Source organism: Balaenoptera physalus (genome assembly GCF_965194825.1).
Source record: "Balaenoptera physalus genome assembly, chromosome: 9".
Lineage (NCBI taxonomy): Eukaryota > Metazoa > Chordata > Mammalia > Artiodactyla > Balaenopteridae > Balaenoptera > Balaenoptera physalus.
The window spans coordinates 64917934-64990022 of NC_138888.1; the positions used below are offsets into that span (position 1 = coordinate 64917934).

Genomic DNA, 72089 nt, shown 5'->3' on the forward strand with positions numbered 1-72089 from the left:
GTGGGAGTTTCCTACCACTGCTCCAGTAGTAGGAAAACTCTGCTTGGTGTTCATGTAAGATATGAGACCTAAGAACACTTGCCCTTCCCTCAGAAACTAGTACTTCATCATAGAGAAGAACCTTGGAAAGAGAGCAGAGCTTTGCCTCTATTCCTCGTGCTACTGCTTATTACTTCATTCACATCTGATAGATGAGAGTGTTTGCTACACCTCCCCAAGCAGCTTAAGGTTGTGTTGCATACAATAGGAAGGTCCACAGAGGTGTGCAGGATGCTGGCCTGTCCCCCAACATCCAAAAATCACCTCCTGCTTGCTATCGTCATGGATAAGCTCTCTCTCCCCTAACCTGCTCCCAGATTGCCACAATGATGGTGTTCCAGTTATCTGTTGCTGCAAATAAACCATCCCAGTGCTCATTGGTTTAAACCATTAATTTGTTAGAATCGTTCATAGTTCTCTTTGTTGACAAGCTCACCTTGGCTATCCTTGAGGTCTTTTATGCAGTTGCAGTCAAAAGGAGGCTGAGACTGGAGTCAAATGAAGGCTCAAATTCCAATATAGCTCATTCCCATGACAGATAGTGGATTATGGCTCTAGACTAAACCTCAACTGGATTTTTTAATGGAATAGCTATTCTTTGTACCTTGTGGTTCTTATAGTGTGGTGGGTTTTTATTAAGGATAAATTCTAAGAGTCGGCATTTTAAGATGCCCAAGTGTAGTGCAAGCCTTTTAACTTAGCCCCAGAATGTCACATTCACCATATTTTATGAGTTAAATAAGTCACTAGAGACAGTCCAGATTTAGGGAGAGAGGGGATTTCACCCTTTAATGTGAGGAGCAGTAGGCGTGGAGAGCAAGGGGAGGAATTGATGATGAACATCTTCAAGACTGTCCTCCACAGACTGCCCTATGGGACCCATGATTCATGTCTCTTGGGACATCCAGTTAGTCACCAAATAAGAGCTTGAAGCTCACCTCATTACAGTACTAGTTTTAAACCCAGGATCTTAGCATCTAAATTGGGTTTAACTCCAGGTTATCAGGTATGAGTCCTCTCCCTCGCAGTCTGAAAATCTGTGAACTGTAATGTCTCTGCCTCTTCTATGCCTTCTTCTCAAACCCAGTATAAAATGGTGTTACAGGGATAAGAAAATTGTAATAGACATTCCCATTTCAAAAGTGGAAAAGAGGATGGGGGCACATAGCCATCACCAGTCCACCTCTGTGCATGTCACCAGTTACCTGGTTAGCTTAAAATCTACCCTCTAGGAATGACTCTCCATGGCTCTTAAGTCCATTTTTCAGACTCTTGGTTCTGAGATCCAAGTCTTCCATAATAAATGACCAGTGTGTGCAGCTAAGTAGCTCTCATCTTGCTTTCTGCCCACAGAAGGTTGGGGGCCCTGAAGGCTTTCATTTTGAACTGCCTCTGCCTTTTTTACTCCAAAGTGACGACATTTTTATTCATCCAATATCCCTAAAATGTTAGACATTTCTTATAAATCTTATTAGGGTTCAATTTACTTGACTGAAGGCATAGTCAAAAATTTCTTTGAGACAAGCCCCATTCTGGTTAGAGCTGAGAATCATGACACAGTGCTATAAAGATTTTAGAAATCTTTTTGTCTAGAGAGAGAGTCTAAAAGATATATCATTATCATACTTCCCAGCTTAAAATGCCTAGGAAGTATACCCTTAAGATTCTTAGAAGTCTTCTTTCTTAGCTGAGATGGTACACGAAGCACTGCCTTAAATATTTCTGAAGTCTTAACAATAGGCCTTATAACCACAACTTCAGTCTGAACATTGCTACCCCGAAGCCTCATTTTACTGGCAAGACCTTGTATTTGATCTTTGCCCAGAGTCCGTTCCTTATTTTGAAAGCTTTTTTGTCATTGTGAAAGTCCAAGAATGAGAAACGATTTAATTTTTGACCTAGAATTTCCAGACTCTGTTATATTTCCTCGAAATTATTTTTGAAAATGAACAATTCGCTTTTCATCCCTTCTCTCTCTATCTGTACCTGATCATACACGGCTTTCAAAACACAGTTGCACTTTTATGGTTCTGGAAATCTTAATCAAAATCCATTATAGTATTTTCTGTTTTCTGCTTAATTCCAAGTGTTGCCAATCATTTTGATACAACAAATATAAAATGGGTCACTTTTCTTTATCCTCTAATAAAATTCCCTCCATGCCTTTCAAATCTACCAAAATAATCCTCTTGAGATCCCTTCAGCTTGTGTCTGCCTCTCAGTTTCAAAGAATGGCCACATGTTTTAAGTTTTTGTAAAGGCAGCAACCAACCTCTGGCATTATTTTTTGTTCTAGTTATTTATTACTGTGGGAAAAAAGTACTGCAAAACTCAGGGGTTAAAACAACCATTTATTGTGATTTCCCATGGTTTTGTAGGTTGACTGATCTCAATTGGTTGATTGTTTTTTTGAATTCCTTATGAAGTTACAGTAAGTTGGCAGCTATGGCTGGAGTGATCGGAAGACTCCACTGGGCCAGACGTCTAAGGTGGCTCATTCATATTGTCAGTGATGCTATCTGTTGCCTAGAAGCTCATCTTTGTTGTCTACCAGGGCAGCTATATGGTCTCTCCATGTGGTTTCAACTGACTTCTCACTGCCTGGGGGCTGGTTTCCAAATAGAAACATCCCAAAGCAGGCATTCAGTGGGCCTAAGTAGAAGCTGCAAGACTGTTTTTGGACTAATCTTGTAAGACCCAGAATGTTACTTCTGCTGCATTCTGTTGGATAAACAATGCACTAAGGTTAAACCAGGAGCAAATAACAAGCAGTATATGCATATAGGGAGAGAAGGATATTATGGCAGTCATTTTGGAAACTATCTACCATGGAAGGTGTGTGCAAATTCTGTGACGGAATAATGCTCAGAGTGGGCTAACTTGGGAAGTAGATCTTCCATAAAGCTTCTCTCTGTATCTGTGCACCATACATAGTACATACAAAAAACATATCATCTCGGTCCTCTACTAACTTCCTTGTCATTAATTTCTATCTTGCCTTTAGTAATCATGTTAGAGATTGAAAACTATGTCAATCTGTCAGTTGCTAAATTATTTTGTTTTTATTGTTTTATGAAAACTACCGCTTGTATATGAGCCTCATTTTATGACTACACACACACACACACACACACACACACACACACACACACACACACACACACACACACACACACACACACACACACACACACACACACCAGGAAGGCAGAGATTAACACTATGACAGATGACTCCCCTAATAAGTGCCCATGTACCAAGTAAAATATAGCATTTAACTTCTATTTAGTTTGGTTAGATACATTTTCAGAGATTAATCTGCTATGGAATTTTGATTCCCAAATACTGTTTTAACTAACCCAAATTTTACTTTTCTTTATACTGTGCTGATTTCTAATTAACCTCCATTACTCAGTTATCTAAATAATGACTACAATTACATATCACTAGACCATTTTACCAGATTGAGATTGTAATGGTTGCTGGTGATTTTTTTCATTTTTACCACAAACTTGTTGGCGCTTTGCCTTCTGTATCATCAGGTTGCTAGCTTTTGAACCACATGTACATTCATACAAATTTTAGGAGTAAATCACACAGGTAATTTAAGCTAATTAAAAATACAGTACGTAAATGTTCTGCTTTCAAGAAAATTACTTAACCTCTATGTGCCATCTTTAAAAATAGAACAAAATAATTACCCTGTATTATTTCATTGACATGTTTTAAGGGGCTGCTTAGAGGATCTTTTAGCTTGCTGAAGTCCTTCAGTATGCTGTAGTTCAACTTCAAAGTAAAAGAACTGAAGCAAACATTAATAACTCCTACTTTCAAAAAAAAAGACTGTTACTTTCAAAATGCACACCCACAAACATACACATTCTTATTAAAGTCGGATAAACCCAAATGTTTATCACCCAATATTCATTCAAGACATCAATAAATGAGCACTATATTAAAATCTGTGAGATTCATTTTTAAAAGAGTAGTTATAACCACAGGAGCTAATTTTAGGGATAAACAATATATAGAAAATAAGCATTTAAATAGTCAAGGAAAAGAATCACAGATTTCAGCTAATACATCTTGTAAGAAATTGTTGAGTGAGGTAACAGTAGAAGGAGTACTTGGAGGACTTTTAAAATTTTGTTGGTATTATGAAGGAAATACATACTCAATGCAAAATATTTAAAACTAAAAAATAAGGTAAATAAGAAAATGACCACACTTCTTGGACCCTCCACTTATTAGCTTTGGGAACTTGGCCTGTTTCCTAATTTGTAAAGTGGGAAAATAATGGTACCTACATTATAGAGTTGTTTTCAGGATTAAATGTGTTAATATGTATACAGAATCTATTAAGATTATTTAACACATAGAAAATATTCAATATGCTGGTCATTATCTTATTATTATTATATAAATTTCTTTTTAAAATTTGTTGAAAGTCTACCAAGTGTCAGGCATTGGTCTGGCCATTAGACAAAAACAGGAAAGATTAACAGACTTAAATCTTTGCCTAATGGAGCTCATATTCTAATGGAAAGAGACAGAAAATGCACACCAAAAATAAGGGGTATATTGCCTGTTAAAAAGTAATAAATGTTATGGATACAAGTGAGGCAGAACTGATGAGCAGGTGATCATACTTTTAACCAGTGTGGACTGGGTAGACCTAACTGAGAAAGTTAATTCGAGCAAAGACCTGAAGGAGGTGATGAAGTAAGCCATGCAAAACACACAGTGCAAAGGTCCTGAGGTGTTCGAGGAACAGCATGGAGGCCTCTGTCGAGAGCAGACTGAGTGAGGGAAAGGGCAGCAGAGATGTGGTCCGAGAGCAAGAGGAGGAGCTCATCACGCAGGGACATGTAGGTCTATCGTTTCTAATCTGCATAAAATGAGGAGCTATTAGAGAATTTTGAGTAGACATGGTCTGATGGGTGTTTTTAAAGAATCTTCTTTGCATCTTTGAGACTAGACCATACGGAGACAAAGGTGGAACTAAGGAAGCCAGTTGGGAGGCTATTGCAGTCATCCAGGAGAGAGATGATGATGACTTGGGCTAGGATGGTAGCAAGAAGAAATGACAGTGCTGAGCAAAAGACTGGTGATGCAGGAGAGAGAAAACAAATTTCTTAAATAAAAGCATTGAATAGGAAAGAGAAGTAGGCAGACTGGCTTTAGATTAGAACTACTGTTCATACAGTAACAGGAAGGATAGCAGGACGGTGTGGGATTAAGGATTTATGAGATTCTCTTATACCATTGTTTCTAACTGCAGAGAAAAAAAACATTGATATTTGATGTGTCAGTGTCCAGGCTCTACTCTCAATATCACAGGAGAAAATGAGGGCAGAGATCGGGGTGAGGCATTTATAAGCCAAGAAATGCCAAAAAATTGCCGGCAAACCACCAGTAGGTAGGAGAAAGGCATGGAAGAGATTCTCCCTCAGAGCCTTCAGAAGGAACTGAATCGGCGGACATGTGATCTTGTAGTTCTAGCCTCCAGAACCAAGAGACAATAAATTTCTGTTGTTTAAGGCACCCAATGTGTCATACTTTGTTAGGCAGCCATAGCAAACTAATACACTACGATAGCCAAGCGATCAAGGTCAACATCAACAATAATAAGTCATGTTGATGGTATGTACCCTTGATAGGATGTGATGAAAATGGCACTTTATCTCTGTGGTCTTCCTCCAAAACACCACAACCACAGCCAAATCATGGGGAAAACATCAGAGAAATCTTAACTGTGGGACATTCTGTAAAATACTTGACCAGTATGTATCACAACTGTGAAAGTCATTAAAAACAAGGAAAAATGTGAGAAACTATCACAGCCAAGAGACATCTGAGGAGATATGATAATTAAATGCAGTGTGGTAAAGTGGATTGGATCCTGGAAAAACAACAACAAAAGTACACTAGGTAAAAACTGAGGAAATCTAAGTAAAGTATAAATTTTAGTTAATAAAATCTATCAATATCAATTAATTAATTATAATTAATGTACCATACTAATAAGCATGAGATATTGGGGAGATTAGGTGTAGGTTGTATGGGAACTCTAATATCTCTCATATTTTTATAATTTTAATTTTTGCAATTTTAATAATTTCTGCAATTTTTCTATAAAGCTAAGACTATTCTAAAAATAATATGTATTCTTAAAAACTATGGAAAATGGTGCACCTGCAATGGAAAATGGTATAGAGGTTTCTCAAAATATTAAAAATAATTACCATATGATCCAGCAATCCCACTTTTTGGTATATATCTAGAGGAATTGAAAATAGGATCTCAAAGAGATATTTGCACACCCATGTTCATTGCAGCATTATTCACAATAACCAAGAGGTGAAAGCAACCTAAATGTTCTTTGATAGATGAATGGATAAACAAAATGTGGTATATACATATAGTGGAATATTATTCAGCCTTAAAAAAGAAGGAAATTCTGTCATATACCACAACACGAATGAACCTTGAGGACATTATGCACAAAAAGACAAATAATGCATGATTCCACTTAAATTAGGTATCTAGACTAGTCAAATTCATAGAAACAGAATGTAGAATGGTGGTTTCCAAGGACTGGATGGAGGGGAAAATGAGGAGTTGTCATTTAATGGGTGTAGGGTTTTAGTTTTGCAAGATTAAAAAGTTCTAGAGATCTGTTGCACAATAACGAGCCTTTATTGTACACTTAAAAATAAGATGTATCTCGTGTTAAATATTCTTACTGCAATTTTTGAAAATCTTGCGTTCAAATTTCACTGAACTAATTCTGATCTTCTCTCCCACCACTTACCTCAGCTGATTTAATTGGTCCAAGTCCTAATAATTAATATCATAGAATTTCAGTGTTGAAAGGGACCTAAAAGGTCATTTAGTTCAAACACTCATTTTTCATATTAAGAAACTCGGTCCAGAGTGTTTAAGATCATAAAGCCACTGATTAACAGAGTCTGAGCAAAAAACATCAAGTCACCTGACTCCTAGTCACTACACTATAATGCCATTTACAAAAGAGTGTCTCTTCATACCAATTTTTAATATTAATTTGCTATGCAGTGTCATTCAATAGTTGGAATTTGCCTATTTTCTTTTTTGTTTTATGGAAGTTTTTTTTAAGGAAAACCTCCCTCCAGGAATAACATCTATTTAAATGTTTTTATGCGACCAGTGCTTCTTTTTGGTTTTAAACTACTATTTTTCCACCAAGATCATGCTATTTTCAATGAACTTACTCTCACAAACTATACTTAGGATACAGCACATTAATTTTAAAAGAGGCCACTTTTAAATGGAGAAATATTCAAAATGTTTTTGATAAAAATGACAAGACACTACACAATCCCACCACTCTAATTTAACTGTTTTCATTTTCAGACAGTTATTCCAATATTTATACAGAGCCTTACACATTTCATAATTCTATACATATGGCTCCATATTTATCAGGCCTGATAACGGTTATTTTTAATCACTACACAGTAGTCGGTCAAACTGATACATCATCATATTCTTAACCATGCACTTATTACAGACTATTTTTATTGTTTCCAATTTTCATTGATAATGTTAAATTGCACATAGCTTTTGTCTTCTGCTGAATAATTTAGTAAAGACAAATTCTCAGGACTGTTAGTTAATTCAAATCCTTTATTGTTTTTTTATCCCTAAAGTTAACCTTTAGGGATATGCAATTTAAACATTTTTAACGCAATTTAAAAATAATTTAAAATTATCATTGCATAATTAAAAATCATTCATCAACCCCACCCCCCAAAATAATTTAGAACCATAAGTATGCAGACAGTGTTAGTAAATGAAGATGTGTCTATTAAGTCAGCAGAGCCAACATTTACCAACTAAGACTATATATAAATGCATGGATATACATTGATAAAAGTTCAGGAAATGTTCTAAGGTAATATAAAGATATTTTTCAAATGTATAAGATTTTCTATATGCTTGTTTTTACAATAAAAAACTAAATTAAAAAAAAATAGAAACTGGAAATTTTTTGGCTGAGCCCTGTGCTAGTTTAGCCAAGACCTAGACCCTCTCTGATTCTGCCATGCTTAACTGTGTCTAACCCAAATGCTTTCCACAGTTAGGGTTAAAACATACAGGGTTTTTTTGATCAGCTTAGTTTATAGTGACATTGATAACAAGGTAGTGCGTTCACAAATAAGATGAAGGCCATGTTTGTTTTCCTTCCCTCACTAGAGACTTGAGAAAAGGCAAATGAAAAAAAGCTGTTTGATAAAGACAGTTTTTTTTTTTTTTGAAAAAAATGTTTAGTCTTCAAATCCGATAGGTACACAATCTAACAGACGATAAAGAGGTGAAATTATAAAGAGGAAGAATATATTCAATATACAAGTCTGTCTTCATGAAAACCAAAGAATAATTTTATAAGTCAATTGCATGCAATTGTGATGAAAGAAAACACAGAAAGATGTTATATATTGCCTTTCACTGTCATTTTAAAACAGCCAAGTAGGTTAAATAAAAACTGTTTGAATTTTTTATATTCCAAAATCATTCGTTAGAATAAAAGGCAATATACAAAATATTCTAACGTTGAAATATAGAGAAATATTTTAAAAATATTATTAGAAAGCAAAAAGAACTCCACGAGAATAAGAGCTTCCACAAAAACAAAACAAATAAACAAAAACCTGCTTATAATACTTCTGAATAGAAATAAAATATATAATATTTTAAAAACTTGTTTTACTTGCTTTCAAGTGTGAAATAATCTTTAAAGAATCCCAATTGACTTTAGAATGAATATTATATTTTCCAGTCTCTTTGAGCAATGCTAATGACTTTGTGGATCTAAATAAAAGGAAAATAAGTGAAATTTAATAAAAACTGAGGTAAAACTCTATAATTTCAATATCAAAAATCATGCTGACCTTCTGGAAAAAGTTCATAGTATAAGCTATTTTATTTATTGTAATGATCAGTTATATTATTTAGCTAATAGATATTCTAGTCATGTTATGGTGGAAAATAAGATTTTTTAATTGCTATAATATTTTTAAGTGTGTTCTTTGAGTTTGCTCATTTAGAAGCAGTCAGTTTGACCTTATGCTTTATAGCAAGTTTCATGTTTTCATTTTTTAAGACTACAAAATGAAAATGAGTCCAAATTTTATCTTTTATAAATAAATGTCATTACTGATCCCTGTCTGCTGAGTGTGCTTTGGGGTTGTTGTTCTCACAGTACTGTTCTTTCATCTCATCCCTTCTTGCAAACAAAGGCAACTTGTCAGGGTTTGGGATATGAGCTGTGACCACAGGTTAGAGCAAAGTTAATTATTCTGTAGAAGCATCAAACCCAAGACTTTGACCTCAAGAATGTCATGCTTGAAGCAACTGGACTAGCTTGGCCATAGATAAAGCAAAATAAAGTTGCAAATGAGCTACCATTTGAACCAGTGGTGGTAGGGTGAAGGTGGGAACTCATTTTTCCTCTGCATTTTGATTTTACCTTTGAGTAAATTAATCCATTCCAGAAAGTTCCTGGCACTTTCACTCTCTTCCACTCCTCTTTGTTTATTCTCATTCTCCCCTGCTCACAAATCCCCAAACCCTCACAGAGTCCTAAGAGTGTTGAGAGAGAGGATGAAATAAGTCTTTCATCTTCCTTTAATTCCCAATCATCTATATGCTCTGTCAACCAGTAAGCTTTTCTATCAATTGGGATAGCTTTCCTAATTTACATAATTTGTAGTTTAAAAGGAAAAAATGCTCATTTTCAGGTTTGGAACACTGATAATGTGTATAAACCCTAATCTCTTCTTCACTCCTCTTGCGAGAGAGATTAATCAAGATGCTGTGCCTACAATTGTGATTTTCCCCTACAATTGTCTTTTGGTTTTATCCTTCTTCGCCTTGACACAGCTTCCCCTGTAGCATATGCTCTCCATGGCTGATCCCTCACTTAAAGAACACTCTTAATGACTGACTTCCCTGACATGATTCTACATCCTCTCCAATACATTCCACTCATGATCATTATAATGTTCTCCCTCAGATCCCTACATAATTACTGACTCCCCATCACCAAACATATCACACTCAAGCTCTTCTCACTAACCTCAAGGGCACACAGATATTTCTTATCTCCGTCGATGTTAATTTCTCATTAACATCCAATGTGCCCCCATTTTCAGTCCAGGGTCAATACCTTCTAAATCACAGAGAAAAGTAACCTCTGTTTCCCTGTTTTCGAGTCACTGAACCCCCAACAGCTCCTCTCTTGCCCCTCATGCTCTTCATGGAGTTGATTAGGAACCTTTCTGTGTTCCAGTCTATAACTGTAACACACACACCAGAACCAACCCCAAACATAGCTGAGGAGCCCTGACTGCTTCTGATCGTATTTTCATGTAGCCTCTTCCAAGTGCTCAAGGACTGAGTCTATGCTATTTTGTTCTTTATCTTTTCAAAGTTAAAGGTCATGAATTAGAGCTCTACACAAAACATTGATGAGTCACAAAACACTGGGTGAATAAAGGTAGAAGAATGTGTAGTTTGATATCATTTTTATAGAAGATTTTTTAGCACAGAAAACAATGTTATAAATATAAATACAGACATTATAAATCTGTCATAGATATGTTAAGGTCTGATTAAAACATATAAAGAAATGTATGGGAATGGCAAATCTGTAATTCAGGGGTAGAAGCAAGTTCTGTGCAGGAGCAGAAAGAAGAGGGGTCTTTAATCCTATAGAAAATGCTTTATTTCTTAAGCTGAATGGGGAGTACATGAACATGTGTTACATTATTTCTCTTTTTTGTGTATTCTATGCTTTTTTATAGTAAATTCAAAGAGTAGGCAATATCCTTAACATTACACACCAGATTCAAAATACATGCGCTATTTTCTCTACTGACCTGTAATATTAAACACATAATTACAGAAGGGACTTACAAAGTTATCTATTCCAAACTTCCTTCAAATTGAGAATCCACTACCTAATATTCCAATCATGAATTTATTGTTATTCTTTAAATTAAAAAAAAAAATTTAAAGTATCTCTTTGTGGTAAGCACCAAGATGTCAGTGGAAGACACAGAGAGGAATAAAAATCTGCCTATTTACTCTGGGAATTTAGACTGTAGAGGAAGAGACAGATCTTTAAAACCTTAAGTATTGTAGACATTATGATAAAAGGATCCAGGCAGAAGGCAAAGCCTGATGATGTGAAACTGAAAGTAGCCTAGCATATGGGCTGGGTGCTCAGGCCCAGAGAGGAATAAGGCAACCTCTTAGATATTAGGATTTTGTTTTCCACCCTGCACTCTCCAACCCTATAATCACACTCTGTACACGTGATCTTTATAAGTGTGTTAGAGCTATACACATAATGAATTTAATAATATTCCCCCACCACCACAAAGTTCCAATTGGTAAGATCTATGCATAGTCAAACTGCATAGCCTGTGTTTATGAAAGTCAAGCTAAATGAGGTGAAGAAAGAATGTGAAATAAAAGGAGGAATCAGCGATAATGCTTCAATTTTAATTCTAGAAATAATGTTGAAAACATTCCTTTTGCTTTTTGGATTTTTTGTTATCTCGATTGCAAATATTGTTTTGTTCACCTGAGTAGTTATTGATACTTTCACCTTTATTTAAAGAAGTAGTTAGTTAGAAGCTCGTATGTTGGCATCAGAAACACTGTCACAATATAGCTGTATGTCTTTAGGGAAATTTCTTAACCTAAGACCTAATTTTCTTTTATGAAAAAGAGGAATGAAAGGAATATTGCTCCTAAATTGTTATGAGAATTAAAATAGATAATTCACATAATGTTCTTAACACATTACCTGGCACACAGTAAACACTCAAAAATGTTCATGTTTATTATTATTATTTCAAACTGCTTATAAGGACAATCTAAAAGGCCATATGCTATTTTTTATCAGACATTTGAAACTCAATTGTACATAATTCCTTCCTAATCCCCTCTTAGTTCTTTCACTATACATTTTCTAAGATGAGACACTTTCAACTCTATATAAATATGAGTAACGCTACAAACTAGAGACTTATGAAATCTGCCTGCCACTCCAATCAGGGAATTGTCTACGTGCTTTTCAGCAAGCATCACCATGCATTTACTTCTATTCTCTTTAGAAAGAAACCATTGATTTTAATGGGTAGCACAGAATGGTTGTGAGAAATTACTGCAAAAAAACATGGCATCAAATTACATGCCACTAAGTGCAACATAACATCTAATGGCAATGTAAATCTTGGTTGTATCTCCAAGTGTTATAATAATTGTTTGCTAGAGAATTCAGCATCTTTTCTATTTAAAATATTTGTATGCTAACTCTGGTATTACCTTAGGTGATGTCGTTTTGTGAAGTTTATCTTTCTATAATTTGCAACTATGATAAAACTAATTATTAGAAAGTTGAAAGTTTTATCTGGTAGGTATATTCCTTAGGAAGATCTTGGGACTATACAGAAATGACAATAGGTAGTTATTCACAAATGATTATTCTCTTCATTCTTCTGTATTGTCGGCCTCAAAATGCATTCCTTACAAATAAGTTTCTTATTGTGTACTTTCAAAGTCTACACAAACAGTAACTACTGACGAAGAAATCAAACACATTTTTATAATTTGCACAAACTCATATCTGAAACCTTGAATTTCCACAGTTCTTGGGAAATAAAAATTAGGGAGATTTTTTTTTGTGAAAAATGAGATACTATGTGGAAATTTTATGTATATATTTATATAAAGAAATTATTTATGTATGTGTCTTTGGGAATCTTATTAATATTTTAAAAGAGATTACAAACAATAGAAAATTTATTTTTAAAGTGTTTTATAAGATTACTTAAACTAGTAACAGCCACCACTTTCCTATGCACACAGCGGGACCTGTTTAGAAATAACTATGTAAAAAACTTCCATAACCATTTATCACAAAATGTGGCAACTTTTAAAAATATATATATAAAATGATTGGTGCTAACTTACTGGCATATTTTGAAAAAATGCGGTATCATCTATGGTTTTATTTCTTGTAAGTGATTGGTATACATTAGCCTTTCTGCGGGAATATGAAGTATATGACATAATCTGGTATTTTAAAGTGACCAGAAGTGAAATCATGGTCAAGAGACAGTGCGTGGTGAAGAACAGGTACAAGCCATTTATCTTCATTTTCTCTGTCTTTTTTTGGTTAATACCTATTCAGGGTTTTAAGGAAGTGCTGGGTGTCATCCCCCACTTTAAAAAAAAAAAAAAAGCTTCCTTTTTCTGTTAATAAGTAAACCTTTGATTTTTAGATGACAGAGTTAAATAATCCTTTAAAAAAATTGCTCAACAGGGAATCATATGGAGTGCATGTGGAAAGTCGGGAGAGGCGAGTGGTGGTCATCGAGGAGCCCTTGTGGCTGATGGACAGGTCACTGGAGAACAGGAGGCCTTGTACTTATCAGAGCCTGACAGGCTCCAGGAAGGAGAGGTCCTCTGCCAGCACTCACTCCAAAACTTGACTAGTGTGTAGTTAGACACAGTACGGTGATCACAGCATTGGATGCAGTCAGAATTTAATACCCTGGCAGCTGTGGAAACAGTAAGAGGACCCACCTCGCTATAGTGGGATTGAGTAACGTTCACAGGCTTCGCTGGGGGTTCAGAAAAGCATAGCAGTGCCTGCTCCGCTGAGCTGCTTATAATTCTCTAGAAGTTTGAAATTCTTCTGTTTCAAAAGGGACATTAGCTGAAGGTCGTTTCTCCTGACTGAGGTTGCAGTGATTAATTTCATTTCCCTTGTTCAAGTGGCCTGTGTATACCTTACAAAATTGCATCAACAAATTGGGTTAGTGGCCTATTAGGCTAAGAGAAATAAAATTATTGCTCCTCATCTCCTCTTTGTACTTTCTGCTGCAGCATGAGTGTGTCTCCCTAGGTCCTGATATCTTCACATCATAAGATGAACTTTAATAGAAAAATCGTAAGTAAGCAGAAGAATACTGCTAATTCAATTTTCCTTGAATGTGAAATAATTAGAAATCAGGGAAGTAGGCAATACTTCATTTTCTGGATCCATATATGAGAGTTTAGGAATCCAGCAATGCCTTTTGCTTTTCTTTTAAATTGAGATATAATTGATATATAACATTGTATTCGTTTTCGGTGTACAACCTAATGATGGAATATGTGTATATATTGCAGAATGATTACCACAAATCAGTTTAGTTAACATCCATTACCACAGTTACAACTTTTTTCTCTTGTGATGAGAGCTTTTAAGATCTACTCTCTTGACAACTTTCAAATATACAATACAGTACTGTTAACTATAGTCACCGTGCTGTACGTCACATCCCCAGGACTTATCTATCTTATAACTGGACAGCAACGCCTTTTGACATATAGTTTTGCTTAGTTCAGTGGGACGCTGCATCTCTTTTGATACTTGTTTTTTCTTTGAATGTATGCAACCATTTGTTCCAGTGACGTTTCCATATTTTCTGTTCTGTTACAGATCCTTAAATATTTTTTCTCATAGTAATTTATTCTGTTCAAAACTAAGAAATATTTTAAAATTCTAGTCATAGAAATATTCTGTTCTCAGAAGAGCAGAATAAATGGTCTTTATGCTAGGGAATAACAAACCAAAAAAAATGGATTTCTTGGACATGGTGGGAAGCAGATAGACAGGGGTGTGAGCAGGAAGAAGTGTGTGTGAGAGGGCGGCGGTGTGTCCGTGTGTCTGTGTTTTGTTGCTGTTAGTACCCCCCCGCTCCTTCATCAGGAGGGAAGAGACAAAGAGAGCAGGTGAGAAGTGTGGGCGATGAATTTTTCAGAGGAATAGATGAAGAAAAACAGAGCTATGTGAAAGCTGGTGGAATCCTATTAAAAGAAACAACAAACAGCTGTTTTTAAAAATCAAAACAAAAACCTGAGAGTACCATTACAAAGAACTTTTGTCTTCCTATCAATAAGAATAGCAATTCATTTTTCTTTAAATTTTTGCCCCAAAATAAAGTATAAAATATGTTGTTGTTTTTTTTTTAAGATTTGTTGATATGTCAAGTGTCCTGGAATTCTAAATTAGTGATTTAGTTAATCATGAATCAGGCATCGCGTTTGTATAGCAGAGAGGAGGACATGAGGCTGCTTCATAGGCCAGTGACAATGCTTGTGACGAACGAGGGCACTTGCTGCTTTTTCCAATGGGAAGGATCTCTCTGAAACATTTTGGGCTTCTGCTGACGATGAAAATCAGTGCTCCCCAAAGGACTTTTACAAAGGAAACTGTAGGCAAAAAGAAAAAGATACAGGTTACTAGTCGTTTATGTCAACTTAGATAAAGGAGTTTTATTTTGGTGGTGATGGGTTGTTTTGTTGTTTGGAGAGTTTGTTAATTGGACTGTTTGCTCTCAGACTTGTATATTGTTTACACATATATTCTCTATGCAGATGTCAGTGATTTTTTTTCTAAAGGGATAAGAGATATATAGAGATATATAGATAGATAGATAGATAGATAGATCTTTATGGGCCACATAAGGTCTCTGACTGAGCTGTTGCTTCTTTTCCCTTCCCTCCTCTCCTCCCCTCTTTTTCATCCTCCCCCTCCTAAAATGCCCGAATTGTTCCTCCCATACAATAAAATATTGCAGCTTTGAGGAGCCACTTATATAAGAACATTGGAAGGATACTCACCATAAGACCATGGACCAGTATTTCTAGAAATGACCTTAAGATCGTTCCATTTAACACTGATATGTTTCTGAAGTTGTTTTATTTTCCTGATGAGGAAACTTACTGAGAGACAACAGTGACTATATGTTGTCTTCTGTAATTCTCGATTAAGACACAAAATAGGTTTTAAGTCATCAATTTTTTTAATTTATTTATTTAAAATATTTATTTATTTAGGCTGCACTGGGTCTTAGTTGCAACATGTGGACTCTTAGTTGTGGCATGCATGCGGGATCTAGTTCCCCAACCAGGGATCAAACCCAGGCCCCCTGCATTGGGAGCGCTGAGTCTTACCCACTGGACCACCAGGGAAGTCCCTAAGTCATCAATTTTAAATCAGTGCCAATTCTTTTTCTAAGACTTCTAAAATGTTTGCATCTCACTAAAATGCTGACTCTGTAGATGTAATTGATAAGGTCGAAAGATAGATGATGGTGTGTCAAAGCAGCATCAAACTCCACGTTTGCATAGTACAAGTCATAACTAGTGTTTAAATATCTATTTTCTTTCAAGGAACATCTTATAAAAGATCTTTTGCCCTAATCCTAATCAGAAATCTCTTTAACAAGCAACTGGGGATTCATTTTTCATGAGCCTTCAAGAGTTCTGTTTCAGTCTTCTTCCTTTTTTACTTTTCACAGATTTCTTGAAGGATCTCATCAACACCAATCATTTTTATATCTAGTTTCCCAAATCCCTAGCTTTATAACTCCAGTCCTGACTTTTCATCTTTCTCTTGATCCATTTATCTAATAGCCTAATAGACATCTTTTTCTGGGCCTACAACATATATCATAAATGCCACGTGTTAGAAATATAACTCTCATTTTTCCCAAGCCTCTTTTTCCATCTGTATTACAATATCAGTCCCATTCAGTTCCTCAGGACTGAATGCTGGGCACCCTATTTAGCTTATCTACCTACCAACCCCCCCGCCCTGCCCCTTATCCCCATGCTAAACCACTTATCGAATTCTGTTGATTCTATCTCTTTTGTATCTTATATATACATCGGGTTTCCTTTTCCACCACTACTGACAGTGTAGGACCTCATTATCCTGGCTTATACTGGTTCAATAATCTCCCTGCCAGCAGCCTTGACCCTCTCTAATCCATACCTGACACTGCAACTAGAGTAATCTTTTAAAATGCAAATTTAATCATCTTATTTCCCTGTTTAAATCTTTCAAGTGGCTTCTCATTTCCTCTAGGTTAAAGTCCAAATGCTTTCGTATGGCATACAAGGCACTTCCATGATCTCACACGGAAACTCACCTCTTGCCCCTGCATCCCCCTTCCACCCATTCTAACTCCCAACCATGAAGGCCCAAACGGAACTTCTTGGAGTTTCTGCACAACCCAATTCTAATTTCTCACATTCTGCTTTCTCTACTTATGAGTCCTTTACGTCTTCATCCACTTCTCAAAGTCCCACTCACGGCTTTAATGTTTAGGATAAGTGGCATACTCTGTATTAGGGCTCTCAAGAGAAAGAACCATCTATATATATATATATATATATATGATTTAGAAGGAATTGGCTCATGCAGTTATGGAGCCTGGTAAGTGCAAAATCTGCAGAGTGGGCCAGTAATACAGGAGCCCCAGGGAGAGGTGAGGTTCCATTTCAATGGCCATCAGGCAGGAAGAACCCATTTCGCCAGTGAAGACTGAGGCAGTCAATTGTAGAAGTTTTTCTTACTTGGGGGGAGGACGGGGGGTGGGTGTCAGTCTTTCTGTTCTATTCAGGACTTTGACCCGATGAGGCCCATCCACAATGGGTTGGACAAACTGCTTTACTCAGGTCCACTGATTTAATACTAATCTCATCTAAAAACACCCTCACAGAAACACCTAGAATAATGTTTGATCAACTACTGTATCTGGGAACCCAATGGCCCAGGCAAACTCATAAAATTAACCATCACACTCAGTATGAAGTAATTTTTCAGTCCTCTAAAAAGAATGAGTTGATTATTCTCTCAGTGTAGCATAAACATCTATTATATTGCCTCTATTTCTATTTACAACGTTTTTACAATTATTTATGTCAGTCTCTCCTATCAGATATGAGCTCCATGAAAAAAGATACCATTGCCCTGGCCAAAAATAATGGTTATGAAGATAATAATAAAACCGGAAATTGTAGAGCTCTCTATTATTTTCAAAATCTGCTCTCTCATTTGATTCTCACATTAATCATGCTTATATACAAATGGCTGGTATTTTTTCCATCTAATAGAAGTGGTAACTGAGGCTTAGAGAAAATATGGATTTGACCAAAGTTACAGAGTTAGCAACTGTCACTGCCAGAACTGCTGGATTCTATTTAGCACTTTTCCCCTCAATAATCAGGTTTTAATAAAAGCCTGTCCTAGTCTCTTATTTTGTCGTTTTTTTAGCTAAGTGTCTTTTACTTGGTTATTAATTTCCAGACTCTTACTGTACATAGTGAAGTGATATGCTGTTACTTGGAGCAATATGTTGGAACATGCTACTGCTTGACTCATTTCCAACTTTCAATATCTGTAAAAAATAGAAGTGGTTCAAGTAGCTGCAAATTAAAGCACAGTTTAAAATCACTGTATCATATCAAACCTATCTGTACTTTGGCTTATAAGTGCATGCTGCCTGTGCAAGGATAATCCATCACAGCTTAAAATTAGAAAAAGACTCACAGCAGGTCACTGGTTTTTCTGACAACATGACCTTCTAAATACTTCTTAAACTGAATAGATGTGTTTTCCCCTCCACGTTTTCAAATCCAGATAGTTTCAATGGAGCCTCATTTCTGTCTGGGAAGCCTATTCGAGTCCATCATTTAATTAAACTGGTATTTGCATTTATAAAGCAGAAATGACCGAAGGCAAGGGCATCTCCTCATACGTGTGCCCTAGTTCCATAATGGAGATGTGCACATCTGTCAAGGTTGTTGAAACTGAAGCCATGTGTCCTCTGATGTTGGATGGTATTCTGGACACACTGCTTTAGCTTGTCTGCAGAGCAGTGTCAGATTTCACAGCCCCTCAAGGGATAAAAGGAATCTGTACTGAGATGTGGTAGTATTAAATTTGGTCAGTATTTCTCATCTCCCTTTTTAAAAACCATTTTTATTATGTTTATTTTCAGTGAACACTTAAGAAGTCTGGGGATAACTATAAATGTAACTGTTCACAATACCCACCTGATTCAAATATCCAGCTAATATCAAATACCCAGCTATTTAGAAACATGTGGATGACTGTGAGAAGGGTTGCTCTTCACAAAGATTGTGCCAATACAATCTCCTTTCTAGACTCAACATCCATGTTATTCCCTCAAACCAGATTTCTTCTCTTTGTTTATGTGACTGCAATTCCAGGTATTTTCCTCAGCATGCATTATCTTATATAACCACTTATCCAAATTTGTATCTCCCTGTCCCCCATACTCACAACAATTAAAAAATTTTATAACATTAAATTAAACACATAGTGGGTGATATTTTATGAGGCATTGTGGGCTTCTTGCAAAGGTAGTGATCATATTTCTTTTAGCCAGGATCACCATATTCTTTTTTTTTTTTAATTAATTTCTTTGGCTGCATTGGGTCTTCGTTGCTGCGCGGGCTTTCTCTTGTTGTGGCGAGCGGGGGCTACTCTTCGTCACGGTGCGCGGGCTTCTCATTGCGTTGGCTTCTCTTGTTGCAGAGCACGGGCTCTAGGCACACGGGCTTCAGTAGTTGTGGCTCGCGGGCTCTAGAGCGCACGCTCAGTAGTTGTAGCGCACAGGCTTAGTTGCTCCGCGGCATGTGGGATCTTCCCGGACCAGGGCTCAAACCCGTGTCCTCTGCATTGGCAGGCGGATTCTTAACCACTGCGCCACAAGGGAAGCCCCACCATATTCTTAACTATGAGTGGAAGGCTGCTTCTTTAGGATAAAATGTAGGTTCCTGGTCTGCCTTTGGTGGGGAGGATTTTAAATTGTGCAGCTGAGGGAGGAAACTTTAGGTTTCTTAACTGTTAAGCTGTTCCAGGAAGTTGTGCAGCTGAGAGGGGGAATATATCAGTGGGCTTCTCCTCACTGGGAGGTAGTGTAAAAGTGAGAGATTCTACAGTGAAATGGGCGTGGGGAGCCATGAGAGCCTGCCACAGCTGTGGAGAATTGCAGACTTCCTTTTGGCTAATGAGAGGGATCTAGAAGGAGCATCTGGCAGCTGGGAGGGGCCTACATTTTAGTATAGACAAGAATAGAAGATAAAAGGATGTAGTAGATGGAATACATGCACTTTGGTAAAGCATTTGATACAGTGTCTGGTGAAATTGCACTTTAAAATACTTCTAGTAGGTATAACTATCCAAACAGATGAGAAACACATGAGAAACTACACATAAAGGCAAAGGCATCGTAGCCTGGCATGGTTGGCATAGGACCGCCTGGAGGACTCAGCCTTCTCCGTGGAATCCAATGGGTCATGTTGGTGGGTTTGCCTGGTGCGTCACCTCCTCCAGTAACTGGACAGAATGGGAGGGGGTTTGTACATAATTCATGGATGATGCTGAGTTGGGGATGTGATATGTGCACAAGTAAATCCTACAACAGGACTCAAGGAGCTCGGGGTATATATATATCAGAGACTAGAAGGTCATGGGAAGTAGGATTTGTGTTCTTCCTATGTTCTGAGCAGTACCTGGTTCACTTTGGGGATTCTGCCATCATTCATTTAGCCCAAAGTGTCAAAGTCCATCCTAAATAAAGACTTGATTTTGTTAATCTATCTTGACAAAAATAGCAAGAGCCAACGACAGCAACTGGAAGCTGACACTTCCTTAATATGAAAAACAAAATAAATTTTGAAAAGTTAAGAATAAATATAGTTAATATGCAAATTAAAACCACAGAACTGTACATTTCTATGTAAAATACAATAAAAGTCATCAGAATAAAAGTTAATTGTATTTTTAAACTGTTAGTGTGAAAATTATATTACTATACTTAGTAAATAGAAGATCTTCTAATGAATAAAGAAAAAGATACAAAGCCAAATTTAAGTGAACAGAAATTATATTTTTAGGTTTTGTTAGAGTAACAATAATTTAAAATGCAAAGATAATTGTAACCTTGAATGATTGCAGAGTATTTTTCTTACAAAGAGTAAGTCAGAATATGCTAATGGATGAGATAGGATGTGATAAGGTATTTCAATAGCTTCACAAAGCTAGGACAAAAGCCATATGGTGAAATCAATGTATATCTCCCTTTCTAAATCTTGTTATGTTTAAAAGTGGTCTTAAAAATCATTTGTCTTATAAAAAGACACATGTTCCTCTAATGGAAAGCAGTGCGCATCTGAGCACAATTTGTGACTTTAATCTGATTGCTAATAAGAAGAAGACTTTATATAAATACAAGGCAAATAATTGATGAGAGAGAACAAAGGAGTAAATCTAACACAAATTTTCTTCTCTTTTGGCGCTGAAAAAGGAAAGATGCAGAAGTTATCAAGCTGCATGGAAAATGTTAAAAAGGCAGAGTAAGGCTTTATCTCTAATTTACAGAAAGCTGTCATGGATGAGACTTGCACTCAACTGAAAGAGCAAAGCAATTGATGGATATTGGCCTAAAGCCCTAGAGCAGTGTGTGCACTTTGAAAACATTTTAAATTTAATTAAAATATTCAAGATGGTTGAAAGAGAGGTCTACTCAAACCAGAGTATAAACTACTACTAGACAAATTAGTCATTATTAACGATTAAGGATCAAAGTCAAAATACAATTAAATGGTATGTAAGTATTGGTTTTGGCATATAGAAAAAAAGAAATCTTTTCCAAGACCAAGACCTATATTTTCATAGCTTACATTTTAAAGTAAATAGTGGCTATTCCCCCATAACCACCGCTCCAAAAAAATCCTTATCTGTTAATTTTGTTTTTAGGAAAGCTTGGTGTCCCAAGCATGAGGGTATGCCCAGTGAACCATCGCTCTCAGCATAACCTAAGTTAGTAATTTTAGTCCTAAGCTTAAAAGATTAAACCTAGAAATGGTGATAAATAGAACCTGCCTAGATACAGAGGGTTTACATTTTAACCAGAGAGGGAAATTTTGTGATTAAAATTACCATTGACCTTAAAAATGTTATCTATTATCTTTTAGAAATTCTTTTATTGTATCAATCTCTTTTACTTCTTTCATTCTTCATTATTAACATTATTGTTTTCTTTATTCTCTCATTTTGTTCTTTATTGCTTCTATTTCTGGGTGGAGACTAAGCAAAGTGAAACAGTAGACTTTTGAAGTTATGTGAAGCCTGGTCGGAGCACTGACTGGGTGGCTGGCCTCCCACTCACCAGAATTTGCATCTACCTGAATTTCTGCATCCCACCCTTTTGGCCTCCCCTATCTGGAAACTTCCCTGGGTAGGAATGGTCACACACATCCAAGGTGCTCCCTACTGTCTTCACATTATTACATTCTTATTTGTTCATATTACATTCTTTGTGGCTTGTTTTTGGTTTCAAATCTAATATTGAGTAGTTTATATGGGGATTCAAGATTTTGAGAGTGTGATAGGAGGAGAGAGAGGTCTTTGATACAGGAAGAGAGAGGATCTTGTGGCTGTTGTCTAGTCTGATACCCTTCCTCAAGCTGGCCAGGAGTCAGGTCATCCCATGAATGCACGTTTTCTACAATATTCCTCTGCCCTAGTGATGTCCAATCTGTGTAGACTTCTTCCTGACATCTTATCTCTCCTAGTCTGGAACATTTCATACCCCTTTTGCAAATGCTTAAGTATTTACATTCTAAAAGGAAATTTTCAAACATTTCAAAAGAAATGTCTTAATTACCAATTCAATTTTACTATAGAATAATAGCCCTCACAAAATTAAAATATATAAATATGTATGTTCATATAATAAGATTTACATAATCTTTACTATTTAAAGATGATATTATTGATGATAAACAAAGGTTACTATCAATGATACAGTAACTGGAAGTAAGAGTGCCTGGAAAGAGCAAAGCAAAATGAATAACATTTTCTAATCAGGGTCCATGAATTATATAGCTTAAGCCACATTTCATTTGTCTTTTGTAATAAAACACTACATTATCAGAAAGTGAATATGTATATTTAATATTAGATTACATCCATTAGTAAATGAAAATATTGTTGACATGATGAAATTTAAGTTTAGAATGTTAATTTGGTAAATAAATTCAATGTTATGTTACTATTTTATTCTTGAAAGTAAATTATAAATAAATATATACATACATATATATATGTATGTATTAGAGAAAAATTAATGTAATTATTTTCTATCCATACAAGACATTTAAATCACAATTATTAATTGTTTTGGCAATAACCTTTATGATTCTCACAGTGCCAAATTGTTTTGGAAATGTACTCATTGCAAGGTAAAAGAATCCAGTAGAACCAAAGGATAAAGTTGTCTGGAATATGAAAGAGTCAGTGATTCATCCATTAATTCAATAAATACTGGTATCTACCATATACTCGACAACCGTGCAAAGTGCTAGAAATTCAAAGATAAGGTGCTCCCTGCAGTTAATAGTCTAGCCAGATACGGTATCTCTTAGTTACCCTAGCTTCCTGGGTATTAATAAAATGGCAGCTCCATGTTCCTTGACAGATTAAGGTCCTGGATGGACACTACTTTTCCTCTTTCCTTTTACTCTTGATTCTTCCCTCTTTTATTTTTCATTTATTATTTTTAATTGAAGTACAGTTGATTTCCATATTCTTCCCTCTTTGAAATCCTCTAGACTTGAACCCTACTATCCTAATTTCTTGCTTTCAGTTTATCTTCAGGTTGGACCTGAAAGATAACCCCTTTTCATATAACTAACTGTGGACCTTCCAAACAATCTTTCAAGTTCTCCTCCTAGCTGTACTGTTTCAAGTTTCAGGCATCCTGAGTAAAAGTTCCTTTTTGTTGACTTGGTCCCGGCCCTGAGGTCCCCCTTCTAAATACTGCATGTCTCCAACGCACTCTTTCATCATATCCTCGAGCAAGATCTGGAAGTCAAACAAGAGAAACAGACATGTAAACACATAGTGAAACCATGCATGTGGGATATTATTCCACAGAAGTCAACAAGGTACATTTATGATATAGAGCAAAGAAGAAATACATCAGTTTTTTTAAAGTATAAACTAAGATCATTTTGCCATAATTTTAAAGCATTCGCTATATCCTCTAACATAGTTCTTCTTTACCCATTTAGTAAGTAAATATTTACCTACTATAGCTCTGGATATGCAGTAATGAGGAAGGCCCTACCCTCTTAGAGTTTACAGTTTAGCAGTGAAAACAGACATTGAATAAGAATCACAAGGGTGTTGGGTGCTATAAAGGAGAAGAGCTAGGATCATTCAGACGTATGATAGACAGCCTTTATCTAGCCAGCCTTCTGGGAAGAAGTGAGAAGGAGTGACTTCACATAATAATGTGTCAGTTTCTCGAGCACCATATCCATTTTTATGAGCCTACCTGTGATTCACCCAAGAGAAAGTGATCAACAATTATCCACATTTTAATTCTCTTTTAGGACAGGGCACTGTACTCTTAGGAAGTAAATATATTTACTGCTCAATTGCATTGCTTAATGTATAATAACACATTTCTCTTGCTGATGATCTTCTATTGTCATAAGTGCTTATGGCGACAAAAAACAAGTGAACCAAAAAGTTAACGGACAGGAGTGCATTCAGCTCTTCCCATAACATGTTCCCCAAAGCACTAAGGTGGTAAATCATTTGACACAGCATGAGAAATCCACAGATACTTTTTTTGTTCCATATAGATACGTTTAGGAATAAGTAGATGCATAAATTTATTCAGGTGTCCAAGATACTATCTGCATAATGTAGTTTTGCAACAAAGTACTGAATTGCTCAAATCCCACCTTTTCCATTAAGCCAGCCCTCTACCCATAAATTTGGATAAATCTTTTATTATTATTTTCATGTATTACATATCACATTTTCTCTCTGTGTCAGAGTTTTGTCAGTCTATACCATTAGAGGACCCTCTGCTACTGTTTGTTTATTCCCCCCTTTAAGTTTCCCACAGGAACCCTAGCACAGTGTCTGTTCTGCAGCCAGTATTTAACACATTTTTGGTGGGTTAAATGGAATGCAATGGGGGTAAGTGAAATGTCTATAAGATCAGTCATATTAAAAGTTTTAAAGTAATGATCTCAAAAAACACATCTGAATACTGAACAGAAGGTCCACAATTGTATAAACATCTTGACCATGATTATAATTATTTTCCTACAGAACATGGGGACATGAAAAATTGAAATCACTGAGTTATTTATTTCAGTTGCTTTTTTTTCAACCAATCTTCTTATTAGAATTGGTAGCTAATTTTCTGGTTTAAGAATTTTTTTTCTTCCAACTGATTTATGTTATAAAGGGAACAACATCAGGGGAATGATTAAATACTGAGGAAACAAAAGACCTAGGCAGCCCATAGATGACAAGCCCTGAATTATCAAGATTCTCTTGCTAATTGCAGCCCAATTACGACAGATTGGGGTGTTGCTATGTCAGAAAGACCAGAGTCAAAAACCATAGATGTCAGTACTAAATAGGCATAGAGAACGCACACAGCCCACAGGGAAGACAGTTATCAATACAGTTCCTTCCCCTGTGGAAAAGACTTCGGTAACTAGCGTTAGTCTGCAGGAAGTAGCTTTCCTAGAAGGAATAGGGATTCAAAAAAATACCCCAGGCTAAGAAGGATACTAAATGTGATGAAGAGGTCATTGAGCAGAGATCAAAGGAAGTCTGCAGCTGTTGTATTCTGGTTGTCCAGGGGTGTTCTTTGATGTCTGTATAACTGTTTGGGCTAAAATCAGAGCCCTGTGGAGGAAGGGCCACGCCCCCTACTTTCCCCAGTCCTACCCAGAAATTGAGAATTGGGTAAACACCCAGGCCTATCGGCTATTTAAACATTTAGAGTTATGGGAACGTTCTTACTTTGGAGAAGTGTGGTAGATGATTAAATAGAAAGTGTACACAAGTTAAATGTCTTTTTTCTTAATTCCCTATGCTAGTATAATATTTCATGTGTCAGAATTTCAGATTTCCAGTGATGAGTCTGCTGCCTCTTTCAAGTTGCATCTGTAGTACCTTACTACCTTCAAAATGATCTGATCTTTGTCTATCTTTAGACATGTTCCTAGAAATTAAGAGGTTAATGTTGAACTAGCTAAATTAAATATATTAGCCACCATGAATGTTATGTGTTATGATGTCATTATGCTTTGTCTCACTAACACTTTATATATATATTTTTAAAACTCAGCAATATTTCATTTAGACATATTTCTTTTGGTAATGGTAACTAAATAACTAAAATATAAAAGGTTTAATTATGAGAGGAAAAGAGTGCTTACATGTGTAAGGGACTTAAGGATAAATTTAAAATCCCCTATTTTTACAAACCAATTGAGTGCACATTTCCTAAGTCTTTCACCATGGCAACAGTGCCAGCGGGTTCACTCAGACCAGTGTGACACAAATCTGGTATCACTGGCACATTTTCATAGCCAAAATGAAATTGAGAGTAATTATTGAATAACTCAAGCAAGAAACCCCTATCCCACAATTCCCTTAACTATTTGGCTAATAGGTTTCTGTCTGAAACATCCCAATTAATTACAGCATTTCACACTCCAGCCTGACTGTGGACACTTGCCAGTTCAATGATATTCGTCTGTCCTCTGTGCATGCAAATGTCTCCATAGCAAGGGACGTGCTTTCTGAAGAGTGACTCTCCTAGATACCTTAGAACGTAAGTGAGGCAATCCAAACAACAGCATTGCAAAGTGGGTCTGTTTTATTTCTATTTAAAAGCCAGAGAGACGCAGCACCAAAAAGGCAACCTGTTTCCTCAACTGGAAAATTTCACTTAATCTCTGTGACACTAAAGGAACAAGTATTTAGAAAGTGTCCAATTAATGGGAGCAATGAAGACCACCGATACAGACCGTATATGAAAAAGCTGATCCCAGTTACTAAGTTTGTAGTAGTTTATTCTGAAACTCACTATATCTGCATTTATACCCCATAAGCAAAGTCTGGTTGACTGGGTAGATAATACACTGACCAATAGACAGAAGACAGAAACAATATTTGCTTTTTTATTGAAGACTCTGAAGATGAAGAAATAAACATTTTAAATAAGGCTTTTTTTCATCTTTATTGCAATTCAGGCATACTTCATCTGCTAATTTGTGAAATATAAATATCCATTTTATGATGTATAATTTCTAGACAGACTTGTTTCTAGAATAATTTTTAAAAGTGCTTTATTTCAGCTGGGTTTTTGTCTGGCTTTGTTTTCCTCAGAAAGAAAGCGAGAAACTATAAGGTTAGACATTTCAGGCTTCTTAAAAGCTTTAGATGCATTCTATTTCCTTTCAAGGTTTTATGTTGAGAAGTTATTTTAGGGATATAAAAATTAATTACAATTATAGCAATTACAAAATGGAAGGTAAAAAGATACTGTGTTAATGTGTCATATACAAAGCGCAGGGCCTGGTTTATGTAAGAATTTTATAAAATATTCCTGTGTTACCAATCACATCATGCAAAAGTAGTTCTAGGGTAGCCAGCAGAGGGGATTTAGAGATCAAGGGCATATCCCATTGCTGCGCAGTCCACCATGGGTAGTGCCTGTTGCAGTGTGGCTTTTGCTCTTGGTTTCAAGGGGAACCTTGGCACAGAGTTGGCCCTGGAGATGGAATTGTGGGAGCAACATACTGACCATTCTGGCCTGTGTGTTCAGCATCTTAAATGGGAGTTAATTGAATGGCTATGCCCATGGCATTCTGTTGTCCTGCCCACTTCGTCTGTCCCTGCAGGGATGGAAGGTAAAGACACCGAGTTCTGGGAAAATTAAGAGATGCCTAAAGGGCAAAGGGGCAAAGCTGCACTGCGGTCAGGCATGAAAATTTCTCCAGCTGTCAATTTGGACTCCAAACACTAATTTTAAAGCAGAAAGATAAACCTTATCAAGTTGTATGCCTTCCCTAAGTGAATCTATCTCAAAATGCTAGCCTCCTTCCTAAAAAAAAACCCAGACAAATAAAAGCTTATGTTCGTTATTCTCATCGAAAAAAGAGAAAATTACCGAAATGATGCACTACTCTTCCCCTGTTTTCGGGTTACTTCAGTCCTTTTACACTCTTATGCATGGTTTCTTCACATGTAATATGAATGCTGTTCCTATGTAGAGCATTGCTCTTTGTCTGTTTTAAAAATTACAGTAATGGTTTAACCTCAGTCTCCAATTCTGTTCGAAGGCAATGTTTTTTTTGTTTGTTTCAACGTGTGCTTTCTTTAAAATGTCCAAAACAAAAAAACAACATTTCTCCAGATGAGTGAAAATTAAAATATAATGTTTTAGCGAAGAGGAAATCACCACCCCATCCCCAATCTCTTAGGGTACAAATGGTGACAAGAGCCCACCGTTTTGCAAGGCTCAGAAACATACCTGTTAGCGAACTTTGTTTGCATCTTCACTTTCAACCATCTCCACTTTTGAACCTTTAGAAGTACAGGCCACACTACTTGCTACAGTTTAATACAGTGGTATCACTGTTTCTCTCGTAGGTTGGCAGTACAGACAGTACGTTGCTCCCTGGGACACTCATTCAACAGACCTGCATTCAACAAAAATTTATTGAGTGCATCCTATGCACTCAGCATTTTATGTTCCAGTCACACTGAACTACTTGCCATTCCTCCCACATGCCACCGTTTCTAGTCCTCATTCCTTTGATTGCACCAACCCCCCTGCCCAGATTGCTCCCCCCCCGCAATTACTTCACCACATATATCTCTGTTCCAATCTTCTCCTCTTCAAGGCACGGCTCAAATGCGTCTTCCTTTTGAAACTATTTCTTATTCCTTTCAGCAGGAGGTGACTTCACCCTATTTCATGCCCCATAGGACCTCATCTGTACCCAGCTACTTAGTTTGTGGGATCCAGTACAAAATGAAAATGAAGTGCCTCTCGTTCACAACTAAATAAGAATTTCCAGAGTGACAGCAGAGCATGAAACCAAGCGTGGGCCCTTCTAAGCATGGGGCCCTGTGAGACTGCACAGGTCACACGCCCATGAAGCCAGCCCTGTCTGTGCCTCCCCAATGCACTAATTGCTATCAATTTTGTTAATGCGTGAGCTATTTTTACACACAGATTGACTTTTCTTTTTGCATATACTGTACACTCCTTGAGAACAGTGTCTGCATATATTCCCACAGTAACTAAGAGAGGGAGAGAGTGTGAGAGTCTTGCAAAATATCAGATATTCTAATTCTTGCTACTAAAATGTAGTCCACAGACTGACATCACCGGGAGCTTGTTAGAAATTCGGAATCTCAGACTTTACCCAGAACAATGGAATTAATCCACATTTCACAAGATCTCTGTGTGATCTGTATGCATATTCAAGTTTGAGAAGCACTGTTGAATGAGTAAAAGAATAGCTCTCTAGAACAGAAGGCACACGTGAGGTGAGAAAAAATATGTTAAGAGTTCTGTTACTATCTGTTATCCCTTCACACTCTGACAGAAAGGAGATTTCTGCCTTTTTCAAAAGGAGGGAAGTGTTGAGTTAATGGTTCCTGTCCCTCATTTAATCCTCTGATTTTCTCTTCCCTTTAAAAGGAAGGGCTACTTTTCTCATTGGTGATACAGGGAAAAGCCTGGTAGCTTCTAGAAGTGGTGCCTTGTAAAACGCAGGTATGGAAACACAGATCTGGAAATTCCAGTCTCTCTCTCTATCCCACCCTCCCTCTCTCTCTTTGATCTATCTCTCATTCTCCTGTGCTTTCTGGTATTCTGGTTTGCCCATGACTCCTATTGTTAAATAGCCAAACAATTCTGTCAGTATGACAAAAGTTAAACAAAACAGGCTTATTAATTGATATAACTCAGATTTCACCAGAAAACTCAAAAGGCGTCATGTCTACTATAATGTTCTGCCTTTGATTCTCCCTTTGATTCCTGTCAGAACTGTCCACATTAAGACTCTTTCAGAGCAGCCAACATAGCAGTTGTGTGGGAAGATGGAGTATTTTGGAAATTCTCTAAAAATTCCAGGTCTCTATTCCAGGAGATCCTGAAATACGTTTCCTCGAAAAGATCGTAAGAAGATTTGTGCAATCATGTAAATCACTCTCTCATAATGACAGCTCTGTGACTTGGCTTTTAAAGAAAACCTAGATAAGTAAATAGGAAATGTGGAAGGAAAAGTAAACTTAACCTTATTAAAAATTATCCTAGAGAATCTAAATTCACCAATTTAGGAAAATGTCTATTAAATAAATAGTTGCTTCAATGGTGCCAGAAAAGAAGCCTGATTTTATTTAGAGTGTATTCTGACATTTACTTATGACTACTACTTGCTTACTTGCTCCCGAAATAGTTTATTTTCACAGGGTTAGATCTTAGGGCTGTGAATTCTTAAGATACATAATCAAAGTTTAGAATTTCAATACACATGGATTTTAAAATTTACAAGACCTTTATAAAATTTCAACTCCAAAAGTGAGCTTATGTATCCAAGCATATTTGTGCATAAAAGTCCTCTAGGGGAAAGTTTTAGCTATTTTTAATCTGGATAGTCCTCAAATTTTCCAGCCCTAATTTCACTTGTTCATATTCATGGAAGTGAAGTTTCTTTGCTATTACATTTCAGAACCTGTTTGTGTTGTAAAGGTAATAATTGCAGGTAACATCATATTGAGTTCTGCTACCGAATGTCCAAAGTGCTAAATAGAAGGCAATCATGGCAGACCAGTAACATAAGGGGAAAAGCCAGAAATTATATGTTGAGTTTGCTTATAAGAGAGAACTTTATTCAAATCTTTTATGGTGATAGTAGCAGCTAGGAGATTCAGGTAAAGCTGATACAAGCCAAATTTCCCTTAGCACACTGCTTTTTGCTAATTGGTGGCAAGAGATAGCTATAGTTTTACAATAGCAACTTTGATTCCATTGTATAAGCTCTGATCGGGATTCTATTCCTATGTATTGTTATCTATTTCTGTGTAATATACTACTCCAAAACTTAGCAACTTAAAATAGTACCCATTTGTTATTTCATATTTTCTGTGGATTAAGAATCTGTGTGCTGTGGAGGATTACTGGACTGAATGTCAATATTATGACATAGTATGAGTGTGTTTCGTGTTTGGTAATTGCAATCATTGTTGCTTTTGTTGTGGTCATCCATTTACAATGCTTGGTGTCAGTTTATCTCTTGTAAAAATAAAATACAGTGTGTGTGTGTGAAAAAAAGAATCTGATAGACAAAAAAAAAGAATAGATACAGGTATATGTATAACTGAATCACTTTGCTGTACACCTGAGATTAACAAAACATTGTTAATCAACTATACTCCAGTATAAAATTTAAAAAAAAGAATCTGTGTGCTGTGTATCTCGGTGTCCATGCCTCCAGCTCACTCATGAGGTTGTAGTCAACCTATGATCTGGAGCTGCAGTCTAATCTAGAGATTTGACTGGCAGACGATCTGATTCAAATCTAATTAACATGGACTCCTCCACAGAACAATAGATGACATGGTGAGACATTCACGAAAGAGCAGGAGAGCTTCAAGAGGAAGCACTTGTTCCTTTATAGCCTAAATGCAGAAATGATGTCATAGGTTTCTATTGGTTAGAAGTGAGTCACTGCATCCAGCCCACAGTCAAAGGGAGGAGATTATCAAAGGCAGGAATACCAGGAGTGGAATCACTGGGGGTCATCTTAGGGACCACGTATTACACCCTCCCACTTAAGAGAAAATAAGAGCTAAAGAAATGAGTCATTTCTTCTGTTTTAGTCTACTACCAGCATTTTCTAAGGTATTTTTATTTGATCAGCCTAACGAAATTTATGTGTAATTCTCCCATTCCATCCTAGAAACATGTCATACTCTGGCACATTTTTGTTTCATGAATGGAACACACTTCACTTTGGGGGAAATATGAAACAACTGAAAATGTGTTAATCAGAATTCTTTCTTTTACTAGTAACCATAACCCAATTCAGATAAATGTAAATTTTAAAAAATTTTGTTCAATGCCTGTAAATTACAGGTGTGTTTGGATTTAGGCATGGCAGAATATAGGAATTTATCCAATTTATCATGTCTTTCTGTCTCTCGCTCTCACGTGCTCTTTCACTCTCTCTGTTTTTTCCTGTTTTGAACTCTTTCTTGAACAGGCAGTGTTGATGTGGAGAAACCTGACATTTCCAGACTCATGTCATTTTTATAGCCAGAATTTCTATTAGAAAGCAAGATTTTTTTCTATTCCAAAATTCCAACTGACATCCTAGAATCGAGCATTTATCATACTGGTTTAAGTTGCATATTCATTTTGACCAGGAAAGGGCATATGTAAAATATGTGAAGAGCCAGGCCTGAGTAATAGGTCTGTGCTTTAGGTTGGGGGTAGGATCAGTCTCACTCAAATAACAAGTACTAAGCGTGAAGGAGAGTAAATCCCGAAAGTGAAATTGGGTGCTGAAGACTGGAATGTGTCCAGCCGAAACTACGTGTCCGTTACACGTATTTGTCTGTTACAAATATTTATTCAATGCCTATGACGTGCCAGGCACAATGCTGTCATTAGGAACAGTTCTTCTACCAACTAGTAGAGTTTTCTTCAGCTCCTGGGAGAACAGCACAAGAGGGCTGATTAAATGGTAACGGTGGACAAAGTCCCCTAGTTCTGAGGGAAAACAAAATCAGCCCAAGTGAGTATTTTGCATCATAAAAATTTTTATAACTGCGTACGGCTTTAACAATTATGTTAGTTATACTAACATAATTAAATAGCTTATAATAGAGAGAAAATATTTTCAAAGCGATTATTTTATGGTTAAAAATTAGGATCCTCCACCTTTGGCTTCGTAACAGTATCAACTCTGGTACCACCTCCTGCCTCTTTGGCTACATAGTCATGGGAAGAGCAGAGTTACTTCTTCATTGTCCTGATTTGTCTTTCTCTCTCTTTGATGACTTGGAGCCTCTTTCACCAGAACCCTAGGGAGGCAAGGTTGGGCTTAAAATAATCACAAGGATCAAACATTATGGTGATTATTTCTACTTGGGAGTATATTCCTAAGGTGAAGTTATAAGTTTCCAAATCCGGTTTTGTCAAGGATGATATGTTAATTCATGTCATATAATAGATCCAACCTTTAACATGCTTTAGGGCACTCACATTACACACATTTGGAGTTCTCTTACACTTTGTTAGGAGATGAAGATCTAAAGGAACACTAGAAGACTAAAAGTTACCAAAAGAGACATACTTTTTCTCTGGCTTTAACCAAAAAAAAAAAAAATCAACCTGGAGAAGAGCTGAGGGTCAGTGTATGTGTGCAGTTGTTTAGGAACTATGTTCATTTTTATTTGCTTAAGATCGTGAATTGTTGGATCACTGCAGCAGTTGTGAATGATTTATGGAATGAGACACATCCCTGCTTAGTGCACAGACTATCAACTGTGCTAGCAATTACAGAGACATGGTGCTATTTTTAGTGGTACAGTTACACAGGAACCACATTATTATTATATGAAATATCATGAAATATAAACTAAGCTTCTCTCACATTGGAGTTCTTAGGAAGTTATGCCTAATAGAAAAGTCATGAGAGAATGATTATATTTCTCTGCAGTCTGTGTCTACACTTGCAAAATGAAGGGATTAACAGAGATTATACATCATTTTAGTTATAGCACTTGGTTCTGCAGGGAACCTTAATGGTCACGTGTTATATGTATCCCACTTCAAGGGTACACGTCCTCTACTGTATTTGGGCAAGGTCGGTGTGTCTTGTCTCCACTTCTCAGCCAGGCATTTGCCAGCTGCTTCTCTGCTTACACTGTGTTCTAGGCATGGTGTTCATTGCTATATTATGGCTCCTCCAGGTATAACTCAGATCATTTTATTCTCTAAAGCACCACCAACTTATAGATGTACGTGTGGCAAACATTATGTACATGTTTTGGAAAATGGAGGGGGTAGTTTTCAGAGCATGGAGACCAGAACATTTTTTAAATAAATTTTAAGAAATGTTTTTCTTAAATATTCTTCACCATTTCTGCTATGGAATCTTCACACTTGTTGACTCTTACCCCCAGGATTCAGCTTTGCTCCCAGACTGTAGAACTCTCCTTTCGCCCTTGGCCTCTTCCCCAGTCGTCTCGAGCATTCTCCAGACCTCAGGTATCTGTGAATTAGTGTGCTCTGCAGATGGAGTTATCATTTAACCTAGTCTTAGTCCGTGGGGCTACAGACCTATTAAAGTATTTTCCTTGCAATGTAAATAGTTGATTGCACAGCTGCATAAACTAACACAGATAGAAAACAAGACTGAGAGACACAGAAACACATGCAGAAAACAAGATACAGAGAGATATACAGACATAGACATGCTATATATGCATGATACACACATGCACACACTCAACATACATGAATAACAAAATAAGACTGGAATAGAAAAGAGCGATTTATTCTTGCTGTTGCCACTCATTATTTGAATCAACTTTTTGAGGTATAATTTGTGAAAGAGTTCCTTGCAATCTAGACATAAAAAAACTGAATATTGTAGACATATAAAAAGTAATGGTTACTAAATAAACCAGGATCAAACGACCAAAATGGTTACTAAATAAATAGGATTCAGCTGAAGCATGCTAAATTAAAATCACAGAATAAACACACACACAAAAGCACACACACGTGCGCTCACACGCGCTGAGCCGATGCAGCAATCTACACAATTCAGGGGAATACTGCTTCTAAGTGCTGATTGTGCATTTACGTGATCAGCATGATGGAAGGATTTCTGTAACTTAAGTAGCCGTTGTCTTGTCCTTATTCTTTTTGATGACTGTGTATTGTCATTTTTATCCTGGCTTCTGAAAACCATCTTCACTCTGTGAGTAGAGAACGGACACTGTGAGCAAGAAAGGTTTGTCAAATGCATGCAGGAATAGGAATAAAGCTATCTGGTGTCTTGTCCTCATTTTATTTCTAGGCTGGGCAATCTTAGAAAATCCACCTAATCTCTCTGTACTCCTGTACTTTCCTATTTTATAAAGTGAGACAACCACATATTGTTTATGATTTCTCTCACCTAAAAATTCCTATTATTCTATGAAAACATAACAATAGTCATATCTCACACTTGGGATCACAGAGTAATCATAATGCTGAAAACTTCGTTTATAGAGAAAGTCCATCAGTAAATAATATGTGTGTTACTGGATAACCCTCCCCATGCATGTGGTGGGTGAACCCAAGAAGGGAGTGCCAGTTCTCCTTGGGTGCTGTGGAAGTATCAGCTTGATCCAGGCATCGTTTCCATAAAATTTCCTACTTAGGACTTTTGCATGAAAACTGTACCCAAACAAAAACAGAATTGAAGCTCATTCAGTGAGCACAGGATGTCTAAAAAGGCATGTACTGATTTACTAAGCCATTTTATTAGTTATAGACAACTAATTCAGGCATCTCTATATGAAACATACAAACTTGAGTTGCAGTGAGGCTACTTGTGGGGGGCTCGTGGCTAAGGACTGGAGGCGGGGACTCAGCTCCAGGTTCGAGCCTTTTTTTGTCCTTTGCTCTTAAGCTAATTTCTTATGTGTCACAAGTTGTCCTCATGAATCAAACTTGTTCACCTGGCCATTATATTGTCTTTTTTTTTTTTTCCCGGTTATTTTATATTGCAGTGGGTTTACTTATACAAGTTATTACTATATTTTGTTATCATTATTAAATATTAGTAATATTGGTAATAGCTAATATGTACTAAATGCTCACTATATGATTAACACCATTCTAAGTACTTTATAGAGATTAACTCATTCAGTCCTTGTGGTGCAAAGAGGAAGGAAAGCAGTCAGTATCTCCGTTGTACTGTTGGGGGAACTGAGGCACAGAGTAGTTAAGTAACTTTCTCAAGGTAACACAGTCAGTAGGGATGGCTTCAGAACTTGAACCCAGATGCACTGACTCTAGAGTCTATCCTCTTAACCACTAAGTACCATGCCTCTCGTTGGTTTAATTATTTCTAGTGCATATTAACTCATTTATTACTATTGTTCCAATGCTCTGCATCCTTGTTGCACATATTAATATTTTTACTATATCCGTTTTACCCCCTTCTGTATTTTTAACGTTTTCTCTGTGGGATAAGACTCCCTGCAACAATCTACTTAGACCTGATAGGGTCCTCCTTCCTTTTCTCTGATCACTGTCTGCACTCTCTTTTTTCTCTCTTCTCACGCCATTTCCCAAGCTTGCACATAAAACGATTCCTACCCTCTCCCTTCTAGCACTTCCACTCAATCTCTGCTCCCAAGGCTGTTGGATCAAAGATCCTCTCCTCCCAAAATGTGACTTAGTCTCTGATTTATTTTTATTATATATGGCTTGAATGAATAAGTTTCCTTCAGAAAAGTCCATTCCTTGAATGAAAAAAAAAAAAAAATCCATCCAGGTTTTTGTTGTTGTTGATGCTGTCTTGTTTTATTTTTAAACAATGTTCCCGGAGAGACCAATACTCTGAAATTCCTTTCCATTTACTTGAAAGAGTCCTCCCACCTTAAAAAAAAATCCATATGTCAAAACTTGTCAGCTCTTTATGAATGGCAAAAGTATCCCTTAAAGGCTAAGATACTTAAGATTTGATTGACCAGTTTATGTGTGCAGGACTTTGCTAGACTCCAAGGAAATGGTGATCTGAGCATCCTTTGATTGAACTTAAAAAGGGACCGGGCAATTTACTCAATTTTGCAATGGCTACCCCCAGCACGACCAAATTGAAGGCTGTTGCTTTTGTTTATCACCAAGTGCATTTAAAGTATTATGGGACTTGTTTAATCCAGATATCAGCTAAAAGTTGTTTCTTCGGATCTTAATGAAATTGTTTCAAACCTCTAATCTACAGATTATGGAGAATCAAATATCTTCCCCAAGGTTTCTATGAATTTCTGAAGAGGTTTTTGATTTTCAGCTGTTCTCTTATTTATATTTAGGGATTAAATAAGTGTCTAGATTGTCTTATTCTGTTTTTAAGTGCTAACACTGAGGAGGAGCTCAGTATACTCTGTGTATAAACCTTTATTAAGGGTTAGAGGGATTGGAGTGCACAGCAAGGTTCTCAACTTAAAATTCCACCTTGGGTGGGTAAAGGTAAGGGAGGGATCAATAGCCAGAGTATAGAGGATATTTAGGGCATTGAAACTACTCTATTTCATACTATAGTATGGGTACATGTCATTATACATTTGTCAAAACCCACACAATGTACAACACCAAGAGTGAACCCTAATTTAAAGGATAGTCTTTGAGTGATAATGAAGTGTCAGTGTAAGTTCATCAGTTGTAAGAAAGTACCACTCTGGTGTGAGATGTTAGTGGGAGAGGCTGGGGAGGTGGCAGTGGAAACGGGGCATATGGGAGCGCTCTGTACTCTTGCTGTGAACTTAAAACTGCTCTAAAAAGTTGTCAATTTAGAAAATAGCCCACACTGGAAATACTGCTATTCCTAAAGCTTCATAACCATTTCTTTTGTTCTGACTTTATCTTCCTACCACGCTGCCCAGCCATCTCCTATCTCCTATTTTCTTTACTCTCTCACAGCCCCCTAAGATTTCTGTTCATATCCAGTGCAGGGCAGTATTACAGTCACCTTTACCAGCATGGATTCCACAGAACCATGCTTTCAGAGTCTCATCAACCACTTCCAGTTGTCTTAATAAGGTATTTTCCCCAAAGACAGTTCTCTTCCTAAAGTTAGAATTCTGGAGCCATCTGTTGAGGTAATTAAATCTCAAACTCCACTCAGTGACCAAGGCTCTGATTGCTTGAAAGCAGCCCAGTACTCAGAATAAAATACTATTCTGAGTATTTTAATGCCTAAAATAATTATAAACATATTATGGTTCTATCTCTTTTCTTCTCATCATGCAGTGTAAAGGTGCATTTCCTAAGTCCTTTTCTTCTCTCATGATTATCAAAAAAGGATAAATCCTTTGAAATCCTGAGACATTCCTAGCCATTTAATTTTTTGAGCTTGCGTCTGTTAAAAGTCAGAGTTAAATATTTCAGATTCTCAACTTGACGTTGATTACTTCCCTTAGTCCTTTTATGTCTCTAGATATTCCAAAAATTCCATGTTCATTTAGGCAACCTGAGGCAAGAATTCCAGCACCACAATTTCCATTCAACATACATGTTACATCAGGAGAGTTATACCATAGTTTAAGTTTCCAATCCACCTTTACAATCTTCATGTCAGTGATGCTGACTTTTGATCCAAAGTGATATCCAAACATTGACTAAATTAGCTTCAGTATTGATCTACTGCCTTTTTGTCATTGACTTTTCTACTTAATAGGGACTTATTTAATCCTGAAAATGGAGGTAAAAATGATTCTCAGTTGAGTTGGTATGTACAGCAACATCCTTGTGGTCTGTTTATTCTGGGCAATTTCATTTCATTTGTTAGACACAGTGGTCAGAAGAACGTGAATTTAAAATTAATATACTAAGATTACTATTGTAATTATCTATACAGAATTTTTTAAAATTTTTTCTCAATTATGTGTATGCCTACACTTTGAAGAAATCATTGTAAGTTTAAAGCCAAGTTTAAACCGTTATCCTTTCTGTTGCTAGTTGCTAATTAATTGTGCTTAATTATAACTCACTTTAAACGTAGTTATTATGAAAGTGTAGTTAACTATTCCACATTATGACAGATTGGGGTATAAAATAATGTATTCAAAGAACATCAGAATATTCTGTTGAAGTAAATATTTTCCAAAGTTTGTGTAATTATTAACCTCTGCTGCTGAAAACTCTATGAAATGACTCATTCTTAATATATATTATTATAAGACCAAATTAAAAATTGTTGAAGTAAATATTATGACTTATCTATATTTTATATATGAACTTCAATTTTTTCTGCTAAGTGTATGCACATACATTTAACGATTAAAATTGAAAGATAGTTGAGTTATCCAATGATGCAAACTGAACAAAAATGAGAAAAGAATGCAATAAAGCATGACTTTTTAATGACTTTAACTAAAATAAAAAAGATTTTCATTGGTGAAAATGCTTTTATTAGAACTGAGATCATGCATAGGAAAGTTTAAAAAGTGTTGCAAAAGACTCCATCTTGCATTGTATCTTATATCCCTCTTTCAGCTATCTGTTGTATGACAAACCACTCCAAAACTTAGTGACTTAAAACAGCAACCACCATTTTTATTTTTCACCTTTCTGCAACTGGGGGCATCTTTGCTCTACATGATATTGTCTAAGGTGGCTTGACTGGGGCTTGATGATCACAGATGGCTTCACTCACACGTCTGGCACCTCAGAATAGCTAGAAGAACTGTAGGACTGCCTGGGACTCTTCTCATAGGCTTTATCACTCAGAATTCTTGCCCAACCTTCTTTACAGGGAAGTGGGATGCCAGGAGAGCAAACATTAAGCAACCAGGTTTCTTAAAGCCCAGACTTGGAACTGGCACAGTCATTTTGGTAGCATTCTGTTGGTCAAAGCAAGTTACAAGGTCACCCAGATTCAAGGAGAGGAAATGGATTCCCTCTTGTGGCGGGGGGTTAGGACAAGCATGCAGGGGAATGTGATGAACTGTTGGCAGCCATCTTTGCAGCCGTCGCCTGCAATCACTATCAGACTAGCACTTAAAGAAAGAGACGTGGTGGCTAACAGGAATTTCCAATGTGCGAGACTTCAGATATCAAGTGAAACACCAACACTTTTTCGATGAGGTTGCTGCTATTTACGAATTCTGAGACTCCAAAATAAAATTTTAAAATGAGAAAGAACATGCTGAGATGTTGGCAAAGTTAGATGCCAACTAGCAGCTACCAGTTAGCACTGGTTAATTAAATATCACTGATTGTAGCCAGTTCAGTTGTGTTAGCAATCTATTCTAGGCACTCAGAATTTTTATCAGAAGGACATACAAATATTAGAATCAGTGAATGATGTGCTAATAGCCAAAATTATATGTCAGTTATCACATTTTCAATTACCTACCACATTTGGCAATTAACATGTTGTTAATCACCCGTTCTCCAATTTGACGTGACTTTCTAAAGTAAGTAGCTTACCCTCTACCTCTGAAAAATTACTGTTTACCATTGGTGAATACATAATCAGTTCCTAAACTTTACATTTAATTTAAAACTGTCTTGTAATGCATTCACCTCAAGCAGGATTTGTTTGGAGTAGTGTACATATATGAGAGCAGACCTTTGAAGCCATGGTTCTGTGGTTTGGATGTCCTCACTATACAAATAGTATGCCAAAAATGATTCTCAGGCATTAAGAAAGGATTTTTAATGATGCTCATTTTGACAATCAGAATGCTTTACATACAGGAGTGTTCTGGTGGCACTGTAAGGAAAGCAGAATGCTACTCTGATCAATATGAAATTATATGAGCTGAGATTTTGAGTAATACTTCAAATGCGGTTCTTCTGTGTACATTTTGGCTCATGAAGCGTGGTATAGTGGAAAGTACATGGATTTTGACAGATTTGAGTTCAAATCTTAGCTCATTGAATTATTAGTGGATTTGGCAGCTATTGGGGTGTTAATGCTACCTAACAAACCTCCCCAACAACAGACGTTTAATTTTCTAGCTCATAGGTCTACAGATCAAGGCAGTCTGGTTCTATAGGCTATGCTTGGCTGGGCAGCTCTGTTTCAATCTGTGATCAGGATGGGCCTGATTCTTCAGTGCAGATCAGGTTTAGGTACCTCTCCCATGGATCAGTGGCCACCTAGGGTATATTATTATCATAATAAATAGTTAAAGGCAAAAGGCAAGCTAAGCTACACAACGCATCTAGAGGCTCTGCTCACAAAATATCCAATTATGGATATTCCATTGCCAAAGCACATGGCCAAATCAAGATAGGGCATAGAACATACTGGATTCCAAGAAGGAGGCAGGGACTTGAGTGAATGTTTGCTGAATAATACTTCAATCAATCACAGTAGCTCTCCACATTTGGGCACTATCCTTATTGTCTCTGAGTTTTAGTGCTGTCATCTGTAAAATGGGAATAATGATATAACATGTTCAGAATTATGTGGGGATTAGCATGTTCTTGACACAAAGTTGACTGGATAAAAATAATTATGATGTCATTGAGTTCAACAAGGATCTGTGTTATGCAATAGATTTAGCTAAAATTAAAAGAAGTGAAATTTTTGCTAGTTTGAAATTTCTGTCATCAACTAGTAAATAGCATTTACTTCTGTTAAAATTAAAGTTGAACTCAGGCTATTAGTGAAAGTTTGCATAAAAATACTAATTTCCATTTAATGTAGTCATAAAACCATATTCCTTAGATGTGTGGCATTGGCATATATCAGTAGATAAAATAACCAACAAATATACATTAAATGCTCTGAAAATTTGTGAAATTGCCATTGTAGCAAAGAACTGAAAATAGATATAACATAAGAGATTTCCCTTCTAGCAGCTTCCAATCTTGATATGGAGTATAAAACAAGAGCGTTTAAAACACAAATTAATGATGCAGATAATTAGATTGTAGAATTAAGGGAGGACAGAAATCTCAGTAGCTTGATAATAATCATGAATAAAACTCATAAGACAAGAAGTAATATTGTTGTAACTTAATTGAAGGATTAGTCTTGAGTAATAGAAATGGTTGGAAACTACTAGCTGGGAGAATTTGCCACCATTATTACAGTTACTACCAGCTTTCTTTATAGAACATCTCCCTTGCCTCAAGCTCCATGCAGGCACTTTGCCTTCATTAGTTCATTATCCTACAAAGTTGGTGGTTGTCCCCCTTGAAGAAGAGACTCGAAATTTAATAATTTTTAGAAATGCATCATAAGAGATAAAAGACTCCTGTTAAAACGACAGGTCTCAAACTCTATACCCAAAGTATTGACTGTGCAACACCCTCTCACATGGTGTGACTTACCTGGCTAAACAAGAGAGTATATGTAGTATAGCAGTAAGAAGTAATAATTAAAAGGGAAGCTTAGTTCATATTATAAATAACTTTGAATATCAAGCTAAGGAATTTGAATGCTTTGTGTCAATAGGGAGCCATTGATGGATTTTGAGCAGGAGATTGAGGAGAGTAAAGAAGTGTTATAAACAAGTCAGTATGCTACAGAGACATTAGACCACATTAGACAGATGAAAATTAGATAACATATTATGCCATAGTCCAGCACTGTCAGTGAAGGGTATGCAATAGAACATGAGAGAAGTGAAATAGAGGAGAGACATTATGAAGACGACATTAGCAGGGTCTTGAGAAAGGGAATTCTACCTTTTTGAATTCTTCATTCAGCCATATTTTTATATAGCATACAAGGGAAGAATCTTTCATGTTATTATTATATAATGTACAGCCATTAATATCTTCTGTGTGTATGTGTGCAAATATGCCTGTAAAGCAGGGCCAATAAATGTGTTACCTTTCCCCTGTTAAGACATTCCATTGGCTCATACATTATTGTTGAAAGACAGAAGCAGATGTTAATGGAAGTGATGTTTAATGATCTGTGACCCTATATACAAAGAATACAGGCATCATAGTCATCTGCTAACCACATCCATGAAACCTGCCAGTGTGATAGAATTCCTGACCTTCAGATCTCAAGCACCAGCCTCTTCCCAGTGAGCTGAAAGAGCTCAGCTGGAGGAGGAATAAAAAACAGTGTAAACATTTGAACAAGTGTGACATCCCCTTGCATTGGGGGTAAGTAATATATACACAGCCTTCCCTTTACCTCCCATTTCCCTTGCAATTAGGATGAAGCTTGTTCTCAAGATGCAGAGCAGCTGGGGTTCACAGAAGGGCATTACCACAGTTGGATGCCAATCTTTAATGATGCAGTACTGTGTATGTACACAGACATCAAGGTCAGCAGCAAATATGTGAAAAATATCACAACAAGATTCTATTAAAAGCATCAATAATGATTCAGTGACCAAAGGAAGAAGTTCACTTTGATTAATTAGAATCTATAGACAGCTGAGCACATGAACTTTGTAGATGAAAGAAAGGGCAGTATGTATTATCAGTTTGAGGGTAAATCTCCAAAAAGTAGGTTTCGTTAATTATCATTACTGAAATGAAAGTTTCACTTTGACACTGAGAGTCGCCAAGAGAGAAGCAGTTCAAAATTCTTAGGCATGCTGCCATGTTATGATTAATTTTACAGTCCATGCATGGAAGTTTAGTTAGAGAAGAGAACTGTAGATATCTTGTACAATCCATCAAAATAGTAAGAATAAACTGTCACTCCCAACCTGAGCCGTGAACATGTTTATTTATGAGCCACTCTGCTGAAACTGAAAAAAAGAAAATCAAGACAGCAATGCAAAGAGAGGTATCTAAAATGCTCTCTGTTAAGCAACAGCTAATGGAAAATATGCAACAAAGAAAGCCTGGCTTATTTCCAGTTTTCAAAAAGATTGAGGACATTGGTTCAAATGGTTCAGGTTTCTTATTTGACCCACCTTAAGACCCTTAAAATCTAATGTGATTGTCTTTAGAATTTGGCTTAGGTTTTAAAAGTGAGTGAAATCTCTTTTTCAAATCTTTATTTTTAAACCTTAGTAAGAAAAACTGGAAATAAACACACCAACGTGGTAACTGTTCATCACTGATGAAAAGTACTGTGGATGATTTTGTATCTTTCCAGTTAGGCATTTTTTTTCTCTTTTTCTACATTATAAATTATATCTATAATGCGACATAAAGCCAGGATCTTTTTTCTCTTTTATAGCAGCCTTATCCCCATTTCTTGGGGCAATGACTAGTGTAAGGTAGGGACTCAGTAAATATCTGTTAAATGAAGAAATGAATGAATGAATTGATCAAAGTGATATCAGTCTAATACCTCATAAGGAAATTGCTATTAAATTACCACTAATATAATTATAGATATAAATAAATGAATACAGATTTACACAAACTTTGACAGCTTCAGCTAAAAAATCTACTTATTATTAGCACTTGGAAGAAATTTCTACAAACCGCGAGGCCAAACTAGAAGCAAGTTAATTGGTGGCTCCAATGTGTTATACAAAAATAAGAACCATGTAAACTTAAAAATATTTGATCCTCTTATTAAATATTATGTCAAAGGGAAGACAAAACTTTGATTACAAAATCAAATCATATGTTGTCAGAGACTTTTTGATGGGGAAGACAATTCATTACTTAAAAATGTGATCTAAGATGTTAAAAACTTGACAAGAAGATAATAAATAAGGAATGAAGCAAAAGAGCAGGGAACTGACAATTCATAGTCTGATACTTTATAAAAAGATGACAACTAGAAAAAACAACAACAAAAAGAGCAAACATTGGAAACCTTTCAGAGCAAACTAAAGAAAATTACTGAGAAGAGTCATTATTGAATACAAAGAACTACAATTGCAGTGGGTATGTTAAAAATCATGAGAAAACACTCCATACACGATGGAAATAAATTTGAAAACAAGTATTTATTTTAAACAGGTATTAAAATGGTTTTCTGAAGTGGTAGAAAATCTAGGAGTTAACCTATAACCAAAAATATAAAATGCAAAAAGTATCAAAGAAATACTGAACCAGATGCAGCCAGTTCCTTCTGATTTTTCTGACAAATGCTATCACACCTTCAGCAAGTAAATAATCTCTAGTCCACTGAAACATAGCCCAGAAAATAGAAAATTCTAAAGTTTCCCCCAATAATTTTTTGATGCTAGTATTACCAAACCTAAAAAAGTACATAAAAAACTAAAACTACTTTCTTGGAACTTTGCTTTTTTGCCTTCTCCCTGGAATGTTCTTCCTAAGCTGTGAATCCCTCTCATCACTCAGGCTCAAATGGCAACTCCTGAACTTTCTCTCAAAGGCTGTTCTGCCCCAGCATGGCTGTCTTTCTTATTCAACCAATTTTATTTTACTTGTTGAATCACAATGTGAACTTATTTTACTTGTTTTTTTTCTTTTTAACATGCTTTTTTTACATCTCTGGCCACTGGAGGGTAAATTCCATGAAGACACAGCTGAAACCTAAGTGCCTTGAACACTGCTGACCAAGCACTGCTGAGTAGGCACTCAATAGATATGTCTAAGTGTTGTTATTTCTCATTTATGAAAGACATGGAAACATCTTAGATATAAGTTAGATATTAATGAATGATTTCACTGTAAGTATAATAATTACATATGTTTTTATATGATCATAGATTAAATACAGCAGTGCATTAAAAGGATACTAGACTGTAAACTGATTATAGTTTATTCTGCAAAAGCAAGGATGCTTGGTTCAACATCAGAGAATCTGTAATTGTTCGCATACACATGTTAAAAGGTAAAAATATGATTGTTGGTATAGATGTATTTAAAGTATTTTATAAAATTCAGCAAATATTCCTACTTAAAAACGTTTAGTACAATGGCATATTATAATGGAGATAACTATGTAAGTAAAAGTGAGGTTTTGTGTGGTATTTGGTTACATTCCTGTGGCACATGGCCATAGATTACGGGTGTTGCTGTGGTCTGGGAGATAACTAAGCTTGACCAGGCCACCTGACAGGAAAGCTTGAATTCTAACTTGGCTCAGTTATCCCTCCCTTCTGATGTTCCTGATATAACTCTGCATTCTTTAAAGTTAACAAGTTTAAGAAATGGAAGAAGTTCTTAGTTGGACTGAGACTCTACAACCCCCTACACAAACTTTGTGGAAGTTGGACTGCAATGTGTGGCCTGGCCTATAGGAACGTGAAGCTGCAAACGTTGTGAAAAAGCACAAGGTCCAGGGCACTCAAGGGAGGCCAAGGACTTCTTTATGCAAATACAAGAGAGAAAAAAATAAAGCAAGCTAGCCAGGTCTTCTGGGAGAGAGGACTTTAAGCCACCAAATTAAAAACTAAATTATTAATGGGGACAGAACATGCCAATTGGCAATAATATTAAAATATTTTAAGAATCTAATGAAATTTTAAACCTTCAAGCTAGAACAAAAATAGAAATATGGCTTGCTGAAATGGAATTGAGTCCAGAAAGAGAACCAAATTTTAAAACAATATGATAAAAATTATATTCAAAACCAGTGGGGGATATACTGCATTAGGAGAAATGACAAGGCATTTGCGAAAAATAGTTAAATCTTTATGTTATTCCTTCTACTTGAATAAATTCCACATTCATTTCTAAATTAAATATGAAAATGGAATTATTAAAAGTTCTAGAAAACTTAAATTTAAAAAATCTAATGGGTGTCACACTCTTTCTAATTCTGATCTAAAACCAGGAAAAAAAAAAACCCTCACAAAATTAATTTTAAAAAATGAACACTGCTTGTGGTAAAAACATGACAGCATATTTAACAGACAAATGACAAACTGGGGGAAATGTATAACATTTGACACTCAACGATGAGCTACTTCTACAAATCATTAAGAAAAATTTACTGTCTAATAGATAACAGAAAAAAATTCACACACACAATTTAAAAATAAATACATATGACCTATAATCATTATTAGTAATCCAAATAGGTAAAAATTATAATTAAGATGAGATATCATTTTTGCCTATGAGAAGCAACTTTTTTGTTTTTTCTAATAATAATGATAAAATGATGATAATGATAATTATGAGGGAAATCAGGCCGTTTAATAGACTACTAGTACACTATTTGACATAAATTCATAAATAGGCATTTGAAACTATATTACAATTATGAAAGGGGCATGTGTTGAAATTCTCCTTATGGGAACTTGTATCAGTTAAATAATCTGGTATGTGCAAAGACATATGCATAAGGATTTCCATACCAGCACTGTGTTTTTTGTTTGTTTGTGTTTTTTTTTTTAATTTTTATTGGAGTATAGTTGCTTTACAATGTTGTGTTAGTTTCTGCTGTACAACAAAGTGAATCACTTATACATATACATATACCCACTCTTTTTTAGATTTCCTTCCCATTTAGGTCACCACAGAGAATTAAGTAGAGTTCCCTGTGCTATACAGTAGGTTCTCTTTAGTTATCTATTTTATACATAGTAGTGTCCATATGTCAATCCCAATCTCCCAATTCATCCCCCTCCCACCCCCCTTGGTAACCCTAAGTTTCTTTTCTACATCTGTGACTGTATCTCTGCTTTGCAAATAAGTTCATCTGTACCATTCTTCTAGATTCCACTATAAGTAATATTATATGATATTTGTCTTTCTCTTTCTGACTTACTTCACTCTGTATGACAGTCTCTAGGTCCATCCACATCTCTGCAAATGGCACTATTTCATTCCTTTTTATGGCTGAGTAATATTCCATTGTATATATGTACCACATCTTCTTTATCCATTCCTCTGTTGATGGACATTTAGGTTGCTTCCATGTCCTGGCTATTGTAAAAAGTGCTGCCAGCACTGTTTTTTAATAGACAAAATGAGACGTGATTGAAATGTCCATCAGTATTAAAACATTTACAGAAATGTTGTACATCTGTCTTCACAGGGGAAATAATTCTATGCAGTCATGATGCACAGAGTTATGGATGAGTGCATTTTCCACTGTGACTCTATACATACAAAAAAATTGGAAACTATATGTGAAATATTAACATTCTGAGCCTATTGTAGTCCACTGAACTTTATTTTCTTTTATATATATATAATGATATATAATGATAATCTTTATATATAGAAAGATATGTAAATATCTTTAATCAGAAAAAAATAAGAGTAGTAATAAAATGGATAAAGAAAGAAGACTTTTCTTCAAGATATTAAATCATAGCACAAAGTTTTAATTATTTCTATAATGTGATACTGGTGTAAGACAGTAAACAGACAGGTCAAGCAGAATTAATTTTGTTGCTACTTAAATATAGATAGTTGATATTTAGAATATGCCAAAGGACATATCACAGATAAATCAAGGAAAGGGATGGATTATTCACCAGATGGTATAAAGAAATACATCTAATTATAGTAAAAAATTAACTTTGATCCTAATCTTACACTATACTACATTTTGGAATAATAGATTCAATCTGAAAAACGAAATAATAAAAAATTGAAGTGACTTTTGATCTGTGTAGGGATTAAGAATTATTTACTAAGTATGAGAGCAGTGGAAGATATTATAAAGGAAAATAAAAGTTTATCTAAATACATCAATTTTAAAAGCATTTTGTGCTGAGAAAACACACTTTTAGAAATACAATTCTTTATTCAAACAATCAAATGTTAAGGCAGAACAAAGGTATTTCATTCATGAAAAGATTCTTACATCCTGGGTACCTTTCATAGGAAGATACTGAGGTTATACTTTAAAAAATAACATGAGTACAAGAGATAAGAAGCAGTTAAGAGATTCAAGATTGAGTTGAGCTAATCCTTTAGAGCTACAGTTGGCCAGAAGATCAGGCTTGAAAAAAAGATGCTCCACAGAATAATTACGATAATAGAGACATTAGAAGAAATAAGGTATGAAATAACAGGGAATCAGAAACTTCAGGAAAAACAAACAGCTGCAAATGACAGCCACAGATCAATTGTAAAGAAGCCTATCCAAGACAAAATAAGAAGACTTTGGTGTTTACGAAGAAAAATAGAGGGAAAGAGTACATCAAAAATAAAAATAGAACGGCATCATTACAACCACGAATATTCTTTATGGAGAAGAAAGCATGTATTAATTTTTTCCCAACAAAACAAAAGAAAGGTAATTAGCAGCTCTAGGAGGAACCGAAGGAGGAACGTTTTTCAGTTCTGGAAAAGCCTGATTCAAATATGAAGGAGAACAAAAACAGTGTAATTTGAGACACCTACTAGGTTTTAACAAAGAAGACTCTTTTGAGTGGTGCTGGAGTTGTGACGTTGAAAGCACAGAGAAGGAAGTGTAATTATAGAAAACTATATGATTCTGCAGTGAATCTTATCTATTTAGTCATAATCATAAATAATGTTTACTTCAAATTTTAGAACCAACCTATAAATAAAGCAAGAAACATTTAATAAAGTGTGCAAAACACAGATGTAAGGGAGAAGAGAAAGAGAATGAGATGGCAGAGTCCTTGATAAGTTCATTTAAAGTTACGAGGGAATCAAGAAGTACTTATTACCTGTATGTTTAAGGTATTGATTTAATGATCAAATTATATGCAATAGAGGAATTAAAGATGGGTTTACAAAACTAATTGGAGTTGGAGATAGAGGTGGAAGGGGATGTAAATTAACAAACCCTTATAAAGGATTGAATTGATGAAATTTATTATGAGCAAATTATTTAGACATCTAGATGTGAATGCCAGAAGAAATAAAAACAGAAATGACAGTATGGGGTTAACTCAAGAAAGTGGCCCTGAAATCTGGGAGGAATGAGCACGAAACTGTTGCTACTGAGGTTAAAAATATAAACCTCCATATTATGATAGCCCTATAAATGAAGTTAAAATGAAAGAGGCAGGCAGGGAAAATATTTGTAGCACATAGGATATTTTCAGGGTTAAAAACATAAATATCTTCTAAATAAATAAACATGAGTGTACTAATTTTTGAAAAGAAAAGGAATCTAAACTGGTAACTAACAAAAGGAAAAATATAGTCAATAAATATAAAAAATGTTTCATCAAACCAAATAAACTAATACACAAATTTGACAAAAATGTCTTTTAAAGCAATTAACTTTTCAAAATATTCAAAAATATTATAATATTAATGCTGTGGTAGGGACAGTAATGTAGATACTTTCACACATTGCAGTTGGCAGTGTGATAAAAGGTTACAGGTCAAATAATAGTAAATGTATCTAGTAGGTTGATCTAATAAATTTTTAGTAATTCACCTTAAAGATATAATCTTATTCATTCAAAGATTTATAAATGAGTATATTTATGTCAATATTATTTATAGTAGTCAATACAGCCATCTCTTGATATCCCCAGGGGAATTTGTTCCAGGACCCACCCCCCAATACCAAAATCTGTGATACTCAAGTCTTTTATATAAATAGAGTATTTGCATATAACCTATACATATCCTCCTGTATACTTTAAATCATTTCTAGATCACTTATAATACCTAATACAATATAAATCATTGTAAATACAATGTAGGTGCTAGGTAATAGTTGCTGGTATGTGACAAATTTTGCTTTTTGGAACTTTCTTGAATTTTATTTTTTTCTAATAATTTTGATCTGCTGGTTGGTTGAATCTGTGGATGCAGAACTTGCAGATATGGAGGGCTGACTGTAATTGAAAACAAGCAATGTCCAACTAAATGATTAAGTATGAGTGAAGATCCAATCAATGTTTTCTTAGACCACATAAAAACTGAGGAAAGCACACACAATATAAGATGAATTGACACAGCAGGCTGCTTACAATCTCAATTTTAATATATTTCCATTATCCATATAAATTTAAATAATTTATTTGTATAAATATGGATTATATGCACAATTAAATTTATATGTATGCCTATATATGAACTTAGGAACAATTGCAAAATATTATCATGTCTGAGTGGCTTATTTATGGTTAATATTTTTCATGTTCTTTATACAATTCAAATTTTTAAATGTGTTCTTTTATATTATAATCAGATAGAATACATATTATTTATAATAAACTAAAATTAACTAAAATAAAAATAGTTATTATTTCACAAAGCCAAATATAAGTTATGTAATAACTTTGTACTTAGCTCAAATCATATCACTTGAATTAAATTGCAAAGTATTTTCAAGGACTTTGTGAGACTTAGTGATGAGTGACTAGCTATAACTAATTCATCATTTATATAACAAACCCCTCATTCAAAAATAGAACTGAGTGGTCTCTGAACACATGATCAAAAATGAGTAGAGGTTTTATTAATGAAGCTTATTGGGTCAACAGAAAGTTTTAGTTACCTATTTAGGCTTAATTACAGTTATAGAATTCCTCCAGAGATGGTTGACATAAATATTTATAAATTTTAAAATTAAATACATTTATTTTCATGAAGATTTAGCATTGCGATACTGGTAATTTTGTTTCAGTACCTATTTGGAGGAATTCATCAAGCCAAGGAAAGATAATAGGGATTTTTAAAAATTCAATTTCAGTGTATCTCACTTAAATCAGTAGAATATATCAGTTATACACACACACATATAAAAACTAGAATTTTACTGTGATATCACTTATTATGGTAAAGGATTTTATACAGGCATATCTGTTATAAACCTCAACCAAAGAGCTTTAGATGATAGTCTCAGGCCATGTACCCTAAGGGGAATATTATTTTAAGTTTTCTATGTATAACAATTTTTTCTTCACTAAAAATACAAAAGTTAATTATCCAAAAAGCTAGAAGCTTGAGTACCTGAACTGTTTGGAAAATAAAGACCTTCTGTTTTCTCCCAGTGGAAAGGTGGGCAATAGAAGAGGATGCCAGTAAATGAAGGATTAAAATAGATTGGGGCCAATTTCAAGGGAAATTATAAACTATAATAGAATTTGAACTATGTTCTGTTGGACAGAGGGAAACATTGTGGTTTTTTTCATTGGGTAGAGATTGGGTCTATGCTTTGGACAGAATATCCCACAGAAATGCTCTGTGAATGAAGCTTTCTTGATTTAAGAATTTAGGAAATACGTTCTACATTTATAGACATTTGTTCAGATAATCACAATGAGTTTTATCATAGGAAAGGCTCTGAAAAGTCCTGTAATAAAATGTGAAATCTGCTTAACTTCATTAAATATATTTGCTCAATATATTTCATCAGAAATTAGTTTTGGAAATAACATCTAATCTTCTAAATAATCTTTGGAAACAACTGCTTTATAATGACATCAATATATTCTACAACGTAGAATATAGACAGCAATAAAAGTCTACATTATGCATCATTCATATGGCTTACCAGGGGAATTTATTTTTAGAAATTTTTTATACTAGGTCTGATTTCTAGATCTTAAGCTTGTCTTTTTGTGTAAAACATTAGTAAGCCCAATTATTAAATATATTAAAAGGTAAATTCCAACAGGTTAAAATGTGTCTAAAATGTATAAGAAGAATTATTTTAAGATAGTAAATAGTTTTTTTCTTTATGAGATATGCTATAGTCTATTAATTCCCTTAAAGGAGTTAATAATTAAATTAAAAAAAATCAAAGCTCAAAAAGCATTTTTATTTTAGTGTAAGTTCATGGGCATTACTTTCAAATCTTAAGTCAAACTCTATAATCTCCACTCCCACCCCCCCAAAAAAAATCCATAACCACTAAAAACTTCTGTTTCATCCAAACTAAAACTACAGTTTAGGATTTCTGAAAGATTTAATTCATACTTTTTACACAGAATTGATTTTGTGAGAATAAAAGACTATTTCACCAAATCACTTAGTCTGAGCAGAGAATACTGTTCAAATAGGCAGAATTAGAAAAAAGAAATATTAACATCTTTGAATGTCAGTGTTTGAAATACATCTTAAACGATTGACAGTTCTCTCTGGCACAGCTTTCTGACCACCTCATGAATTAGGAGAATGAACACAGCCTTGAAAAGTTAGAAGCTTTCCTCTTTTGGAAAAGTCATATTCACAATGACTTGTCATCTCCACTGTAAAACCCCCTCTCTGTGGAAGTTCTCTTGGGTCTTTATTTCAGTATTAGAAGGGACCAAACTCATTATGCTATTTAACACCTTGAACTAGACAGCAACTTGGCACAGGAAAGGAGCAGCCAGTGTTATATTTGCCATTAAACACAGGCACCTTTTAAACTATTCAGAGTGCAATTTTATTAAGCAAAAGACATATTATTGGCCTAGGGCCATTTACTATAAATATTTCCTGGTCAAGATCAATTGATGTAGAGCATCTTGAATAATGCTACAGGAAATATAAAACAAGGCCTAGATGTCAGAGGATATAAAACATTACATACATGTTACAAATTAAACTTAAATTATTTTGAAATCATAATTCATGTATGATCTGGATATTGTTGAAATAAGGTACGTAAAATCCAATCCTAGATATAATAAGAAGGCTGAGTTTATACAATATATAGGATATGCAAATGTCTCTCTTCTCTAGTGCTCTCAAAGTAGAATCCATGAAAAGCAAATCAGCTTTTGGCTCCAGAGAATGTTTCTTTCTCTCCAAATGTGGGAACATTAACCAATCAGTATCATTTTGGACGTCCTTTTTTGTCTTCATTACTTTAAACCAAGAGTCCTGAAAGTTAAGCAGTAATAAAGGAGAAAAGTTGAACACATTATAATGAAATTTTACTGAAGCCAAAAGCTTATTTCAGTGGCTACTAAGTGGTTAACATCAATTTGTAGGAAGATGGTAACTTAGTTATTCTTGCTTTGTTTCCAGATGGATACAGAGCAGCAGGAGGACTTCATGAGAATTTTAAAAAGAAAGAACTATTTTGGAATGAATAAGAAACTGATAGTCCTTATTTTAAAGGAATTCAAAAGCAAATCTCTTAGGTAGCAAAGGTATAACTTGGATTAGTAATATTTTGCAGTAGATATCATCTGTTCTTTGCCAACAAAGTTTTAGCATTGCTGTATAAATAAAGAGAGAAAAGTATATTTGGGGCTCACGTAATATATACTAAAACAGAAATGAAAAATTATTTTTATTTATAAATATGTTTTCAATGTAACAGAATTATCTTAGCAGAAACTTGCTGTATTTGCCCCTAACTAGGTTCAAAAAGTTGTCTAATGGTTTTTGCTGAGTAAAGTAATTTGTCATTTGATGACCCTGAGGCCAGCAATCTCTTTCATCTAAGCATAGTTTTATTTTTCTTGATACAGGAAGTGAACAATGTAGAGAGAACAAAAAACACTAGGAAATGAGAAATTTGTAATATAGACACACCTTTACCTCACATGCCCTCCCTCACTAAGAAGATTTGCATACATGTGTTATAATTTCCTAAATAGAATACCAGTTCCTTAAGAACACAGAGATAATCCTTCTACTTAATTGATTTCTCACAGAAATCAGCAAATTGTGAGTACCTAAAAATAAGTTAAGGATCTGTTAACTAAATTAAAGGTAAAGTTTAATAATGACTAATTTCTATATATGAATCCCCAAATTGCAACTTAATTAACTGAATAGACATAACACAGGACAGAGTAGGAAGATCAGTGTCTAAGTTAATTCTTCCCACTTACCAAGTGAAGTCAACTTGTGGACCTTAAGGAAGTTACCTAACCTCTCTAGAAGTAGGTTTTGTCAAAATTAAAATGGCAATAAAACAATACCTACTACAAGGTTGTTATAAGACTGTAATCAAATGTATGTTATATATAGTAATGAAAGCACTATGGAAATAAAAGTACGTATCATAATTTACAAAAAAAAGATGTGGCAGATCAGCTCTATACCTACATACTCTCCAATAAAACTTAGTGTAAGTAATGATGATTATTACATCTATTTTAGAAAAGAAACAGCTTTAGATTGAGAGCACTTGAACAAACGAGTATAGGATTAGAAATCTATAATTAAACCTAGAGAAGTATGTATACTTATACCACATATTCCTGAAAAAAGAATGAAGGAGCTCACACATCTAAATACAATTTGAAAGGGACAATTAAAAATAAAAATGGGAGAAAAACAACTCCTAAGAAACAGGGAAATAGCCATATTTTCAGAACCTGTTATGACTTATTTAGTGTAGTTGGCGTTTAAATTCCATCTGAGCTTTAGCCAAATTGTTGCTGTGGACAGATTGAGTGAGACCAACTTCCCCCAGCTGGTGTGAACTTCTTCATGAAGGGTGAGCAGCTGTAAGCCCTCGTACATGATGTTGCAGGGTCTTGCACGCTCCCCAGTGAGTTGTCTCCATTTTACCTACACTCTTGTTTCCAGCCACAATTATAGTTCCCTCACAAATAGAAAATCCCCTCACCCTGGACTTTATTCTGATCTAGGCTATTTAACTCTATCTCCCTCAAATATATTCTCTCCTATCTGAAAATATCTGTATCTTTTCATCCGTCCTCTTCTCCTTCCTCTACTGAGAGAAAAATATAAAACCCCTCCTGTTTTCTAAGGCTAACTATCCTCTTGTGATCTTGATTGTCTTCTAACCCTCTTCCACCATCAATCTCCTGTGTATTCATTGTATTTCAAACTCTTCCTCTCCACTGGTTTCTTCCTCTCTACTCAGTAAAATATTGATCTTTTCTTACAAACTGCATTTCCTGATTCCTGACTCATCCTAAAGTACAGAGAATACAACCTAGGAGGTAAACTCAATTCACCTTGAATACCAGTTACTCATGAGCTACCCAGATCCCCATCCCAAGTATTCAGCTTGAGTCTTATTTTGAATTTTTCTCGCCTCCCAACTGTATTTGAATTTAGCACATTGTGTCATTGTGCAGATTTTCTCAGCAATGTTTTTGCTTTGACTTCTTCCTGTTGGTTTCTTCCAGAATCATACATATTTACACTTTGATTGATTCCTTCTTTTCTGAATTATTGTCATAGCCTACTGTTTGCTCTTCCCACCCCTAACTTCCCGATCTCTAATCTATATTTTACGATATTACAAGAATTGTTTCCCCGAATCACACTTTTTATCTAATTTTTGTTGTTAAAATCTCAGTGATTTCCATTGCCTGAGAAATAAATTGCTATCTCCTAAGCAAGGCATTGAAGCGTTCTACAACATACCCCAAACGAGCTTTCCAACTCTTCCTACAACGGAGTTTCATGGACTCTCACTTTACAATTGCAATTGCAATGCAATAAAGTTGGCCCATGCTTTCCTGCCTCTGTGACTGTGATCATAATTTTTGATACCAAGATCACTCTTCTCAGAACCCTGAATGTCTTTGATGTCTTTAAAGATGTCCTTCAAAGTCTTCTTCTTACAGTAAGTTTTCTAGGATTCCCCAGCCTGAACTTTTTTCCATCTTTCAATTTTCCACAAGACTTTATGGTTTTCTTTTGACATTCACCTTCTTCCTTATCCTTTAGTTCTTTCTCTATGTATCTTTTCTTGGCTGGTAGACTCAAGCTCATCCATATCAGTCATTATGTCGCTTTTGTCTCTGCCCCACTCCTCATCAAATCTTTCTGCCTTGAAAATACTGGGCATTCATTTAAAAGTAAATGAAGGTTGACTTTGCACATCTCTACAAAATAAAAAATAAAGACCCAATTCTTCCTTTCTTCTTACATCAAAACAGAAGTTCACATTTTGCAGCCTGTTTGTGCACACCTACACACACAAAGAGCCCCTGAGATCTCGTCAACTTCAAAAGTAAAATCTTGTGCCAAAGTGATGTTTACATGGTGGGTGAAAAGAGAGAACTGGATGACAGGAAGGATGACAAGTCAAGTGAACCAAATCTGAAGTGGTAATTTTTACAACCTGAATAATCTGCTCTCCATATGTTCCCTGCAAATCCTAGGAAAGGTACTATAACCATGATCTTTGCATTCGAGTTGCGCATATATAGATTCACCTCTACGCAGGAATAAATTTAGAAATAGAAAAACAAGAGGAAAGATTTTTGGCAACCTTTCCTGAAAGTGTGTGCAAAGCTGAAAAGCCAAATGGAGAGAGGAATCTGCTAACCTTTATCACACACCACATACAAAGTAATCACACATCATAATGCTTTCATATCCTATGTTCCTTTCACATTCTCGGACATGGCACCACATACTTAAGCTTCCAGCAGCTGGAGAAATTATAATTATAACCAGACAGCAATGGTCTGTCTACCCATAGAGTTCAATGCCTCCTTTAGAGTTCTTGTCTTCAACAGTCTGAGACAAATAGAAAATTTTATGCTCATAAGCTGAATCCAGACTGTGACCTAAATTAGTTTTCTTAGATATTTTTTAACGTTTTAAATCTATACAATCAAAATGGGAGAAAGTAAGGTGAGTTCACTTTTATATGGAGGTGTAATGCAAATTTTTATACTCTTAAAAGGAGATCTTTCCCTCTTGTCCCCTTGGTTCTCATTGTTCCTTATGTGTCCCATCATAAGCAGGGAGATATGGACTACCATTTGGGGAAGAAATATTTTAGGTGATTTGTTCACATCTTTTTTTTTTTTAATATATTTTTTAGTAGATCTTGAGATTTTTAACTTAAGTGTGGTGCTATTTATTTACTTATTTACTTATTTGTTTATTTTTGGTTGCGTTGGGTCTTCATTGCTGCGTGCAGGCTTTCTAGTTGTGGCGAAGGGGAGCTACTCTTCGTTGCGGTGCGTGGGCTTCTCATTGCGGTGGCTTCTCTTGTTGCGGAGCACGGGCTCTAGGCGCGCGGGCTTCAGTAGTTGTGGCGCACAGGCTTTGTTGCTCCGAGGCATGTGGGATCTTCCGGGACCAGGGCTTGAAACTGTGTCCCCTGCATTGGCAGGCGGATTCTTAACCACTGTGCCACCAGGGAAGTCCCTGTTCACATCTTAAGAAATGATTTTATTGCCATCATCCTCAAGTACCTACCCTTTTGGTAATTTTCATTAGATAGTATCCCCTTTATTAGAAAATATAAGTACTCGTGAATACAGCACATCAGAGGCATTAATATTTGGGCTCTGTGTTAATGAGAACCTGTTCTCCTTAGGTACTCCAAAGCAGACAGTGGCCATCATTCTTGCCCCCTTATTTATCTTATTGGCTAACAGAAGACCAAGAAAAGCATAAGCAAGTTGTTAATATACATCTGCAGGGCTTTTCGTAGTTGTATTGAGGTAGTGGTGTGATTAGAGGAACGTGTTTGGGGCCTGGTTGTCTGGGTTTGAGCCGTTCCCAGCTTCTCCTCTTCATTTGCTGGGTAATATTGAACGAGTTACTTAGAAAACTTATTTTGCATCTATTTAATCATCTGTGAAATGAGGATAATAAAACTCACTCTCAAATTGTCCTAAGGATTTAATAATACGATATGAGTAAAAGTGTCTAATACGCTCATTAAATTGTAACTCCCTTTTATCTTCTTCTTTCCCCCACCTCCATTATAAAGGTAATTCAAGCACTATTTTGTCTTTCAGGTGGACTGTAGGTGTGGACCCAGTTTTCACTTTTATCTCACATCTGATCTCTGGACCCATCTGCATGCTATGTCTATTTCTGAAGCACTCTATTGCTTTTCACCATTTTTTAAAAAATGCTACCGGTATACAAACCGCTTACCTCTGCATAATATCTCAGTGAATTGTCATAACAGTTATTCAAAATAGATATTATTTATCTGTAATCTATACATGAGGAAACTGAGGTTAAAAGGCTAAGTGACTTTCACAATACCATGAAGGCTAAGCAAGATTAAGTGGCTTCTACCATCCCATAACATGAGTAAGTAGCAGTTCTGGGAATTGAATCCAATTGTCTAATTTCAAACTGACTGAACTTTCTCCTTCTTCATCCTGGGAGAGCTTCACTTTAGATAGTATCCCCCCCCCCTTTAATATACTTCTATAATTTTCATATTAAACTCAACATTTTGCCCTCGTCCGTTTCCTCTTCCTGATCTCCTCTAGGAACCGAGAGAAAACTCTGCCTATTTCTGTAAATAGTAATCTTTAGTCACTATTATGTTAAAACAGACTTTTAACTGGGGAAAAATATTTCAAGCCATGGTATTTGAGCCAAATGAAAGGGGGAAAATAGTGCTTGTCAATTATATGAAATGACTTTTTTGGGTAAATGGCAGAATATTATACTTTTTAAAACACATACCACTTTAGGGTATTACATGATCATTAACTATAAAGAAAAGACATTAACTATGGCAGAAGGAACATAACTATTTGTACAATTAACAGTTAACAATAGCAATCTTGGAAATAAGGTTGTGTAAACATCATTAGGTAAGTAACCAGGCTTAGGCTTTAAGGAAGGTAAAATGAATGTGCAATATGGAATTTGAATGTCTGGATAATGTTTAGATCACTTCTATAGGGTTTCTGAGTAGCATTTTGTTGAAAAAAATATAACCTATCCTTCTGATTAAGATGAAAGAGACAAGGGAAAAAAGAGAGAGACTATGCTGATGTAAAAGAAATGTTTTTGCACAATAAAAAGCAGCATTTCCACAAAAATAATGCATCCTCTTAATAAATAGTAGGAACACTGAGAATTTTTCTTAAGCTACCATCAGTCATTAAATATTAAAGCATATTATTTCTAAGTATCTCTATTATAATTAATTTTTTAATTCAAATAATACCCTAATAAAATTAACAGCAAGAAATTATGAAAGACTATGGTAGAAACACATTTGGCTGAAAGATGAGAAAATATATGTGATTCCTCTTGAAATGAGAGCTACCAAACCACACAATAAAGTACAGTGTAATGGAATACAAAAAAAAAAAAAACCAAAAAGAGAAAGTCTGAGTGATTTGAGCAAAGAGGATAGGGAAAAAAAGAAGAAAATGAGTAAGTTTGTCTGCCAAAATGTTTACAGTTTCAGACATTCTTATTTTGGACCCTGAGAAATAAACTGATTTTATAAATATGATTTACAAATAAACTCGAGGACATCCATACAATTAAGTTGCCAAAATCATGAATATGATCAGGAAGAATCTTTAAAGCAATGGAAAATAGTTAGTGATAAAGTGAGTTAAAAATGGTAGTGTACCAAAAATACAGACTCTGGCCCCAACTGCCTCTAAAATCATTACATTTAGATGTGTGACAAATCGATAATTGTTTGGGAAAATATAAGCAAAATATTAACAGAGGTTATCTCTGGATAATGTGGTTGTGCATAATTTTTAATTTCATTTTGTGCTAATATTTTCTAAAATGGACATAAATTAATTTTGTCAAGAAAAGGCAATAAAGCTGACATCAGAAGTCCAAGTTGACTTAGTCTATTTTGGATGCTGATCGCTCAGACATGGCTCATGCATTTTCTTCAGTCAGGGAGATGCCACTACCAAGTGACTGACAAAGGGAAATAAAAAGAAACTCCTTTTTCAAAGAAAACAAAAAAATAAAGCAGCCCGTTTTTGGTTGTCAGTATGATCACATCAGACTCTAAGACCCATGGAGAGAGACGTTTCATTTAGTCTCTGTGCTGTGCAGAGCTACCGGTGCCATGCACACAATTATGATCATTGACAGTCACTCAATCTCGTTCCTTCTCTTCTGCGCCATTGCTGCCCTGGTGCTGCCTCGGCAGCATATTTAGGTTTTAAGTTGTCAATCATGATTCTTTTATATTCCCGCAAAATGAAAAAAATTCATAATATAAAAAAGATGCCTGGTAGGACAAAGCTTTTGCTGGACAACTGCATTCTTTTCCATGTGTGTACTCTGCAAATGTCTAATACACCAAATGTTCCATAGTCCAGTCAATGTACGTTTCCTTGTTTTAGTTTCCATCTAATATATGTTGAAAATTTGGCTCATTTTTAAAGAATATTCAGCTACTGCTGCACAACTTCCCAAGACTGCCTGAGATTAAATAGGGAAGCCAATCAGAACAAAACAAGATCTCCTTTGCCCTTCTACCTCAAAACACTACAATGCATTCTCTAACTGTTCCCAAGAGGAAAATCTTCATTAAGCTGAAATACACACATTGCCATAAATCAAAGCAACCATATATCTCTGCTTTGCACGTTCTATTTTAGGGTGAGTGATCAATACTACTTACCACTTAGGGAAAGAAAATAGGTGTGTGTGTGTGTGTCAGTGTGTGTGTCTGTGTGTTTCAGTATTTCAAATGGAATTTTCAGAGAATCTGAAAGCTAAAGAAAAGCTCTACAAGCACAAGATGAACATTACAATAAATAGACATTTAGTGAACTTAAAATTGAATTCTAAGAGTAATGTGTGTGTATGTGTTTTCTCTTCATGAGTCAAAATGACCTAGGAAATATTTACTACTCAAGAGATCACCTTTGAAAGCCCTAGAATCCTAGGATGAACAAGGAGGTGGCAAGCTTGGTGTTTTTAGGAACAACTACTTAGGGTTTAAAAAAATAAATTGTTTGATGAAGTTCTCATCCCTTTGCCAAGAACAGCTGGCCAGATATGTGGCTGGTCATGCTGAATAATAAAGTTTGGGACTGGACTGTCCCCTTGAAGTGTGTGAACTGCTAGACCTTCAAGTTCATTACCAGAGTTCTTCATGCACACACTTCTCAGTAAACTAGAACAATTTACTATGCCTAAAATTGTGTGAAGCCATTTACCTTAATTGACTATGAGAAGTAATTCATTTTATACCAGGGTTTTGTTTGTTTTTTATATTCCTTCACAGAATAAATTAGATATATGCAAAATCAACAACAAAACCTTGTCAATTATCACTGCACAATTTTTGTTTTTTGTGCTTATTTAGTCTTAACATTTATAGATTCAGATGCAGTGTTTTTTCTTTTTCTTAATTGAAGTATAGTTAATTATAATTAACTTCTACTTAATTGAAGTTTAGTTAATTTACAGTGTTGTGTTAGTTTCAAGTATACAGCAAAGTGATTCAGTCATATATATATATATACACACACACATATACATATTTTTTCTGTTTCAGACTCTTTTCCATTATGGCTTATTACAAAATATTGAGTATAGTTCCCTGTGCTATACAGTAGGTCCTTGTTTATCTATCTTATACAGAGAAGTGTGTATATGTTCATCTCAAACTCATAATTTATCTCAAATGCAGTGTTTTAAAAGAAGCTTGCTCCTGGAAAAATAAGCCAAATATTCAGAATGAAATTCATTTGCTGTTGGAAATAAATGTTTGAAATTTCTGACGTTTTTAAGTGCAGAAAGATTAATGTACAATGTGTTCCAATAAGTGCTGTGAACAGAAGTAGTTAGGACTTTGATTATATGTCTCATCTCAGAAAATCACCTTCAGAAACCTAGAATGCCCTAACTTGAATATAGGGCACTACTGAAATTACATTAAAAAGGCAGGGAAAATGTAGTTACAAGGTAAAAATGTAAGAGTAGTAATTACTTGGTCTGTGTTAGGGCAAAGTCAGGAGACAGAGTCATGGAATGAAACCCGATTAGCAGAGGTTACAAAAAGAAATAAGGAAACACTTATTGTAAGTGCCTGAGAGTCAAAAGAATGTCACTGAAGAGTCCAAGTCCACTACTTAATAGGAAAAGGGAAAATTACAGACTACAAGGAGGGCAACATATTTAATTGCTCCTTGGGTTTCTTTTCTAAATACTAATCATTGTAAAAGGTTGCTTAATGTGATAATAGTTACCAGGGTTGAAGAGATCAAAAGGCAATGTCAGAAAGTAATAGATTGAGGTGAGTACACGTTATTGTGAATGTATTCATATTAATGGTGCCTTGAGATGGACCAAGGAAGGAGATGTATCTGATGCTGAGGTGACTGTGAGTGTGGAGAATGGGAAAATAAATTGAAAATATTCATTTCAATTTGAGTGGTCAAAAGACAACCATTATGCCAGCAAAATCTTTTAAAATTGATAATCATAAAATCAGTCAACTAGCAAATGTTTGTTGAATGTAAATTGTATTACTAAGAGAGGCTATGGACCCCAGTAAATCTCGAAAATATACATGATTTATTGCTACTCAAGAGGATTTACTCCAGATTTTGGTGAGTAGCTAATAATGTATATTACTTGTGTACACATTATTAGCTAATTGTGTACAGTAATTAAAGAACAGTTATGATGAATATGAAACTTGGTAATGAAGATATTCTAGGTCATATGTGACCAATGATCCAGGGAATCAAGCTTTCTTACTAATGTGACACTAATATGAACTCTAACCACATCAATTTCAGTGTGTAGAATAATTCTATTCTGCATTCTAATACCGTTATCAAATTTTTCTCTTCAAGAGGGCTTGTTCAAGTCCCTGTGAAAAGAATATGAATTGTAAATAAATACCTATACCAAGGGAGCAGAACATATAAATGTACATTCTGACTTCCTTAGATCACAAAATACTTTTAAATAATAAAAAAGGCTTTTTCACTTAATTTATCTGCTGTCCTTCAAAGAATCAGCATTTTTTTATATTTTAATTTTTTATTTAGTGGCATTGAATTTAAACTAAAGAAAAGCAAAAACTGTTCACCCATTTGTCCCCCCACCTACCCCCACCCCTCTGGCCTCTGGCAACCACCAGTCTGTTCTCTGTACCTGAGCTTATTTTTGTTTTAAATTAATTAATTTTTAGATTCCATATATAAGAGAGATCATATGGTGTTTGCTTATTTCACTTAGCATAATGCCCTTGAGGTCCATCCATGTTGTAGCAAATAGTAAGATTTCATTCTTTTTTTATTGCTGAATTACATTCCATTGCATGTATATGTGTGTGTGTGTGTACATATATATATATATATCTCACAATTTTTTTATCCATTCATCCATGGATGGACACTTAGGTTGTTTCCATATCTTGGCTACTGTAAATAATGCTGCAGTGAGCTTGGCTGGTGCATATATCTTTTCCTTTTTCTTTTCACTATTTCTTTTTTTTCCACTCCTTTTTTCTTTAAGTATAGTTGATTTACAATGTTGTTTTACTTTTAGGTGTATAGCAAACTAATTCAGTTATACATACATATATATCTATTTTTTCAGATTCTTTTCCTTTATAGGTTATTACAAAACACTAAGTATAGTTCCCTGTGCTATATAGTAGGTCCTTGTTGGTTACCTATTTTACATAAAGTAGTGTGTATATGTTAATCCCAGCCTCCTAATTTATCCCCCCTCTTTCCCCTTTGGTAACCATAAGTTTGTTTTCTATATCTGTGACTCTTTTTCTATTTTGTAAATAGGTTCATTCGTACCAATTTTTTAAGATTCCACAAATAAGAGATATCATATGCTATTTGTTTTTCTCTGACTTACTTCACTCAATATGACAATCTCTTGGCTATCCATGTTGCTGCAAATGGCATTATTTCATTCTTTTTTATGGCTGAGTAATATCCCATTGTATAAATATACCACATCTTCTTTATCCATTCATCTGTCAGTGGACATTTAGGTCGCTTCCATGTCTTGGCTATTGTAAGTAGCACTGCAATGAACATTGGGGTGCATGTATCTTTTTGAATTATGGTTTTCTCTGTATATATGCCCAGGAGTGGGATTGCTGGATCATGTGGTATCTCTCTTTTTAGTTTTTAAAGGAACCTCCATACTGTTCTCCATAGTGACTGTACCAATTTACATTCCCACCAACAGTGTAGGAGGGTTCCTTTTTCTCCACACCCTCTCCAGCATTTATTATTTGTAGATTTTTTGATGATGACCATTCTAACCTGTGTGGGATGATACCTCACTGTAGTTTTGATTTGCATTTCTCTAATAATTAGTAATGTTGAGCATCTTTTCATATGCCTCTTGACCATCTGTATGTCTTCCTTGGAGAAATGTCTATTTAGATCTTCTGCCCATTTGCTGAGTGGGTTGTTTCTTTTTTTGATATTGAGCTGCATGTGATGTTTGTATATTTTGGAGATAAATCCCTTGTCGGTCACTTCGTTTGCAGATATTTTCTCCCATTCTGTAGGTTGTGTTTTCGTTTTGTTTACAGTTTCCTTTGATGTGCAAAAGCTTTTAAGTTTGATTAGGTCCCATTTGTTTATTTTTGTTTTTATTTCCATTAATCTAGGAGACAGATCCAAAAAGATACTGCTGTGATTTAGGTCAAAGAGTGTCCTGCCTATGTTTCCCTCTAGTAGTTTTATAGTATCCGGTCTTATATTTAGGTCTTTAATCCATTTTGAGGGAATCAGAAATTTTAAAAGGAACCTCAAATATTATAACCCAACTATCAAACCTTATTGGGGGTTCATGTATATTTTTTCTTTAAAATAGCCCTTATTTAAATTACTGCACCTTGAACCAATAATTAATAATTGTGTATTTACAGAACTAAACCTCAACTTCTTCACCTTCCTATTGTACAACTTGTAATTGAGTGCAAAGCAGACCATGTTAATAATAATTAGCGGTATTATTGGTATCTTACGACTATAGTAAAATAACACTAAATAAACCATAAAGCCTCAGGCAAAATAAAATTGAAATTGCTATATCTTTTTTCGGATAATTAGTAAATAAATAAAAAGAAATTTAGACGTAAAGATAGTTACTACTTTCCCCCAAAGTAGTGTCACTATTGGTTTCAAAATTACATGAGTATTTAAAGAGTTAAATATACGAGAAGAAATAATAGGAACAGACCAAAATCCAGAAAACAATGTTGAAAAGACTTCTAGACTAGATAGTTTTATAGGTGAGTTGTTTCCTACTTCCAATGATAGTAATAAGCATTTATTGTAAGAGTAAAAGGTGAATTAATTTAATAAATTTATTAGTAAAATATTTTCTTTTTCAAATTAAACAAAAATTATATTCATGTTAGTAAACTTATAAAAGTTAATTAAGAAATCTTTTATGAAATCCCCAAAACTATTTCTAATTTTTAAAAATCAAATTATCATAACAGATTAGAAATAGAAAAAAGTATTTTAAAGGTGAACCATTGAAAGCAGTCCCATTATAATGAAGAACAAAAGAAGTATGGCAATCACTATTACTGTTATTCAAAAGTATTCTGTACATCCTAACCAATTCATGATTCTTATATGCTGAATATCTTCTATTCAGTTGTAGTCATTATTCTTTTTTATTTGTAAATTGTCTCAGGTTTGGCAACTGGTACCTCTTTCTAATTGTCTTCTGTGTCAATTTGACTTGGCCATATTAGTTGTTGAGCATATTTGCTTTCTGATACAAAAAGGTGGTCCAGACCTATCTTGTATATTTCTTGTCTTAAAACTGGAATCACCCATTTCTCCATGAACCCTAGTTCCTTAGTCAGGAATGGTAAACTGATGTTAGTTCTTTAATACTTTTACATACACACACACACACACACACACACACACACACACACACACACACACACACACATGCACAGTGATTTCTAAAGCCTGTTGCCATGTGTATTCTAATTTTTAGAAAAGAGTATAATGTTTTATTGAATATATTTATACTAATTTCTTAATATATAATGTTTATTTCCCTTTTTAAAGCTATTTTGAGTCAATAAATTCCTGTACTTCTCCTCCAGTATCAAATTTAAACTGGTTAACTTTTAGTCCCAGTTTATACCTGTGAGGTAATAGTGAGTTTAGTCCACTTTCCATGGACTCTCCCATCCTCTTCTTATATTTGTCAGTGGCATTACTCTTATATTATCATATATTTCTGTCATCTTTATGCCCATTATTTAGTTCTAAGTATAAAGTTAAATTATTACATGTTCATCAACAGTACCTGTGGCAAAGTTTCATCAATCATATGCTGGATAGCTGAATCTTATTTTCTAGTTGGTTCTTCAGGCCAACCACATGGGAACAATATTCTCAAAGTTCTTCCATGCCCATAAATGTTTGCCTATGATCTATGAACAGTGTGGACAAATTTAAAATACTTGACTCACGTTTTCTAAGTGTCTAAATAATGCTGCTCTAAGGTCTTCTGGCATCAAATATTACAGCCAAGACATCTGATACTAGTTGATTTTTTGTGTGTGATTCTTTTTTTATTGAAGTATAGTTAATTTACAATGTTGTCTTTCAAGTGTACAGCAAAGTGATTCAGTTATGTATATATATATTCTTTTTCAGATTCTTTTCCATTGTAGGTTATTACAAGATATTGAGTAATTTCCTGTGCTATACAGTGGGCCCTTGTTGTTTACCTATTTTATACATAGTAGTGTGTATATGTTAATACCAAACTCCTAATTTATCTCCCCCTGCCCCACTATCCCCTTTAGTAACCATAAGATTGTTTTCTAGGTCTGTGAGATTATTTCTCTTTTGTAAATAAGTTCATTTGTATCATTTTTTTTTTAGATTCCACATATAAGTAATGTTTTTCCTTGTATTCTGAAAGTTTTTAAACCAGTGGCTGGTCAAAGTTAGTCATTTTTCTGGAAACTCAAAACATGTTTTTTAAATCTTTGAAGTTCAGTTTTTTTTTAGGATATATCTCAGAATTTGACATTCAGATTTAAATTCCCATGTACATTGTGCCTTTTTAATTTATGATCATAATTATTTCAGGAAATTTTTATTTGAATTATAATTTAAAATACTTCATCCCATGGCTTTCCTTCTCTCCTCAGCATACTACAACCACACATATTGTACATCTCCTTTGATTGTCTCCTATATTTGTCCCTTTTTCTGATTGCCTTTTCCCTTTTTGATTTCTTATATTTTCATCCATCTCATTTCAATCCCTTCACTCTGCTTTACATGATATCTTTTTACTCTTACCTTTCTTCTCAGTTCATCTATTTAAAAAATATTTTTCTCCTGGCTTTTCACTCTTATTCCTGAATTCTGTCAGCTATTCTTTTAGTTCTGTTGTTAAGCCTTCTCATTCCTGAGATTTTCTGATTTTTGACATTCTTTCCAGGATTTGAGAATTTGCCTGATGTCTTTAAGTTATTTTGAAATATTAGGATACTGGGTTCATCTTCTGTGTGGCACCAATTTAAGAGTATTTCCCCTCCAATTGGGGTATCATTTGATTTTCATGTTTTTTATTACAATATTGTTTGTGTCAGATTCGATCTGACACAAACAAAACACAAATTCTTGTGTTTTCTAAAAATGTTTTCCTGTGTTGGGACAGAGATAGGTCATGCTGGCTTTCCAAGCCTCAGAACTCCAGGGTTTCCTCCACTCTGTTAATATGAAGCGTTCAAACAGCCATTTTGTGCCTCCATTTGTCTGCCTTTACAGGATAAGCCTGATTCAGGACGGCTTTGTCCTTGATATTTCTCTAGGTTAATCAGATTTCCAAGGTCTGGCCTTCCAAAACCGTGCTCTCACTTTAAATGTTGTATCTTACTGCTATAATCATTTCATAGGTTTGCCTCCTCTGTTCTTTTTAACATATTTATAAAACTACTTTAACATGTATATAAAGGGATAAAGATATATGAATATCAAAGTCAGTCATAAAAGAGAAGAGTGAAGGACTTGCCCTATCGTATATCCAGATATACATCCCAACCATAGTAATAAAATACAGGAATGAACAAATAAACCAGTGAAATAGAATGGAGACTGACCCATATATAAAAGAATTTAGCATAAAATTAAAATGGCACCACAATCTAAAGGGAAAGGATAGATTGTCTGATAGATGGAAAACAAAATGGAATCCTCATCTAATCCACATGGAAATGTGAAGTGCATGAATGTATAGAGTGCTAGCACAGGTCAAGTATCATTAAAAAAAACAAAGCTTCAAAAGCTCAAACCATAAGACAAGAAATTTGTAGATTAAAGGATAAGAGCTCCAATGCCTATTAGTTGAGTGAATTTGGACAATCCTTTAACTTTTACGTGCCTCAATTTCCTCATTTTTAAAATGGGTACTAAATGGTTTAATATATGCGAAATGTTAAAAAATACAATGTTTTGTACACAGTAAATGATAAATAATTGCCTACTATGACTACCTCTACTACTGTGCCCAAATTGAGAATTTCTTAAGGAGTGATATCACAAACAAAGTAATAGACAGGAGAAAGAAGAGAAGATATTTGCCAATGTCTAAAAACCATGAGATTAGTATTTAGGATATAAGAATCTTCTGCAAAAGAACCAGAAAAGGAAAGCAACCTGATAGAAAATGAGTAATAAAATAAAACAGGTTATTTATAGAAGATGAAACACAGGAAGCTATTAGGTTGAGTCATATGTAACTGCCATATTCTGTAAATCAAAAATGTTTGGATCTCAGCAAATTCATATGCTTCAACTTAATTAGTAATTGATGAGACATGGAAAATCATTAGTAATCAAAAAAATGCAAATTAAAACTGCAGTGGGGAAAAAATAAAAGGCTTCATATAATGCTAAATGCTATCAGGGATGTCAAAATATAGGAACCCTCGTACACTGCTGGTGAGTGTGTCGAGTGACATAGCCATTGTGGAAAGCCTTCAAGTAACACTTAGTCAAATTACATAAGTACATAACCTGTGAAACAGCAGGTCCACTTGTGAATATATATCCCCGGGAAAATATTACTCTAGTTCATAAAGGGATATGTATGAAGACAGTTCTCCCAGTGTGTGGCAGAAAAAAGGTGAAAACATCCTTTGTGTCCATCATTGGGAAAATGATCAGGTAAAATATGGTAAATGTCAACCATGGAATATGCAATACTTAGTAGCATTGACTAAATGCAAAATGCATACCTATCAACACAGATGGATCTTAATAATACTGTTTCATTTTTTAAAGTAGAAAACAGAATTTGGTATATAACATAATACTATGTATCCATATAACAAAATGCTATTTATGCACACACAAAATATTATACTTGAAACACTAAAATGACTGATTCTGCAGAGAGGGAAATGAGATGGTGGTTATGGGCATTAAAGGAAATTAATAAAACAAGGATGGGAAATAGAGTAAATATTCAGGTCAAAAACATCACAAAATTAAAAGGCAACTGCAAACTAAGAAAATGTTGCCACAAATATGACAAGGAGTTAATGTCCTTGATTTAAAGAGGAGTTTTCAACAATGAAAGGAAAAACAGTAATGCCTCAATAGAAAAATGGGCAAGAAGAGAAACATAGAGTTCCCAAAGAATAAATAAAAATGGTTATTAGGGATGTAAAGAAAATTCACACTTCTTAGTAGTAAAATTAATTTGAATTAAAAGAAAAATTTGTTTTTATTTTTCACACAAATGCAAATGTGAAAAATCATCGTACTCAGTACTGGGGAGAGTGTGGTGACAAAGAGACATCCAGTGCTGATTGAAGAAGTTTCTGTTAATAGAAAAGGGTCTGGGAATGTGTGTCATCCTACTGTTGGCCAGTAATTCTGTTTTGGGGGATCTATGATAAGGGAATAAATAGATGCAGGAGAGAATATTTATTGCACAGGAGTTTGTTACAGAGTAAGATACAATAGGGGAAATTAGATAAAAACAAAGGGAGATGATTAATCATAAGAAATATGAATAAAATTATGTTTTCAAAGATTATTAATCTTTAAAAAGCTTACTTTAAATTAAGAGAGAAAATCATGATTAAAAAATATATATACGTGTGTATATATATACATATAAATATACACACATAATATATATATGGTAGGCTTTTTGAGGTTTCTGTTATTTTGACATTGAATAAGTACCATTTAAATTTGCTCACCTATTCTACAAGATAGGTAGAACATATTGCTTAATATGTTCAGCAAACCAATGTTATGGAAAAAAAAGTGAAGAATGGGGGAGGAGAGTTCTAGATTAAGACAAAGTTACCTGCTACTCTACCAAATTCATTGATTAGCTCTAGTAGTTTTCTGGTAGCAGCTTTATGGTTCTCTATGTATAGTATCGTGTCATCTGCAAACAGTGACAGTTTTACTTCTTCTTTTCTGATTTGGATTCCTTTTATTTCTTTTTCTTCTCTGATTGCTGAGGCTAAAACTTCCAAAACTATGTTGAATAATAGTGGTGAGAGTGGGCAACCTTGTCTTGTTCCTGATCTTAGTGGAAATGGTTTCAGTTTTTCACCATTGAGAATGATGTTGGCTGTGGGGTTGTCATACATGGCCTTTATTATGCTGAGGTAAATTCCCTCTATGCCTACTTTCTGGAGGGTTTTTATCATAAATGGGTGTTGAATTTTGTTGAAAGCTTTTTTGGCATCTATTGAGATGATCATATGTAAATAAATATTTACAATTGTTATATCTTCTTCTTGGATTTATCCCTTGATCATTATGTAGTGTCCTTCTTTGTCTCTTGTAATAGTCTATTTTAAAGTCTATTTTGTCTGATATGAGAATTGCTACTCCAGCTTTCTTTTGATTTCCATTTGCATGAAATATCTTTTTCCATTCCCTCACTTTCAGTCTGTATGTGTCCCTAGATCTGAAGTGGGTCTCCTGTAGACAGCATATATACGGGTCTTCTTTTTGTATCCATTCAGCCAGTCTATGTCTTTTGGTTGGAGCATTTAATCCATTTACATTTAAGGTAGTTATTGATGTATGTTCCTATTGCAATTTTCTTAATTGTTTTGGGTTTGTTACTGTAGGTCTTTTCCTTCTCTTGTGTTTCCTGCCTAGAGAAGTTCCTTTAGCATTTGTTGTAAAGCTGGTTTGGTGGTGCTGGATTCTCTTAGCTTTTGCTTGTCTGTAAAGGTTTTAATTTGTCCATCAAATCTGAAGGAGATCCTTGCTGGGTAGAGTACTCTTGGTTTTAGGTTTTTCCCTCTCATCACTTTAAATATGTCCTGCCACTCCCTTCTTGCTTGCAGAGTTTCTGCTGAAAGATCAACTGTTAACCTTATGGGGTTTCCCTTGTATGTTATTTGTTTCTTTTCCCTTGATGCCTTCAATATTTTTTCCTTGTATTTAATTTTTGATATTTTGATTAATGTGTGTCTTGGCATGTTTCTCCTTGGATTTATCCTCTATGGGACTCTCTGTGCTTCCTGGACTTGAATGACTATTTCCTTTCCCATGTTAGGGTAGTTTTCAACTATAATCTCTTCAAATATTTTCTCAGTCTCTTTCTTTTTCTCTTCCTCATCTGGGACCCCTATAAGTCGAATGTTAGTGCATTTAATGTTGTCCCAGAGGTCTCTGAGACTGTCCTCAATTCTTTTCATTCTTTTTTCTGCTCTGTGGTAGTTATTTCCACTCTTTTATCTTCCAGGTCACTTATCCATTCTTTTGCCTCAGTTATTCTGCTGTTGATTCCTTCTAGGTAATTTTTAATATCATTTATTGTGTTGTTCATCATTGTTTGCTCTTTAGTTCTTTTAGATCCTTATTAAGCATTTCTTGTATTTTCTCCATTCTGTTTCCAAGATTTTGGATATCTTTACTTTCATTACTCTGAATTCTTTTTCAGGTAGACTGCCTATTTCCTCTTCATTTGTTTGGTCTGATGGGTTTTTACTTTGCTCCTTCATCTGCTGCGTATTTCTCTATCTTCTCATTTTGCTTAACTTACTGTGTTTGGGGTCTCCTTTTCGCAGGCTGCAGGTTCGTAGTTCCCGTTGTTTTTGGTGTCTGCTCCCAGTGGGTAAGGTTGGTTCAGTGGGTTGTGTAGGCTTCCTGGTCAAGG

The 72089-nt window shown here is 35.1% G+C and overlaps 1 long non-coding RNA gene across 1 annotated transcript; it reads right to left on the minus strand.

Moving 5' to 3' along the window:
• Window positions 1-19353: 19353 nt before the first annotated feature.
• On the minus strand, window positions 19354-47339 carry LOC309667205. The gene is made up of 2 exons (XR_014267619.1): window positions 28320-47339; window positions 19354-23827 (listed from the first exon to the last, which is right to left on the minus strand). It is a non-coding gene; the product is annotated as an uncharacterized lncRNA (long non-coding RNA).
• Window positions 47340-72089: the final 24750 nt, after the last annotated feature.